This window comes from Vicia villosa, linkage group LG3 (genome assembly GCF_029867415.1).
Source record: "Vicia villosa cultivar HV-30 ecotype Madison, WI linkage group LG3, Vvil1.0, whole genome shotgun sequence".
Classification (NCBI taxonomy): Eukaryota; Viridiplantae; Streptophyta; class Magnoliopsida; order Fabales; family Fabaceae; genus Vicia; species Vicia villosa.
The window spans coordinates 86,193,294-86,265,382 of NC_081182.1; the positions used below are offsets into that span (position 1 = coordinate 86,193,294).

The 72,089-nt window shown below is 36.2% G+C and overlaps 2 protein-coding genes, 1 long non-coding RNA gene and 1 pseudogene across 4 annotated transcripts in view; 2 read left to right on the top strand and 2 right to left on the bottom strand.

The window, feature by feature from the left end:
- Nucleotides 1-3,512: 3,512 nt before the first annotated feature.
- On the top strand, nucleotides 3,513-6,543 carry LOC131656258 (uncharacterized; annotated as a pseudogene).
- Nucleotides 6,544-24,434: 17,891 nt separating this feature from the next.
- On the bottom strand, nucleotides 24,435-31,869 carry LOC131658458 (uncharacterized). The gene is made up of 3 exons (XM_058927750.1): nucleotides 31,161-31,869; nucleotides 30,615-31,072; nucleotides 24,435-24,566 (listed from the first exon to the last, which is right to left on the bottom strand). Exons 1-3 carry the CDS (start codon nucleotides 31,867-31,869, stop codon nucleotides 24,435-24,437), a joined length of 1,299 nt encoding a protein of 432 aa, XP_058783733.1.
- Nucleotides 31,870-44,661: 12,792 nt separating this feature from the next.
- On the bottom strand, nucleotides 44,662-53,385 carry LOC131662120 (transcription factor MYB3R-3-like). The gene is made up of 9 exons (XM_058931817.1): nucleotides 53,229-53,385; nucleotides 52,694-52,854; nucleotides 52,452-52,503; nucleotides 52,213-52,270; nucleotides 50,060-50,154; nucleotides 49,876-49,979; nucleotides 49,489-49,617; nucleotides 48,000-49,084; nucleotides 44,662-45,587 (listed from the first exon to the last, which is right to left on the bottom strand). The coding sequence occupies exons 2-8, from the start codon at nucleotides 52,837-52,839 to the stop codon at nucleotides 48,010-48,012; spliced, it is 1,659 nt and encodes a 552-aa protein (XP_058787800.1). The 5' UTR covers nucleotides 52,840-52,854; nucleotides 53,229-53,385; the 3' UTR covers nucleotides 44,662-45,587; nucleotides 48,000-48,009.
- An 18,188-nt stretch (nucleotides 53,386-71,573) lies between these two features.
- The window catches only part of LOC131662121 (uncharacterized), a 1,852-nt gene continuing 1,336 nt past the window's right edge, over nucleotides 71,574-72,089 (top strand). For both annotated transcript variants that reach the window (XR_009301384.1, XR_009301385.1), the window contains exons 1-2: nucleotides 71,574-71,975; nucleotides 72,065-72,089. The exon at nucleotides 72,065-72,089 is cut by the window's right edge and continues 91 nt beyond it. This is a non-coding gene — a long non-coding RNA (uncharacterized LOC131662121). The remainder of the gene's footprint in view (nucleotides 71,976-72,064) is intronic.

The following is a 72,089-nucleotide window of genomic DNA, read 5'->3' on the forward strand; positions in this document are numbered from 1 at the left end:
ACTATGGGGTTTCTTTGTTTCCCTTAGTAGAGTATGTTATGTGCTTGATATAATTTTAAAGGATAACCTAAGCTCATAGCAACGAGTTTAAGCCCGTCATTTACATAATACTTTATAATCCTATGAATTTATCTTTAAATTTTTTTATGAGAAATATATTGGGAATTACTACCAATTTGTTTCAAGCATTACAAGGAAAATATTAAGATATTGTGGATGTTATGATATTTGTTAAAGTAACAAAGGAAAGATTATAAAGCATGAGAGAAGGTGGTTGGTCTAGTCTACTGGATAAAGTGTCGTTGTTTTGTTAGAAACAAAATATTGACATTGTAAATATGGATGATGCCTTCATGTTACATGAAAAACCAAGACCTAAAATTGAAATAGTTATGAATTTGCATCACTTTCAAGTCAATATTTTTTAGGTGATTTATAGACAACTACAAGAGCTAAATAATAAATTCACATAGGTGAACACTCAATTGCTTATTTGTGTAGTAAGTTTAAGTCCATGAGATTCATTTTTTGAATTTGACAAAAAAAATTGATTAATTTGCCTCGATTTTATCCGCCGGAGTTTTTTTCGATAGAGCTAATGGGATTTGACAATTAACTTGAAAATTACATCATGGATGTTTGTTCTAGTGTATGATTTCTAATTTACATGAAATTAGTCATCTTTTAAAAATGATGGTGGAAATTAAAGAAGGCATTGCTTATCTAATGGTGTATTTATTTTTAAAGTTGGTATTATTTTTTCCTGTGGTCACGGCAATAGTTGAAAAACGTTATGCCGTTATGAGTTTTGTGTAGACTCAATTGTGTAACTGTATGAGGATGGATTTTTGAATAATTTCTTTGCCATATATATAGTTAAAAATGTTACAACACTTTTAAAATATGAAGACATGTAGAAAGCAATTATAATCCTTAGATATTTAAGTTGTCTTCAATTTTTGACATACATTTGTATAATATTTTTGTAATTTTTAACTTTTTAGATATATGTTATTTTTCGTTTTACTTACGTTTAAGCATTTATATAAATTTTATGAATATTTATTAATAGATCTTGATTTTTAATAAAAAAATTAACCTTAACCCAATTTATTAAAACTTCTAGATTTGTCCTTGCTCAAGTCATTTGAATCTAACACTATAACTCGAGTGGCGAATAGCGAACATTTTTTACCAGGTTCTTCAAAGTCAGGTCCTAAATCTTCCATCAAAATATCTAAAGTTTCGACTCTATCTACTGATGGTTGGTCAAACACTCAATTAGTAATGGAAAGTGTTAAAGATGAGACATATCGTCCATAGTGACAATTATTCACCAATAGTTAGTTGGAAAGTATAGATCTTAATGTGTCATTTCTTAGTAAATGATGACACCGAGTCAATGTAAGGCTTTATTCTGAAGCAAAAGAAAGAAGAAGGAAACAAAATAAGGCAAAAAAACGTTGGTAGTAAGTGAACGAAAAGTAAATAGAAAGTGGAAAGAAAGAAAAAGATATTTATATTAAAATTAAATAAATACTCATGGATGAAACATGAGATATTAAGTTTTTTTTGTCCTTTTCCACTTTATCACTCTTCCATTCAACTTTTTCTCCATTCTTGAGTGGAAACATTTTAAAGTTGAGTCTCAATATTATTATGTTTCCCTTTTTTTTTTTGCAACCTAAACAATGAAAAGATCGTTAAATTTGAGCTTTCTTTCCTCAAACTTTCTTTCCACCCTCTTTCACTTAAACCAAACATATCGTGAATGTTTGTGTAACTCGCATGTGTTGCATCTCTCAGACTTGATGCAATAGTTAAATCCTAAAAGCCATCAATACGTGACTATGATATAGTTGATATCTTTCTATCATGGCTGATACACTATAGTGATTGTTTTCAAAGTTTACCTCTCTACGTCATATTTGAGTGGAGTAACATGCTCGTGCAATAATGACATCAACGACATATTAGAGGGCTTCCAAAAATTTAAAATAGAGGTTGAGTATGAGGTTGTGGATGGAGGGAGATATCAAACTATGATCGGTGGAAAAAGATGGATTTGGCTAATATGCATAAGGATTTACTTATGCACCATGCATAAGCCTAACATAAGCCATTGGATCATGTTTTTAATCCAGTATTGAGTATTGAGTGGTGAGTATTGAGTATTGAATAATAACAATTGATGTCTAGAATTTGATCCAAGGGTCCATAATAATCTATGCATGGTGCATAGATTTTTATCTATGCACGATAACTGCACTCGAAAAAGATTGTGTTTTCTATATACACAAAGCTAGCAAAAGAAAAGTTTAAAAAAATATGTACGGAAAGATTCTTTTTAAAATGGTGAAAATGAAATTTTTAGAATATTCTAAAATTGGTATTGAGAATTTCGTCAAATGTATTTCACAAATATAACTATTAAATAAATAAAAAAGTAATTGTGATCATGTATGAATAACGGACACGTCTTTCATTTAAATTCTTCCAATAAAAGTCTTAAAAAAACGAGACGGAGTGAAAGAAGCATAATTGAGCGTGTAAAATTAAAATCTTAACTCACTTTATAAAAAATAAGGGAGGGTTGGTGAAGACCTACAGACATTGCGCATTTTAAGTCTAAAAAGAAAAAAAATATGTTAACGCTCGCACCCACAAAAAAGCGGAGCGGGGAAGAGTGTACTCATTAGAGGGTGCCGGTCTAAAATTTTGATTCGCCTCATAAAAAAGTGCATATAAAATGGACATTCCCGACCGATCGAACTCGTTTTACCATCCCTAAAACCATGACTGATGGCTCAAATGAAAATCTCATACCTCCTCGATAGATCTATGATAACCAACCACTAAAATTTAAAAAAGAAAAAGTATTAAGATCATAGAATGAATAAAGACGTTTGCTATACTAAATCTCTTAATTATGTGAGGGGATTTAAAACTCTTCTAACAGACGAGATTTCTGTGATTTAGTAAATTAGAGATTATTACTAGTACCTTTTTATAGCACGTTAGTCGAGCTAAGACCATGTGCAATGGTGGGTTTATTTGAAGTCAACACCACAAAATCATGTGCAATGGTGTGTGTAGTGTAGTGTTGAGTGTGTGTTGGAGGAGAGAGATGTTGAGAAAACTCAACACCATGTAAACTGACGCAGGGGCTGACGTGGCAGCGCATTATTGGTCTGGGTCAGGCGCGTGTAGTCCACTCGCTGGGTGTGAGAGTGGGTCTTAATCCACGCGGAGAGAGAAAGAGAAAAGGGATAAGTGGAGCCACGTGGTTGTGCTTGATTGGCTGGCCAGATTTTTATCCATTTAATACTTTGAACTCAATTATTTCGTTGCAAATTAATTTTTTTTTTTTTACCAAAATTCATGATTTTTTTCTCTCTATAAATAGAGACTTGGTTCATTTGATTTGGACACAGAAAAAAAAACCAAGTTTTTCACTATCTTAATTTTATTATTAGTGTTTATTTTGAAGTTAAGTGTTTTTTTTTAGTGAAATGGATCCCAATAATCATTTTAACACTCAAAATTCTGCTAATTTTCCATTTAACCAAAATCCCAACAATTTTCAAAATCCCAACAATTATCAAAATCCCAACTATTGTCAAAATCCAAATCAATTTTCCAACCAACATCCTCAAAACATACCTAATTTTGGTTTTCCACCAAATTTCAACCAGTCATCCTCTGTTCCAAACTTTCAACCATATTATGGATCTATGCCGAGAAATCCATCTCAAACACCCCCGTTTAATGGTTATGTGACAATGGCGAATGCAAATTTTCCAAGTGGTGGTGTACCTGAATTTCCCGAGTTTTCAACACAACTAACTATTGGTGGCATGATAGTTTCTAATGAAGTCGGTCCAAATTCAGAGGATTCAACTCCTAAGAGCAGGAAAACTCAGCAACCAGCATGGAACACTGAACAAAATTTGGTGCTAATTAGTGGGTGGATTAAATTTGGAACAAGCAGTGTTGTCGGGAGAAACCAGAAAGGTGAAACATATTGGGGTAAAATTGCTGAGTATTGTAATGAGCATTGCTCATTCGATCCTCCGTGTGATGGACCTGCATGCCGAAACCGTTTTAATTATATGAACAAAGTGTTGGGTAAATGGATTGGCGCTTATGATGGCGCTAAGCGTATGCAAGGAAGTGGTTGGTCGGAGAATGATGTTTTGGCAAAAGCGCAGGAATTATATGCATGAGGGAAGAATGTTAGATTCACTTTAATGGAAGAATGGCACGCTCTCCGTGATCAACCACGTTATGGTAGTCAAGTAGGTGGAAATATTGGCTCAGGAAGTAGTGGATCTAAGAGATCTCGCGAGAGTGATGCATGTGGCTCAAACACTGTAGAATCCAGTGCTCGTCCTATAGGAAGGGAGGCAGCTAAAAAAAAGGGTAAAAAGAAAAGCAAGGAATATGCCTCGGAGGTGGTGGACAAAGAATGGGCTGAATACAAAGAATTCAAGACGAAAGAGCTTGAACGATTGGACAACATAGCCTTGATGCAACAGCAGACTAACAATATAGCCTTGGAAAAGACTAAAACCAAGAAAATGAAGATGTATCTAAAGCTAACTTCCGAAGAGCATCTAGATGACCGGAAGAACCAGCTGTTGAAAAAGTTGGAGGCAGAACTGTTTGATAATTAATTTCAATGAAGTATTTGTCAGTTTAGTGTTTGCTTTAATTATTGTTGTTTCAATATGCCAGTGTAGTGTTTGCTTTAATTATTGTTGTTTCAATATGTCAGTGTAGTGTTTGCTTTAATTATTGTTGTTTCAATATGTCAGTGTAGTGTTTGCTTTAATTATTGTTGTTTCAATATGTCAGTGTAGTGTTTGCTTTAATTATTGTTGTTTCAATATGTCAGTGTAGTGTTTGCTTTAGTTATTGTCGAATTTATTCCTTATCTGATAATTAACTCTATACAATAAATTATTTCGAATCCGTCAGTGGTCCACCACCCAATTCGAATCTATTCCTTATCTGATAATTAACTCTATACAATAAATTATTTCGAATCCGTCAGTGGTCCACCACCCAATTCGAATCTAATCCTTATCTGATAATTAACTCTATACAATAAATTATTTCGAATCCGTCAGTGGTCCACCACCCACATCCATTTATATATAGGGACTCATACATCCATTTATGTACCAATATCCCAAATCCCATCCAATCTACTTCCAATATCACAAAAAAATGGATCCATCACAATATCATTTTGATGTCGCATCCTACAATCAAAATCGTGAAATTGAAGAAAATTATATAGTCAATCGATTTAGAGAGCGTAGAAACAAAATATCGGAAGATAATGCACCTCGTAGTAGAAAATATCTCAATAGAGATCATGCAGCGGCAAACCAAAGACTAATTGACGACTACTTTGCCAATGAGCCTACATATGACGATGCAATGTTTCATCGTCGGTACCGGATGAAAAAAAATGTTTTCCTTCGAATCGTTGGGGACCTTTCAAGTAGTGATAACTACTTCACCCAGCGAGTTGATGCAGCCAATAAAGAAGGTATATCACCCTTAGCAAAATGTACCACAACAATGCGAATGTTAGCATATGGTGTGGCAGCAGATGCGGTCGATGAGTACATCAAAATAGGAGGTACTACAACATTGGAGTGCTTACGTAGATTCTGTAAAGGAATCATACGCTTGTACGAGCAAGTGTATCTGAGAGCACCAACCCAAGATGACCTGCAAAGAATACTGCATGTTAGTGAAATGCGGGGGTTCCCAGGGATGATTGGGAGTATTGACTGCATGCACTGGGAGTGGAAAAATTATCCTAAAGCATGGGAAGGACAATTTACTAGAGGGGATAAGGGAACCACCACAGTTATTCTTGAAGTAGTTGCATCTCATGACCTATGGATCTGGCATGCCGTTTTTGGATGTCCGGGAACGTTGAACGATATAAACGTTCTAGACCGGTCACCAGTGTTTGATGACGTGGAACAGGGAAAGGCTCCAAGTGTGAATTTCTTTGTGAATCAACGTCCATATAATATGGCATACTATTTAGCTGATGGTATCTACCCTTCTTATCCAACTTTCGTCAAATCGATTAGACTTCCTCAAAGTGAACCCGATAAATTATTTACAAAATTTCAGGAGGGATGTCGGAAGGACATCGAACGTGCATTTGGAGTGCTCCAAGCTCGATTTAAAATCATCCGTGAACCAGCTCGCTTGTGGGACATAGCTGATTTGGGTATCATCATGAGGTCATGCATCATATTACATAATATGATTGTTGAGGATGAACGAGATTCATATTCTCAACGTTGGACCGATTTTGAGCAATCTGGGGAAAGTGGATCTAGTGCACCACAACCATACTCGACCGAGGTGTTACCCGCTTTTGCAAATCATGTGCGTGCTAGATCAGAGTTCCGTGATCCAAATGTTCATCAAGAATTGCAAGCCGATCTAGTGAAGCACATATGGACAAAGTTTGGAATGTTCCGTGATTGAATTATTTGTGTGTTGTATTGCATTTTAAATTATTTGTATCGTACTAATTACGTTAGTTGTGTGTTGTATTGCATTTTAAATTATTTGTAACATACTAATTACGTTAATTGTGTGTTGTATTTTAAATTAATTTAAGATGATTTGTATCGTATCCAATTATTTAAATAAATTTTGTTTTTATTACAAAAAATTTAAAAATAAATTATTAAGTATTTATTATTTTAATTTAATTTTAATCGATAATTGTAATTTTATGTAATCATAAAAATAAAAATAAAATTTAAATAAGAATATGAAAATAAAAAGTGGTGGGGGTAGGGTGTTGAGTGAAAAACCATTGGAGAGGGTAAAAGTTGAATGGGTGTTGAGTTATTAGGTGGAAGAAAGAGAAAATGATGTGGAGTGTTGGAAGTTGAAAAAGTGGGTGTTGAGTGTTGAAACCATTGTAGATGGTCTAATACCTTTTGTACTTCTTTCTTTAAAATGAAACATAAACAAAGTATATATTTGAAAAGACATTGTATGTAATCTTAATTTTAAATTAGATACATAAATGTTTATTCTTTTTTAGAGATTACCATACTGACAAGTAAAATAATTGAGAAACTTTAACTCATTCCCTGAGTCTCTTATGCATCACGCGCATTATTAGAAATGCTCCTCATTTTCTGTATATGTACATTTGGAAGGACTTTTTTATTTTTAAAAAATTTGGTTTTTTTTCTTCCGTAAATACATCTACGGAAGCGTAAAAAACATAGTGAACATTGGGAAAATGCAAATCATTTCAGTTTTGTAAATCTTCCGGAGATGTATCTACAAAACATTCTCTTATATTTTGATAATCCATTTTTTTAAACTCTATAAACCCCAATGCAATAGAAAATATACACCAAAAAATACATCGTACACATCACATAAATTGCACTATAATTTGATGTTCCATTTTTTAAAACCCTAAACCCTAAGACAATAGAAAATAGTACACCAAAAGAATACTATACATCGTATAAATTTCACTATAGTTTGATGTTCCATTTTTGTTAAAAAAATTGGAATTTAGAATGTTCTGTATGTACATCTACGGAACACTCTATTTTTAACACGTTCCGTAGATGCATCTCCAGAAGATTTACTAAACTGAAATGATTTATATTTTCCCAATGTTGACTATGTTTTTAACGCTTTTGTAGATTTACCTATGGAATAAACCAAATTTTAAATGATAAACAGTATTTCTGGATGTGCATCTACGAAAACAGATGTCATAATTGAAATTTCTCTAGATGATTGAGAGAATCAAAAGTGCAATAAGATATTCTCAAATAATTTTACATATGTTTTATATGAAATATTGTTAAATAAATATATATTGAGATTTTGAAATTTGATTTAAACAAATAGTCTAATGATTTAATTAGATGCATGTTTATTAACATTAAGAACAAAATTTTGATGCATAGCTTTATTGAAGAAGATATTTAGAAGATGATGAATTAATTTTGATGGTGTTAGAATAGTGGTGAAAAAAGAGATATTAATTGGTTTAGTTGGGAAAATTAACTATGCATAAAGAATAGGGAGACATGGGCTTTCAGAATCTTTATTGATTTAACCTAGCAATATTAGATGTATTGTAGTCTTTTGTATGTGTTGAACTAACTCTCTTTTTTGTATAATAGGTTGTTAAAGTTTGTTATTAGTTATTACAAGTAGTTACGCTGAACTGGATTGTAACTGAATTATAAGCCACTCATATATAATGAGATATCACATTGTACATTATTAACAATTCACATAATACAAACACATTGTGTAGAAAAGTGAAGAGCACTTTCAACTTCAATATGGTATCATCATTAGCCTAGATTCGTCTTCTACCTCTCGCTTCCGCTCACCATAGTTCTTGAGTTTCAGAGAAACTCGTGTCTTATTCCCTTCTAATAAGCGTCAACCATGGCTGAATTTGATCAAAGTTCACAGCACGACCACACTTCATCACAGATGCAGTCGTCACAATTCGCAAGCACCATGAGTCACAGTGTGTTCGGACCTAAACTCTCCATCAAACTTCAAGAAACAAACTTTCTCTTTTGGAATCAGCAGGTGGAAGGTGTAATTCGTTCACACAAACTTCACAAATTCGTGGTGAATCCTCAAATTCCTCCAATGTTCAAGACCGATGAGGACAGGATTACCAATACCAAATATGAAGAATATGAGGCTTGAATCGTGCAAGATCAAGCTCTATTCACATGGCTTCTATCGACAATTTCAGAAACAGTTCTTCCTAGGGTTCTTTCTTGCAAACACTCTTATCAAATTTGGGATCAGATTCACAAACACTTCAATACGCTGATGCGAGCTAGGGTTCACCATTTGCGCGCTGAACTAAAGATCACCAAGAAATCCAATCGATCCATCTCTAAATATGTGCTGCAAATTTGTGCCATAGCGGATTCTCTTCTAGCTATTGAAGACCCTATCTCTGAACGTGACCAAATTGATGCTATACTGCAGGGTTTACCAGAAGAGTACAATCCATTTGTTATGATGGTGTATGGCAAGATTGAACCCCCAATGTTGTATGATGTCGAAGCCCTGCTCTATGTGCAAGAAGCACAACTTGACAAGTATCGTCAAGAACTATCACTCACAACTGCTACAACTAATGTAGCACACACAAGTGAAAATCAAAATGTCAGAAACACCAAAGGAAATCCAAATTCTGTAAGAGGCCGTGGGAACACCACCAGAGGCAGGGGTCGAGGCAGAGCTAGAGGCTCCTACACTTCAGGAATTTGACCAACATGTCAATTGTGTGGTAAGTATGGGCATGCTATTGCTGAGTGTTGGTACAGGTATGATGAAAATTTTGAACCTTCTCAAGCTAAAACTCAAGGAAATGTTCAAGGAACTCAGGCTAATGAAGAGAAAAAGAATCAAGCCACAACACCTGTAACACCCCAAATCTACCTCGCAAATATACAGGAAAATTAGAGTACAAAAATCTTAAATCAAACATCACATTTGAGGCGTCATAATTTCAACTTAAACCAAATCATACACATGCTCACATATATAGATACATAGCAAGTAATACGGAGGATAACTCATACTTCATTAATCATCAATAATCCTATAGTAATAACATCACAGCGGAACAACATCAACGACATATCCAAATCATACATGCCAATCATGGGCAACAACAAATCCAACATATCTCTATAGAACATAACAACATAATTCAATAAGAGATAACCATATCCAAATATAATAACAAGGAACAACAAGATAACATGGCATGATCAAAACAAGTTAGACGTCCCCCAAGTGCTACGTATCAGAGCATAGACACACCGACACGAGCTAAAAGGTAAACGGCTACTCCACATCGTTACCTGCACGTTATCAACAGAGGGTAACATTCAAACATAATGGGTGAAATATCATTTGTTATAAAGAAACATATGATAATATTCAAAGCAAGTGAAAAGATCATACATTGGTCACCACTTCTCAACACATGTCATATACCATAATTCACATCACTTAAACAACTTGCAAATGGTAAATAATGTCAATAGTTCAATTATGACACATATAATCAATTGACAAGTAACATTTCCATACATCACGACAAACATCTCATCATCAAGTCACAACGACATAATCAAATAAGACCCAATGTAATTCACATGTGACTTGACTTATGCAAATGCATGTGGTACCATTTTGAGCACATCATCGCTATTTACCATTAAGGCCTCGTCACTTTTTCCATTAAGACCACGTCTCTTTATGCGATGTGACTCAATGAATGCAACATCCACACAAACACAACATATAAAACACATCACAACATCGTCTAAACAACCATCGAACATTTTCAATTAAATGTCGAACTTCAACAATAACAACAACAAAATCATCATCATTCATAAGAATGCATCACGTCGCCATGTTGCATCGTCATACAACAATACTTCACTTCACAACAACAATTTCATCATAAAGCAATCCAATTCAAGAAAAGGATTCAAAAAGGTTTCCAAGGATATTCAAAGCATATACAATGGAAGGACATCAATTAGAGCATCATGGAAGTTCAAACGACATATAGAACCAAGTTACTGTTAGAACAAGATTTGTTCTGATCAATATTCTTAGTTTTGATGATAACAAGGATATGAATTTTGTGTGAGATAATGTGGTACTCTAATACATTGCAATTTCCCTTTCAGGAAATATATATAAAGAGTATGCACAAATCAGCGCTCAAAAGCTTTGTCTCAGAAGGTTCAGCATGCAACATCAGAACATGGTCTGGAAAGACATCAGAAGATGGTCAAGGCAGAATCAGAACATGGGTCTATGGAAGCATCCGAAGAACTTGAGATCAGAAGCAGAAGCACTGAAGTTCTGATGGTATCACGCTCAGAAGCACTTCAAGGTCAGAAGACAAGAAGATGCTATGCACCAAGCTGTTTGACTCTGATGATATTCAAATATTTTATTCACAAACATCAGATCAGAAGAAAGTACAAGTGGCAGGCTACGCTGACTGACAAAAGGAACGTTGGAAGCTATTAAAGGCAACGTCAGTAGACACAGCGTGAACAAGGCTCGAGGTAGTTGACAAAAGCGTGAAACATTAAATGCAAAGCTGTACGGAACACGCAAAGCATTAAATGCGCCCAACGGTCATCTTCTCAAACGCCTATTTAAATGAAGTTCTGATGAGAAGCAAGGTTGACGATTTGCTAACAATTAACTTGCTGAAACGCTGTTCAAATTCAAAGCTCAGAAACTTCATCTTCATCAAAGCTCACTACATTGCTGTTGTAATATATTAGTGAGATTAAGCTTAAACGTTAAGAGAAATATCACTGTTGTGATTATAGCTTTTGTGAAGCATTGTAAAACTCTTATTTGATTACATTAATTTGTAAGTAACTAGAGTGATCAAGTGTTGATCAGGATACTCTAGGAAGTCTTAGCTTGTGTCTAAGCAGTTGTAATTAGAGTGATCACGTGGTGGTCAGGATACTCTAAGAAAGTCTTAGCTTGTGTCTAAGCAGTTGTAATTAGAGTGATCACGTGGTGGTCAGGATACTCTAAGAAAGTCTTAGCTTGTGTCTAAGCATTTGTTCCTGGAGTGATCAGGTTGTGATCAGGATACTCTAGAAGACTTAGCCGCGGACTAAGTGGAAAACCATTGTAATCTGTTGCGATTAGTGGATTAAATCCTCAGGTGAGGTAAATCACTCCGTGGGGGTGGACTGGAGTAGTTTAGTTAACAACGAACCAGGATAAAAATAACTGTGCAATTTATTTTTATCGTTCAAGTTTTAAGACTACACTTATTCAAACCCCCCCTTTCTAAGTGTTTTTCTATCCTTCAATTGGCATCAGAGTGCCGGTTCTAAGGTGCAAGCACTTAACCGTGTTTAGAAAAGATTCAGGAAGAGAAAAACGCTTCAGTAAAAGATGGCTGGTGAAGTTCCAACAAATCCAGCTGCATCTACATCTGGCTCTGCTGAGCAATACAACGGTAACAATGGTTATACTAGACCACCAGTATTTGATGGTGAAAACTTTGAATACTGGAAAGATAAACTGGAAAGTTACTTTCTTGGTCTAGATGCTGATCTATGGGATCTTCTGTTGGATGGTTACAAACATCCGGTTAAAGCTACTGGTGTAAGGCTCACAAGAAGTGAAATGGATGATGATCAAAAGAAGCTTTTCAAGAATCATCATAAATGTAGGACTGTTTTGCTGAATGCTATCTCTCATGCTGAGTATGAGAAGATATCTAACAGGGAAACTGCCCATGATATATATGAGTCATTGAAAATGACCCATGAGGGAAATGCTCAAGTCAAGGAGACTAAAGCTCTTGCTCTAATCCAGAAGTATGAAGCCTTCAAGATGGAGGATGATGAAGATATTGAGAAGATGTTCTCAAGATTTCAAACTCTGACTGCTGGATTGAGAGTTCTCGACAAAGGCTACACAAAGGCTGATCATGTAAAGAAGATCATCAGAAGTTTGCCCAGAAGATGGGGTCCAATGGTGACTGCATTCAAGATTGCGAAGAATCTGAATGAAGTTTCGTTGGAAGAGCTGATCAGTGCCCTGAGGAGCCATGAGATTGAACTTGATGCAAATGAACCTCAGAAGAAAGGTAAGTCTATTGCTTTAAAATCTAATGTTAAAAAATGCACTAACGCTTTTCAGGCTAGAGAAGAAGATCCTGAAGAATCAGAGTCTGAAGAAGAAGATGAACTGTCCATGATCTCCAGAAGGGTAAACCAACTCTGGAAGAGCAAGCAAAGGAAGTTCAGAGGCTTCAGAAGTTCAAAGAAATTTGAACGAGGAGAATCTTCTGGTGACAGAAGATCTGACAAGAAGAAGGCTGTCTGCTATGAGTGCAATGAGCCTGGACATTACAAAAATGAGTGTCCGAAACTTCAGAAGGAGAATCCCAAGAAGAAGTTTCATAAGAAGAAAGGTCTTATGGCAACATGGGATGATTCTGAATCAGAATCAGGATCAGACTCTGAAGGAGAGCAGGCCAACTTTGCACTGATGGCTACAGAAGATGATGGATCAGAATCTACATCAGAATCAGATTCTGAAGAGGTATTTTCTGAACTATCTAGAGAAGAGTTAGTTTCCATTCTAACAGAGCTTCTTGAATTAAAAGCTCATCTTAGTATCAAATACAAAAAGCTGAAAAAGCAATTTGAATTTGAAACTAAGAAGCTTGAGTTGGAAAATTCTGAATTAAAAGAAAAAGTTTTAAAATTATCCAATGATGTTGGATCTCCTTCTGATTCAGAAAAATCCACTCCCAGTCTGAATCATATTCTGAAAGAATATGATTTAAGTTTCAGGAAGTTCTTATCTAGAAGTATTGGCAGAAGTCAGCTAGCTTCTATGATATATGCTGTGTCTGGGAACAAGAGAGTTGGCATTGGTTATGAGGGTGAAATCCCATACAAGCTTGAATCTGTGGATGATATGAAAATATCATACAAGCCTCTGTATAACCAATTTAAATTTGGCCACTCCCATGATATTAAGCACACATCACATGCACAAAGTTTTTACATAACACACACCAAGAAGCATGTGACACAACCTAAGAAATATCATGGAACTCAGAATAAGAAGTATCATACTGTTCCTCCTGCTAAATATTTTGCTAAACCCAAGTTCAATCAGAACTTGAGGAGAACTAACAAGAAAGGACCCAAGAAATTGTGGGTACCTAAGGAGAAGATAATTTCTGTTGCAGATATCCTTGGCGGCAAAGAGGACAGAAAGCAAAATGTCATGGTACTTGGACTCTGGGTGCTCGCGACACATGACGGGAAGAAGGTCTACATTCCAAGACCTGGTGCTTAAACCAGGTGGAGAAGTCAAGTTTGGAGGAGATCAGAAGGGCAAAATCATTGGCTCTGGAACCATAAGTCTTGGTAACTCTCCTTCCATAACTAATGTACTTCTTGTAGAAGGATTAAAGCATAACTTATTGTCCATAAGTCAATTAAATGACAATGGTTATGATATAATCTTCAATCAAAAGTCTTGCAAGGCTGTAAGTCAGAAGGATGGCTCAATCCTATTTACAGGCAAGAGGAAGAACAACATTTATAAGATTGATCTTTCTGATCTTGAGAAGCAGAAGGTGACTTGTCTTATGTCTGTTTCTGAAGAGCAATGGGTCTGGCACAGAAGATTAGGACATGCTAGTTTGAGAAAGATTTCTCAGATTAACAAACTAAATCTGGTCAGAGGACTCTCAAATCTGAAATACAAATCAAATGCTCTTTGTGAAGCATGTCAGAAGGGCAAGTTCTCCAGACATGCATTCAAGTCTAAGAATGTTGTTTCTACCTCAAGGCCGTTAGAACTCTTACACATTGATCTGTTTAGCCCAGTCAAAACAGCATCTGTCAGAGGGAAGAAATATGGATTAGTCATCGTTGATGATTATAGCCGCTGGACGTGGGTAAAGTTCTTGAAACACAAGGATGAGTCTCATTCAGTGTTCTTTGAATTCTGCACTCAGATCCAATCTGAGAAGGAGTGCAAAATCATAAAGGTCAGAAGTGATCATGGTGGCGAATTTGAGAACAGATTCTTTGAGGAGTTCTTCAAAGAAAATGGTATTGCCCATGATTTCTCTTGTCCTAGAACTCCACAGCAAAATGGAGTTGTAGAGCGAAAGAATAGGACTCTACAAGAAATGGCCAGAACCATGATCAATGAAACCAATATGGCTAAGCATTTCTGGGCAGAAGCAATAAACACTGCATGTTACATTCAGAATAGAATCTCTATCAGACTTATTCTAAATAAGACTCCTTATGAATTGTGGAAGAACAGAAAGCCCAACATTTCATATTTTCATCCTTTTGGATGTGTATGTTTTATTCTGAATACTAAAGATCATCTTGGTAAGTTTGATTCTAAAGCACAAAAGTGTTTCCTTCTTGGATATTCTGAACACTCTAAAGGCTACAGAGTATACAATACTGAAACATTGATTGTAGAAGAATCAATCAATATCAGGTTTGATGATAAGCTTGGTCTTGAAAAACCAAAGCAGTTTGAGAATTTTGCAGATTTTGATATTGATATCTCAGAAGTTGAAGAACCAAGAAGCAAAGCTGCAGAAGCTGGCAGTCTCAGAAGCAATGGATCAGAAGATCAAGTTGCTGCATCTTTAGAGAATCTGAGAATTTCTGAAGAACCAACTATCAGAAGATCACCTAGACTTGCCTCAGCTCATTCAGAAGATGTGATCCTTGGAAAGAAAGATGATCCCATCAGAACAAGGGCATTCCTTAAGAACAATGCAGAATGTCAATTAGGTCTTGTTTCTTTGATCGAGCCAACTTCTGTTGATCAAGCTCTAGAAGATCCAGACTGGATAATTGCCATGCAAGAAGAACTAAATCAGTTTACAAGGAATGATGTATGGGACTTGGTTCCTAGACCAAAAGGATTTAACATCATCGGTACTAAGTGGGTTTTCAGAAACAAGCTAAGTGAGAAAGGTGAAGTGGTAAGAAACAAAGCCAGACTGGTTGCTCAGGGTTATAGTCAGCAAGAAGGGATTGATTATACAGAAACCTTTGCACCAGTGGCCAGGTTAGAATTTATTCGTCTATTAATTTCTTTTGCCACTCAACACAACATCACTCTTTATCAGATGGATGTCAAGAGTGCCTTCTTAAATGGTTATATAGATGAAGAAGTCTATGTTCACCAACCTCCTGGTTTTGAAGACTCCATTTCTCCAAATCATGTTTTCAAATTAAAGAAATCATTATACGGATTGAAACAAGCTCCCAGAGCTTGGTATGAACGTTTGAGTTCTTTCCTTCTGGAAAATGATTTCACTAGAGGAAAAGTGGACATTACTCTCTTCTGTAAAACATTTAAAAAGGATATTTTAATTTGTCAAATATATGTTGATGATATTATCTTTGGAACATCTAATGCTACACTTGGAAAGGAGTTTGCTGAGTCTATGCAGGCTGAATTTGAAATGAGCATGATGGGAGAACTCAAGTATTTCCTTGGGATTCAAATCAACCAAACTTCCGATGGAACCTATGTTCATCAAACGAAGTATGTGAAAGAACTTCTGAAGAAGTTTAATCTTTTTGAAAGCAAAGAAGCCAAAACTCCTATGCATCCAACATGTGTACTGGGTAAGGATGAGGTAAGTAAGAAGGTAGATCAGAAGTTGTACAGAGGTATGATTGGATCTCTTCTATATCTAACTGCTTCTAGACCTGACATTCTCTTTAGTGTTTGTTTGTGTGCTCGATTCCAATCAGATCCAAGAGAATCTCATTTAACAGCGGTTAAAAGAATTCTAAGGTATCTGAAAGGTACTACTAATGTTGGTTTAGTTTACAGAAGATCTAAAGATTACAACTTAGTAGGATTCTGTGATGCTGACTATGCTGGAGATAGAATAGAAAGAAAGAGCACTTCTGGAAGTTGTCAATTTCTTGGAAGTCATCTGATCTCATGGTACAGCAAGAAGCAAGCTACTATTGCCCTCTCAACAACAGAAGCAGAATATGTTGCTGCTGCTGGTTGTAGCACACAAATGCTCTGGATGAGAAGTCAGCTGGAAGATTATCAGATATATGAGAGTAACATTCCTATTTTCTGTGATAATACTTCTGCTATATGTTTATCTAAGAATCCTATTTTACATTCAAAAGCTAAACATATTGAGATTAAACATAATTTCATAAGGGACTATGTTCAGAAGGGTGTTATATCTTTAAACTTTGTGGATACAGACCATCAATGGGCTGATATCTTTACAAAACCCCTTGCTGAAGATAGGTTTAAGTTCATTCTGAAGAATATCAGTATGGATTTATGCCCAGAATGAGAAGATGAGAAGATCTTATGTATGAGTATCTTCTGAAATGAAATTGGATTTGTTTTTATAAGAAGTTCTGATTGAAATCAATTAGAAATTGTGATTCAGTTATTACTAACGTTTCATTGTCTAAGTTGATTCAGAATCTCTTTAAAAGCAAAACAGCTGTAACTGGCTATCCAGATGGTAAACACGTGTTCACTATTTCTAGACAAGCGTGCGTGCAGTTGAGGGGACGTCTACTTAGGTAACTGTGCAAATCTCGTCTTTTGTCATTATTATCTCTCCTCACGTCATGTTACATTAAATGCCATTCATCATTTCTTTTATTGTCCTTTACGTTTTTTTTATATCCGTCAAACGTTTCCCTTCCCTAGAACGTTTTCCTTCCCCACATTCCCTCTATTTATTTCTCCATCTCTTTGCATTCTTCAATCAATCTTTGCGCTCCCTCTCTCTTTTCTATGAATATCTTTTGCGTAAACCCTAGTTCATTCTTCATCGATCTAGCGTTCATCATGAATCCTTCGCCTAGTTCCCTTCATCAAAACTTTAAACCAGTTGAAGAAACTAAGTCTCAAAAGTGGCTGATCTATTTGAATAGAACGGATGGAAGGGTTAATCGGTTACAGGATGAGAAACATATCTCGGGATGGCATTCCAAGTTCTTCTCAAGTCAGATCTCTTCTTTGATGCTGTCATCAACATCTGTCCAAAGGAAGAAGACTTTCTTGAGATATTGGATAAAGTTAGGTTCCATATGGACTTAACTTCTATGTTAAGGGAAAGCCCATCTGAGAATACGCTCTCTCCTGGTGAACTGTTCTCAGTTCCTCCCTTGTATTCATTTACTTCTTTCTCTGGGAGCTGTTCAGGCATACAGAGTTTCAAGATTTGATGACCAAGCAAGAACAAGAACAACGCTGGGATTCATGATATGCTGGCTTAGATTAGAACTAGGCTAGGGTTGTAGTCTTTGTGTCCTTGTAGTTTTCTTTGCTTGTTGCACTTGTGTATCAACATACATCCTTTGTAATCCTACTTGGTTAATCAATGAAAAGTTTATTTTGTTTCTTTCCTTTTGTCTCTCGCTTTACATCTGAATCTTTTATGCTTTTTGATGTTATGACAAAAAGGGGGAGAAAATATATGATAAATGATCTGATTAATATTATCAGTTACCGAGTAAAAAGGCTCCACATTTACTAACAGAACTTGCAAAGTTCTATGTTTTTAAGTTGTGTTGTTGCAGAAATCGAAGATTCAAGATCAACATAAGAAGCAACAAAATGAATCTAGCTCTTGGATTCTTGAAGCAAGCTGAGTGCTAGGAAGCTTCAGAAGCAAGAAGGAAGAATGATCAGATATTCTGATAATAGAATATGATCCAAATCATTGTCTATTTGCTCTGATACATTGTCTATTGGATATGATATATTCTATATGGCTTATATGGCTCTGATACATATTTTGTGTTCTGATACACATTTTATGTTCTAACTCATTCATGCTGACTTTTGTCGTTTAGTTTTGTTCTGTAACATTTCAGGATGTAGAGATGCTCTGATGATGCTCTGGTACATTCAACAATGTTCTGATACAATCTAGCATGAAGTGATGTAAGAAGAAATTCAAAGCTCTGAAGCTATCCGAGGGAAACAGAAATCAGAAGCTGTGAATGTTCTAAAAGATCCAGAAAACTCAAGTTCTGAAGCTGTCCTAAATGGAAGCATGAATCAGAAGCTGTGAATGTTCTGAAGATCAAAGAAATTCAAGTTCTGAAGCTGTCCTAAATGGAAGCAGGAATTAGAAGCTGTGAATGTTCTGAAGATCAAAGAAATTCAAGTTCTGAAGCTGTCCAAAATGGAAGCAGGAATCAGAAGCTGTGAGTGTTCTAGGGATCTAAAGAAATTCAAGTTCTGAAGCTGTCCAATGGAAGCAGAAGTCAGAAGCTATGAATTATCAGAAGACAGAAGCTTATGTGATCGTCTCTACCGAAATAATCAGGGAAGTCTTTTATTATTAAAGTTCTTCGAGTATTTATTTCAGGGGGAGATTATTCATTTCAGGGGGAGATTGTTAATCTCAGGGGGAGACATATTCACATGCTTATGCTATAGCTGTGTAATATGTCTTTAGCCGTCTGCTCTTTCTGATCGCAAATTCATATCATTTATATATGTTTTTGTCATTATCAAAAAGGGGGAGATTGTTAGAACAAGATTTGTTCTGATCAATATTCTTAGTTTTGATGATAACAAGGATATGAATTTTGTGTGAGATAATGTGGTACTCTAATACATTGCAATTTCCCTTTCAGGAAATATATATAAAGAGTATGCACAAATCAGCGCTCAGAAGCTTTGTCTCAGAAGGTTCAGCATGCAACATCAGAACATGGTCTGGCAAGACATCAGAAGATGGTCAAGGCAGAATCAGAACATGGGTCTATGGAAGCATCAGAAGAACTTGAGATCAGAAGCAGAAGCACTGAAGTTCTGATGGTATCACGCTCAGAAGCACTTCAAGGTCAGAAGACAAGAAGATGCTATGCACCAAGCTGTTTGACTCTGATGATATTCAAATATTTTATTCACAAACATCAGATCAGAAGAAAGTACAAGTGGCAGGCTACACTAACTGACAAAAGGAACGTTGGAAGCTATTAAAGGCAACGTCAGTAGACACAGCGTGAACAAGGCTCGAGGTAGTTGACAAAAGCGTGAAACATTAAATGCAAAGCTGTACGGAACACGCAAAGCATTAAATGCGCCCAACGGTCATCTTCTCAAACGCCTATTTAAATGAAGTTCTGATGAGAAGCAAGGTTGATGATTTTCTAACAATTAACTTGCTGAAACGCTGTTCAAATTCAAAGCTCAGAAACTTCATCTTCATCAAAGCTCACTACATTGCTGTTGTAATATATTAGTGAGATTAAGCTTAAACGTTAAGAGAAATATCACTGTTGTGATTATAGCTTTTGTGAAGCATTGTAAAACTCTTATTTGATTACATTAATTTGTAAGTAACTAGAGTGATCAAGTGTTGATCAGGATACTCTAGGAAGTCTTAGCTTGTGTCTAAGCAGTTGTAATTAGAGTGATCACGTGGTGGTCAGGATACTCTAAGAAAGTCTTAGCTTGTGTCTAAGCAGTTGTAATTAGAGTGATCACGTGGTGGTCAGGATACTCTAAGAAAGTCTTAGCTTGTGTCTAAGCATTTGTTCCTGGAGTGATCAGGTTGTGATCAGGATACTCTAGAAGACTTAGTCGCGGACTAAGTGGAAAACCATTGTAATCTGTTGCGATTAGTGGATTAAATCCTCAGGTGAGGTAAATCACTCCGTGGGGGTGGACTGGAGTAGTTTAGTTAACAACGAACCAGGATAAAAATAACTGTGCAATTTATTTTTATCGTTCAAGTTTTAAGACAACACTTATTCAAACCCCCCCTTTCTAAGTGTTTTTCTATCCTTCAGTTACGGTTCAAAAGATACATCATGTCAAAGTTTCCAAATTACAGACCGCGCTAAGCGCCCTCGAGCCCGCTACGCGGCTATGTCAGAACCTTCGATGCTAAGCACCCTCAAACCCGTGCGACGCGCGTTACGTTCTGACTTTGGGGATCTGCGCAACTCAACAGCGCGCTACGCACCCTGAACGATTTCTGCAGAATTTTCTCTGCGATGACAGCAAACCCATTACCCCCATTCTCAACCCAAAATCATTTCCAGATAAATTTTCATCACAAATTTCATGCTTATATCACATGTATAACACATAGCATCAATTATAAACATCAGATCATAACACATAAGGTAATGTCATGAAAATCTCTTAACATCTCAAAGTTAGGGTTTCACCAACATCTTTATTCACACATCAATTCATGGATTATGCACATACCCACTCACATCATCTAACATCTTTCATCTCCAATCAACAATCAAAACCTGTTTCTTATCAAGAATTCACACAATTTCATTATAAACCCTAAATTTCTACACACAATTCCATGGATACAACACACAATCAAAACCCAACCCTGAACATCATCATACATCCCTTTAGCATGAAAGAATCCCACCCTTACCTTAGGTTTTGGATTGAATCCAACTCTATCTTAAACCTTGAGATTCTCCTCTTCTCTTCTCTCTTCTTTCACAAAATCCCAAATGAGCTTCTAATTCTATTTTCCTCTAAAAACCTTGTTTTGTTAAACCTTCACTAACTTCTAATTACTAATGGACTCTAATTAACACCCCTCACTTTCTAATGCCAACTTAGGCCCAATAACTCAGCTAACTTACTAACTCATGCTATTTACTATTAAATCCCAATAAATAACATAAATACCACATAAGCACTTAATTAACACATATTTGATTAAATAAAACACATAACACATAATGGCACAATTAAATAAAACACGCAAGCTAAAAACGGGCGTTACAACACCTACTCAAGCCTCAGCTTTTCTGGCTCATCAAGATGACCTAATCATACCTGCAACCCTTGAATCACAAGCTTGGTTTGCAGATTCAGGTGCTTGCCACCAGATTACCTCTCATAACTCTTATTTTCATAGTCACCATCCTTATGTAGGTTCAAATGAAGTTCTGATTGGAAATGGTCAAGGACTCTCCATTAAGTTTATAGGCTCAACAAAGATTAAGTCTAATAATTTACCTCACACGGTGCTATCCTTGAATAATATGCTTCATGTACCTAGCATTTCTCGTAATCTTATCTCTGTATCCAAATTTGCCAAAGACAACAATGTATTTTATGAGTTCCATGCTAACAAATGTTATGTCAAATCTCAGGCATCTAAACTAGTGCTCCTAGAGGGATTTCTTGATACCAGTGGACTGTATTGCTTTCACCATCCACTGATGGAGTCTTCCTCACAACCTATAGTCAACTCTGCTAGTGTCTCAATCAATAATTTAAATAGAAAATCCGAAGACTCATGTTTTAATAAATTTTCTCTTTGGCATTATAGACTAGGGCATGCAAATTATATTGCTATTAAAACTGTACTCAAAATTTGTTACATTCCTTTGAGTAATAAAGATACTATGGAATTCTATAATTCCTGTTGCATAGGAAGTCTCATAGAATATATGCACCTTTAACTCAAATTGTGTATTCTAAGCCATTTGAGCTCATACATACAGATCTGTGGGGTCCTTCCCCCAACCCTTCTAGTGAAGGCTACTCTTATTACCTGGACTTTGTAGACACATACACCAAGTATACCTGGATATACTTTTTAAAACAGAAATCTGAAGCCCTCAATGTTTTCAAACAGTTTGTCACATATGTTCAAAATAAATTTAACACCAAAATCAAAGTTCTTCAATCAGATTTTGGGGGAGAATTTCTCCCCTTTACCATGTATCTAAATGAATTAGGAATGGTTCACAGGCTCACTTGTCCTCATACTTCCCACCAAAATGGGAAAGTTGAGAGAAAACATAGAACTATTGTTGAGATGGGATTAACTTTACTTGCACATGGTAACCTACCTATCAAGTATTGGGATCATAGCTTCACCACCTCTATGTACCTCATTAATAGGCTTCCCACATCCACATATCCTAAGTCTACATCACCTATTCACTCTTTGTATAATAAATTATGAAAATTCTAGAAATACACGCTCGATGTCAAACTGGATGTTATGACATCCACAATTACGCAGCACAGACAATAGTAACAAACAGCATAAAACAGTAAAGAACACACAGAATTGTTTACCCAGTTCGGTTCAAACAACCTACTCTGAGGGCTACCAAGCCAGGGATGAAGTCCACTATTAGCAGTATCAATTCAGAGCTAAAATCCTAGTTTACAACTCCTCACTTAATCACTGCCCAATGACCCTTCTACCTAGGTTCTACCTAGATATGTAATATCTTCATTCCACTCCCCCTCAATCACAGCAGTGATAACACATACACAATAAACAATTACAGATAGAAGACACACTTCAAAAACACACCTTGATCTGCTTAAAAGCTTCAATCAAGAGACACACACTCGTGCTTAAATGCTTAGAGTGACACAACTAAAACACAAACTAATTCCAACGCAATCATCAAAGATAATAGCGTGGATCACAAGAGACAGTTACAAAACAGCCATTCTTCACAATACACAATCTTCTGTCTGCATTCCAAATTAGGATTGCAGTTCTTTTTATATGCAGTCTTGGGCCTTGGGATTTTTTAGAAACACATTAGGGTTAAGAAAGTTAACCTAATTCACACGCCAACTGTCTGTTACACAATATGCTGTCAGTAGGATCTTCTGAACGAAATTTGCAGCACTCAATAAAAAGTTTCCTAAACAGATAAAAGTGATAAATCAGGAAACACAATTAATAAAAACTAATAGCTCCTGCTGTCACACATGGATGTCATGACATCGATCATGACATTCATTACAAAACCTGTATTAGCTCCACACATATATGCAACCCGCATATACACAATCAACCAGGTATGTTTTACCAATAATGCAGCCAACATGCAAAACACCTTCAATCTCCCCCTTTGGCAAATTTTTGGCTAAAACATCATGTCACATCATACCAGAGAAACACATGCAGCGGATAACCAAAACACAAAAACACAAGCTAATACAAACAAACAGCATACATCACCAGTATGCACACAGTGCTCATACATAAACAGACAGTGCACAAGAGTAGCACAAGCACAAGCCACAAGAGTAGCACAAGCATAAACAGATCAACACAAAGATAAGCAAATAGAATTGTTGATCACATACAACCACCATTCTTGTTGTTCTGGGGTGACACATAATACTTCTCCCCCTGTTTGGCCACAAATGTTGCCAAAGCCAAAAGAAAAATAACTCCTCGCTCAACGAGTTTAAATAAGTCCAAAAATAAAACTGGCCGAAAGAAAAAAAATAAAACAGACGGAACTAAATGCAAAAGAACAAATCAAACAAAACAAAATAAACACACTAGACTCTAGTTGCAATTACTGCTCAGAGTCAGATCCAGCTGAGGTGTCTGAAGAACTTTCTTTCTCAGAGTCATCAGCAGGACTAGCACTTTCTTCCTCCACTTCTTGATCATCTTTATCTTCCATCTCTTCTGTATCTACAAACTCCTCATTCTCATCCATTTCCAGAGTACGTATCATTTGTTCAAGAGACATTTTTCTAACTTCCAGTTCTTTGCAAGTCTCTTTTAGTATTGCTATGACTTCTGCTTTACTGACTGATGCTCCAGATTTGGAAGTTTCAGCTGATGTCATGACAGTGTCTGGAACATGCTTTCCCTGAAATAGTTTGTAATGGAATGCCAAGGGACTTTCTCTTTTGCACACTACATCATGTTCATTGAGAATGTTTGGATATTGATCCAGAATTATACCACTCAAGAGGGATGGAAAGGCAATTGGACCCTTAATACTGAAGCTTCCAGCATGCTTCATGGTTTAGTCAAAAATGTATGCTCCATAATCAAACTTTGCCTTTGTTCCTACAACATACAGAAATCTACCAAGCACGGTTGAGATAGTGGACTTGTGATTTGTTGGAACCCAATTAGCTGCTCCTATTTTGTGAAGCTGATAACACAAAAATGTATCACATATTTGGCTTGATTTACATAGACTATTTCCCTATTTTATTTTAATTAAGTTTCTTTATGTTGGTATTATGCTGGTATTTTAATGTGTTTCAGGAATTTAATGTTTACAAGGCTCGCTTGAGAAAAGGAGTAAAAATGAGAAGAAATGAAGTAAAAAAGATAGGAAGTATAGAAGAAAATAAGGGGGTGAAGAAAGAAGCATATGTACAAAGCCCAAAGGCCCAATTGGCCCGCAACGAGGGCACTCTCCAACCCCTGCCGGTCGGCGCACTCCAGCCCCTGCCAGTCGACGCACTCCCCCTCCTGCCGTTCGGCACCCCCTTGTTTATAGGGTGTGACGTTTGTCACACATTCAGCAACACGCAGACGTTTCGTTTCAGTTTCATCCTATTCTTCAGCCTCCTAAATCTCCTCCATGGACTCAGTTATAAAACGTAACACAACGTGATTTTCTCCTATATTTTCTCAACCTAGCAAGCCAAGCAGCAATATAAATACTCAGCATTAATCAGAAAAGAGGGAGGCCGTTTATCTCCTCTTCTCTTTTTCGGCAGAGCTTCTCCTTCTTTAGTTTTTAGGCAGTTTTTCTACCATGTAAAAGTGGTAGTTTCTCACATTGAGGAACTACCACACTGTTATATTTAGTTTATGTTTTCTTTCTTTTCAGTTCCGTTACCTAATTGTCAAGTGCCGGTATAATCCAATTTCAATTCCAGCTAATGCACGCGAAGTTTATTTCTGAAATTAATTCCAGCTTTCCTTTTTGCATTATTTACAGGTTTTATTTTATCGCTTTATTATTACTATTATTATTTATCGTTTTGCTTAATTTAATTTCCATGTTGCTCTTAATTTCAATCCGCCTGTTTAATTTGTTTACGCTTAATTCCATGTCCGGCTAAATTGTTTTGAGTCCGGTGTGTGAGGACCGTCGTCTCCGACGGGACTCGGTAATTGTGTTGGTTTAAATTATTATTAATTTATATTTTGGCTTATGTTTTTAATATTTATTTAGGTAACCTTGTCACGAGAGTGAAAGGTTACCTACCACGATTTCGTCACGAGAGTGAGAAATCTATTAAGGTTCGAACCGGCACTGCGAGAGCGTGGGGGTCGAACCAGATAGTAAAAACTAGGCATTAATCCTAAACACAGCGAGAGCGCTTTAGGATTAATTAGGACTTGATTAGTTTTCAAACCGCGTTCCTTGATTTAAGTGGGCGAGCGAGAGCAATATCCTATGGTTGAAGAGCGTGACTTTATTCAAGACCACGAGAGTGTGAGGTTTAGTATTTAAGCTAATATTTTCTACCAAATATGTTTTTAACATTTTTATAAGCCAACGAATTACAGAGTTCCCGTAGTACGCGGAATCACATTCCGGTCTCTCTTTCTTATATTCATCTTAATCTTAGTTTTATTTCAGTTTTAGTAGTTAGTTTCTCCTTAATCAAATCGTTCATTAGCCTTAGCTTTACAAAGCAACAATAGATTATAGTGGGTTGACATTGGTCTCTGTGGTTCGACAATCTTTTATATTACTTTGATATATCCGTGCACTTGTGGATGCATCCAGTTTTTGGCGCCGTTGCCGGGGACTATTCAAGTCGATATCATAACTCTTTTAGTTACGCAGTAGAGACTAAGGCAATTTTTTCATTAATTACAATGTATCACCCAAACTTTTTCTACAACTCCCAACAACAGTATTTTGAGGGATACCAAGAATCTCATAAATCCGACCTCGAAATACTGTTGGAAAATTTCAATGCGTCACAAACTCATTCTCACCCGAATTACCTCTCCAACTATCAATCCCAACATTTTGAGGAGTCGCAAGAATTTTATAATCCTAATCAAATCTATCCTCAACCGAATTTCCTCTACGATCACCACAACCAATATTTTGAGGAACCACAAGAATCCTATAATTCTAACCTCGAAGCATTAATAGAGGATTTCAATGCAACGCAAAATTATCATCAACCAAATTTCCTCTACGATCACCACACCCAACATTTTGAGGAGTCGCAAGATTATCATAAACCCAACCTCGAAATCCTAATGGAGGAATTCATTGAAGCACAAAGTCTCTCTAGGCTAGAATCTATGATGATGAAGCACCTTGAGGAAACATAAAATGCAACGCTAACTCCCTTTGAATAACCTCAAGAATCCCATAATTTTAACTTCGAAACATCAATGGAGGATCCCGACGAGACACTAACTCACTCTAGATTAGAAGCCATGATGGAGCATTTTGTAGAGACACAAACCATCCGAAACCAAGAGTTTATCAAACAAAGTCTTCAAAACAATGAAACCCTTAGGCAACTGACCACTATGGTTGAGTCCCTCGCGACTCACAACATGGCATTAGAGACTCAAGTCTCCCAACTTGAACAAAAGCCACTAGGAGACTTACTTGAGGAGTATATTGACACAACCATTAGTGAAAAACAAATTGAAATTCCTGAGGAGAGTGATAATGAGATTGAGGAAGGTGATTATGAGACTGAGGAGAGTGATAATGTGGTTGAAGAGATTTCTAGTGAGAAAAGAATGGAGATTGAGAAAAATTCACCAACATCAACTGAAAGAGAAGTTGTAGAACAGGTAAAGAAGGAAGCACCTATTGTTATTCCTCTTCCCTATACCCCACTGATTCCTTTCCAGCAAAGTTTTATGGAAGCTAAGGTAGAATCCCAATCCAAAACGTATGTAGAGGTATTGGAAAATATTCACACGAATGCACCCTTGTTTGAAGTCTTGCATAAAAAGATAAATATAGAGGAACATGAAACTAAGGAGATCATTAGTGTTAATAGGTTAAGGTTAACATTTGAGGTGGTGAGTGAGATCACTAAGCCCAAACTTGAAAAGCTAATACTTAGGATAGATCCAGAACCACCACCACAAATTTAGAAGAAAGAACCACCCCACAGAAGGAAGAAAAGGAAAGGTGAGGGATATGTGAGATGGCTTGATAAGTGGCCATGGAAAACGAGGTTTGCTAAAAGTTCAACCGAGGAGTCATTCTCGAGAGAACCACCTTGAGTGCTTGCACTCTTAAGCTGTCGAGCTATCGACGTTAAACAAAGCGTTGCGTGGGAGGCAACCCACGAGCTTTTAATTTAATGTTTTCCTTTTATTGTTTGGATTTGCAGTAAATAAAATTATGGATCGCTTGTCACATCTCAACCATATCTGGGCGAAAAATCTATAGACAATCATCTCAAAGATGAACGGGTCTCCACGCACATTCCTACGAGTGTTGCTTCTGGTGGTGACACGCTTGATGAGCATGATAGGAGAAGGTATTTCCTCCAGACGCGGAGCAGATTTGGTCGTGATAGCCCGCCAGTAGCATCCATTCAGGTTCTGTCTTTCCTTTTTCCACCTTTTATCAAAACATTGAGGACAATGTTTGGTTTAAGTGTGGGGGGAAGCTTGACCGCTTTCATTTATTGCTTTATTTATTGTCTTCTAGTTATGTTTTCAAGTCTTTATACGTGAATTTTAGTTGCTATTGAATTTCCCCGAAATTTTAAAATTTTAACCACCAACAAATATTTTCTTTTTTGACGCATGGCATACACACTCTAAAAGTATAGAGGTTGTCAAACTACAGGCTTTGTTAGAAAGACTTGGAGATGTTTCAACAACATTGATACCGTCCTGACACCCTAAACCCCCTAATTATGTAATATCAATTTGAGTACCCATTATGCCGAGACCTTAGGCTCAAGTTTTCAAAGTAGCTCTTAAGTAGTTTATATTAGCAGTCGGCACCATCTTAAGCACAAACTATGTAGGGAGTCGATGAATATAAATGAATGATCCTGTTTTTAATAAATAAATGATTTAATCGAAAAATAACCTTCTAAGTTAGGTAACCCTCACCCGGTTATTTAGCCCAAGGGTTGTTAATCATATAAGGATTTAATAATAAGCACTCACTGTTGGTTGGCCCAGAGGTCACTGGTACTGGACTTGGTAGGGCAGGTTACGGTCCGATCCCCCGCATCTGTAGTTGGCAAAAATAGGGCTTTACCACTTAAAAACCAGAACCCCGTGCTAAAAAAAGGATCATAGTCGCTAACCGATTTCCCCTACTATGTGCGTGTACGGATAACGGGCTTAATGTGATTGCGCTTGAATGAAAAGAGTGAAAGGAAAACGAGAGATATAGGTTAAGTTATAATGGCATGATTCAAATTGGTTTGTATAAGGAGGGAGTTTTTGAACATTGTGTCATTACGGTATCCTTGGTGTTGACACTCATACATATCAATCTAACATTAGCCTAGCAGCCGAATATGACTAAGAGTCGTGTCGTGCCTTTGTTTCAAAAACCATGCTTAATCATTTTCTTTTACCGTGTTGGTTGATTGCTTGAGGACAAGCAATGGTTTAAGTGTGGGGGTGTTGATAACACGAAAGTGTATCACATATTTGGCTTGATTTACATAGACTATTTCCCTATTTTATTTTAATTAAGTTTCTTTATGTTGGTATTATGCTAGTATTTTAATGTGTTTCAGGAATTTAATGTTTACAAGGCTTGCTTGAGAAAAGGAGTAAAAATGAGAAGAAATGAAATAAAAAAGATAGGAAGTATAGAAGAAAATAAGGGGGTGAAGAAAGAAGCATGTGTACAAAGCCCAAAGACCCAATTGGCCCGCGACGAGGGCACTCTCCAGCCCCTGCCGGTCGGCGCACTCCCCCTCCTGCCGTTCGGCACCCCCTTGTTTATAGGGTGTGACGTTTGTCACACATTCAGCAACACGCAGACGTTTCGTTTCAGTTTCATAAAACGTAACACAACGTGATTTTCTCCTATATTTTCTCAACCTAGCAAGCCAAGCAGCAATATAAATACTCAGCATTAATCAGAAAAGAGGGAGGCCGTTTATCTCCTCTTCTCTTTTTCGGTAGAGCTTCTCCTTCTTTAGTTTTTAGGCCGTTTTTCTACCATGTAAAAGTGGTAGTTTCTCACATTGAGGAACTACCACACTGTTAGATTTAGTTTATGTTTTCTTTCTTTTCAATTCCGTTACCTAATTGTCAAGTGCCGGTATAATCCAATTTCAATTCCAGCTAATGCACGCGAAGTTTATTTCAGAAATTAATTCCAGCTTTCCCTTTTGCATTATTTACAGGTTTTATTTTATCGCTTTATTATTACTATTATTATTTATCGTTTTGTTTAATTTAATTTCCATGTTGCTCTTAATTTCAATCCGCCTGTTTAATTTGTTTACGCTTAATTCCATGTCCGGCTAAATTGTTTTGAGTCCGGTGTGTGAGGACCGTCTTCTCCGACGGGACTCGGTAATTGTGTTGGTTTAAATTATTATTAATTTATATTTTGGCTTATGTTTTTAATATTAATTTAGGTAACCTTTTCACGAGAGTGAAAGGTTACCTACCACGATTTCGTCACGAGAGTGAGAAATCTATTAAGGTTCGAACCGGCACTGCGAGAGCGTGGGGGTCGAACCAGATAGTAAAAACTAGGCATTAATCCTAAACACAGCGAGAGCGCTTTAGGATTAATTAGGACTTGATTAGTTTTCAAACCGCGTTCCTTGATTTAAGTGGACGAGCGATAGCAATATCCTACGGTTGAAGAGCGTGACTTTATTCAAGACCACGAGAGTGTGAGGTTTAGTCTTTAAGCTAATATTTTCTACCAAATATGTTTTTAACATTTTTATAAGCCAACGAATTACAGAGTTCCCGTAGTACGCGGAATCACATTCCGGTCTCTCTTTCTTATATTCATCTTAATCTTAGTTTTATTTCAGTTTTAGTAGTTAGTTTCTCCTTAATAAAATCGTTCATTAGCCTTAACTTTACAAAGCAACAATAGATTACAGTAGGTTGACATTGGTCTCTGTGGTTCGAAAATCTTTTATATTACTTCGATATATCCGTGCACTTGCGGACGCATCAGAAACATTGCATACTTGATGCTCAGCTTACTTGCAGTTAGCTTCTCTTTCATGGGCCAGCTTTTTACCTGCTTGGTTGTGATCACTTGACAGACTTGGTTGTCTGTTACTTCCAGCTCGGTTTGAGCTTCATTTGTTCTTCCCAAGAATTTATTAATCACAGAAGGAGAGAATGATACACACTTATCTCTTACAAACACCTTTCTGTAGTCTGCACTTCTGCTATTGCCACAATCTTCAGATAGGTTTATCACAAATTCTTTGACCATCTTCTCATAACATTTGGGAAGATTGTACACAGTTTTTAGCATTCCAGCTTCTTGAATCAGCTCTAAGACCTCCTTGTTTTCAAGAGCATTTGGAGCCAATTCCCTTTCAACAGCCAATCTCTTTTGGAGAACATATTTCCATCTGCTGACACTAGAGGCATAGTGGAAAGACACATTATCAATGGGAACTTCAGGGATGTTAGCAGCAAGCTTACTGGTTGTAGGCTTCTTCCTTGATGGAATGTTAGGGACATTTGCTTCAACATCAGATTCAGGTTCAACAATTTCCCCCTCTTTTCTTTGGAATGACCCTACTCCAAGATTTTGAAGGACCAACCCCTTTACTCTTGGTAACAGCTTTGCTCTTGACAGGACCTACAGAAGTACTCTTCTTCCTGATAGTGTCTTTGGCAGGGTTGTTCACTTGAGTGCTTGCTTTTGGTGATCCTTGAACAACAGCTTTGCCTTTTCTTCTTGTCATTAGCCTGTTGGCTACACTCAGATTCAAGGAAGTAAGTAATTCGTCTTCAGAGTACTCATCTAAGTCTACCACATTAGTATCAGTTTCAGTATTGGCCTTAGGGTGCTCATTATTGTCAATGTCATTGACATTCTTGGTGATATTGGTATTCTTAGTAACCCCTTGTTCATCCTTGTTGATTTCTAGGTCACTATCCACGGTGTGAACAACCTCAGCCTTACTGGTGTTATTGAGGGGATCAGCCATTATGGTTTGAAGAGGAATAGATATTCCAGACACTTGATGATTCTCCTTCAGAATACGATTAACAATCCTGGTAATTGCGCTATCGACATACTTGGATCCTTCTTTAGTAAGTTCCTCCATGGTAGCAGATGCTGAGGATTTGGTACACTTGTTCTGAATACCCTCCTTGGGTCGTTTTGCATGAGTCATTTTAGGCTTTGTGGCCTTTACTTCGTCACTGCTGATCGTCCTTAAAGGAACAATCTTAAGGACCCTATTAGGGTTAGAGGACTCCTCCGGTGCTGCTGAGTCTGAAACGGGAGATTCACCATTTGATTGCTGAGACATTCTGAAACTTAGAGAAAAAGAACTTGTTTCACACTTGTGAGAGCAATAAAAGTAAATCAATCTTAGAGAATAGCTAGCAGAACTACTAGGAAGGTTTTCCGTTTTTAGAATATTAGGGGATCGAGGGGGCTTTATATGCACACTGAGTGAGGGAAATTTCAAAACATGGATTTTGACAAAGCCCAAATAGTATCCCTCACGTTGGTTAATTGCTATAATAAGTTTTGGTAGCAGATACCCAACATACCCTTTTCTGTAACATTGTCTTTAGATGTTGTTGCAACATTCTCTATGACATTTCTTTCAGACAGTCCTTTAGGATCATTGCTCACATTTGAATTTTCCAGTTTTCTTTCCCGGTCTGTAATGTCCATCACAAGGCTTACTCTTTCTTCTAGTAGAAATCTATTGATACTTCTGTATTCCCTTACTTTTGCACACAGTTTCTCATTCATTAGACTGGTCTCAGAAAAACTAGTAGACAGTTCACTTATAGTAAGATCACCAATATAGGATTCTTTATCCGATTCATCAGAATCATTAGATTCATCAAATTCGTGATGGTACATTTTTAATTCTTCCTTGATCATGGAGTAGTCAGGGGGGTGGACAGGTGTGTCAGGCTTCCATAGATAGCAATTATCCTTAGATCGAAATCCCTTCATGACTTCTTCATTTGCTTCATTCGTGATGATACACCCATCATTGGTGAACCTAGCATTGAATCCTTCATCACACAACTGACTGATGCTTATAAGGTTTGCAGCTAATCCTTGTACAAGTAGAACATTGTTTAGATTAGGTATACCCACCCCTTCTGTCTTCCCAACACCTTTGACTTCTCTTATATCTCCATCACCCAGAGTTACATAGTTGTTTCCTTCCAATTTGAGATCTACTAGAGAGTTCTTCCTCTCAGTCATATGATTTGAACAACCACTATCAAGGTACCAGTCTTCTTCTGCTGGCATCCTTAGAGAAGTGTGTGCTAATAGAGCAACATTCTTAGCTATCCCAGAATGCTTCCTGTTACTAGTATCATGATCAAGTTTGACTTGTTGAGTTTGGTCTGGATATCCAAATAGTCTGAAACAGAATGGCTTTATGTGACCAAATCTTCCACAGTGATGACACCTCCATTTCTGGAACCTTTTCTTTGAGAGCCTCCTTCTTCTGTTTCCTTGATGTTGTGACATTTGGATTGACATCTGGTTAGTCACACACGTCTTGGATTCTATCCTCCTGAGTTCAGAGATTAATTCCTCTTTAGCCACAAATCCCACTCCAGACATGTCTCCTGATCTTTGTCCAGATTCCAGAATTTCTTCCAGAGTATCAGATCCATTGTTCAGCATTTTGAATGACTTGGTCATTTGATCAAGTTTGTGGTTCAGCATGCTTACTTCACTACTTAGGGAGTTTATGGTTGCAAGATGTTTAATCTTTTCAGATTCTAGATCTCTTATGATCACCTCTTGTTTCTCCACTTGTTTGCAGACTTCAACATTTTCCCTTCACAACTTCTTGTACGAGACAGCTAGTTCATCAAAGGTTAGCTCATCATCACTGGAATCATCATCAGATTTATAGATTCTTATTGAAACTATGATATGCTTTGCAGTTTCCTTTTCTGAATCTGAGTCTTCGTCAGACCAAGTAACAGTCAGTCCTTTCTTTTGCTCCTTGTGGTAGGTAGGACATTCAGCTTTAATGTGTCTGAATCCTTCACATCCATGACATTGAACCCCTTTCCCTAGATAGGGCTTCTCCTCAGCTTTGAATATTTTGCTTGAGTCATATGTCTGACTGATGTCATAGGAAGTGTTCTTGACATTGGGTTTGGACTTCTGATCAACCCTTTTAATAAGTCTGTTGAATTGTTTTCCAAGCATGGCTATGGCGTCTGATAAATTCTCATCACTTACACCATTGCTTTCTTTTGAATCATCACCTGTGTTGGTGACAAACGCAATGCTTTTGTTCTTCTTTTCAACAGGCTCACAGATGCTTGACTCAAAGGTTTGGAGAGAACCAAGAAGTTTGTCCAGCTTCATGTTGCTGATGTCTTGAGCTTCCTCTATGGCAGTTACCTTCATATCAAATCGCTTAGGCAGTGATCTGAGAATCTTCCTTACCAGTTTTTCTTCAGTCATTTTCTCACCTAAGGCTGCAGAGTTGTTTGAAATCTCTCGGACATTCATGTAAAACTCATAAATGGTTTCATCCTCTTTCATCTTGATATTTTCAAACTTAGTGGTAAGTATTTGAAGTCTCGACATCTTTACCTTGGACGTACCTTCATGTGTTGTTTTCAGAATATCCCAAGCTTCTTTAGCCAGCTCACAGTGTTGTACAAGTCTAAAGATGTTTTTGTTAATACCATTGAACAGAGCACTTAGGGCCTTAGAGTTTCCCAACGCTAACTCTTCTTCAGATTTGCTCCATTGAGTTTCAGGAATTAGAATAGTGGTTCCATCATCCAGAATTTTCTCAGGATGTTTCCATCCACTTTCAACAACTCTCCAGGCCTTACTGTCCACTGACTTAATGACTGCTGTAACAGCCCGAATTTAATTAACTGACTAATTAAATTAAATAAGGATTTATTTACTTAATTTGGACGAAGTTTGATAATTAATTGGATCGTCGATGTTATTGAGAAACATGTTTAGATTATTAAGTGAAGTTGGAATTTATTCGGTTAATCGAAGAATTAATAAAGTGGAATATGTAGAGAAATAATACTAGAAATAATATTATTATTGGATTTTTATTTAATTGAGATAAAGTCGGATTTAATTGGATTAATTGGAAAATAATATTAAGGGTAATAATATTATTTGTTGGAGCATAATTATTTATTTGAACTACTCTATTTCATCAATTGGGCCTAATTAGTTAGGAAGTGGAATTATATGAGTTAAGCTCAATATGAATAATATAGTAAGGGTTGGAAGAGTAGAGATATCATAACTTTGTTCATTTGCAAAAGAAGAGGAGAAAGGAGACTAAGAGAGGATAAAGGAGAAAAGCTAGGGGAAGAACAACAAGGAAGAAAGCTAGGGTTTGACGCACATTGAAGAGGTAAGGGGGAGAATCCTTATTATTATGGGTTAGTATGATTGGGTCAATGGGTAGAAATATGTTTAGGTTGAAATCCCTAATTTTTATGGTTTTGATAATGTTAGGTTTTGTTGAGAATCCATAAAATTGATATTAGAAATATATTTTGATGTTAGTAATTGGTACATTGGTGAAATTGGGAGATGATTAAGAATCACAAATTGACATATATTAATATTATAGCAATATAGATACTTTAGTGTTTTTTTTATCACATCTATTGATATGAATATGGCTATATATATATATATATATATATATATATATATATATATATATATATATATATATATATATATATATATATATATATATATATATATATATATATATATATATATATATATATATATATATATATATATATATACTTTTGCATTGTTATGAGATATAAATATATGGACACTGGTGGCATCACTTTCAGTCTGGAGTATATACAGTATAGCGCATATTTTTTCAAAAAAGAAACAAGGAAACAGAACACATATGTTTTAAACAATTGATATAATCAAGTCTTGCACTTATTTTTAAGCTAAGCATCCTTTTAGTTCTACCAATATGTATGTCATTAGAATGATTATAATGATAATGTTCATATACTGTAGAATTCATGTTTTGTAGTGTTTTATAGATATAAGCTATTAAACTTCATATACTGATAAGGTATTATTAATAAACTTAACTTGTTTCATTCTAATAATATTAATAATAATGATTTAATGTTATTAGCATAATAATTTTATGAGTTTTGAGTTAGAGATAAATATCGAGTTATTTGGTTAACTAATTAGTTTTAATTTCGATAGAGTTGTCAATAGAGTTGTTAGAGTTGTCAATAAAGTTGTTAGAGTTGTTTCGAGTTATTTAAAGTCATACTTTTAATTATTTTGCGTAACTCTGACATGTTTAGAGTTGTCAGTTTATGATGTCGGTGTTTACATTCTCGTTAAAACTTTACAAATTCATAACGCTCAAACTGTGAATCCGTTTTGAGTATCGTTCGAAGCGTTAGAAAGCCAGCGTGACATTCTTTTCAATAAAAATATTTGTGTTGGCATTAGGAGATATTAATTGATGATTAATAGTTGTATTAATTGTATTGAGTCGATTTGATTGGATTATGTTCGGACTTGGATTGATTATTCAGTTTATCCGTAAATTGCAGAATTTTGTGAAATGGACCGAATTTGTATTTTAGCTTGAATATTTATGTTGAGAATAAAATATTGGTATGCCAATTATGTCGTTTTGCGAATGTTCTCTATAGGTAGTCCTATGACATGAATCCTAGTGATTAGTTGATTGATTGCGAAATGTGTGTATTCATATATGTTTGGCAAATGTGAATTAACATGAGATAGTATGGTTACTAGTGTTAATTGGATTTTCTAAATCATATTTGATTATTTGCCTTTATATATGAATGATATCTATGTGTTGTGAATGTTGTGTACAATTTGATATATAATTCATAGAGTTGAATTATTTTTTATATGCGTAAGTTAAGATTGATGAGATAATCTTAATTGCATAGTTGGTTGGTAATTGTACATTCTAGATATTGAATCGGAAAGCGGTGAAACTTTGGGTTCACATTGAGGTACCACATGCATAGTGTCACATATCTTGCATTGAGTCACATTAGAGTTATGTGATAATTGAATATGTGAAATTGATGTTGTTGTGATACGTGTATGAGCTTGATAATTGAAATGGGTGATGTTTGGATACATACTTGGTTTAATGTGTGAATATGTGATAATTATAGTTATGTGCATAGTTGGAAAATATCGTACTGAAATTGGAATATCACACTTTTATACTTGTTGAATGCTTAATATATGTGAATATATGGAATAGTATTATTTTACATGATTAGCAAGGTGTGATAGATTCCTATAATTGTTGATTTAACCATTATATCTTATTATACTTTCTTCATAATGATTTGTATTCTCACCCTTCTGTTTTAATGTTGCCCTCGTTTGGCGACATGCAGGTTCTGGAGTTCGTAGCCCGCGTGTGATCTTAGTCGGAGTTTCTTCCGAGTTATTTGGAGATTAGGTAGTGAGTCGATGCTCTGGTCATGTAACACTGGGTAGACTAGTTATTTGAACTCATGTTTCTATTCGATTATGTATTACGTTTGATTTGAGAACCTGTTATGTTACTACTTGTTGTTTGATAGGCTCTTAAGCCAAATATTCTGAATTATGTTTTAATTTATGTTGATATGATTATTGAGACTTGATCATGGTATGGGACATGGATCATTTTATGAAACACATGAGTATTTAGTAGTTTCCGCTGTGAATGCATATTCTGGATAAAATATGATTAATTGAGAAGTGTTATTTGAAATGGTCAGGTGTATTGTATATTGTAAGTAAATGCTGTCGGTTTTTAAAGGCTTTTAGTTTTTGAAAACATCGATGTGACGCCCTTTTGTTATATGCATGCTTATTCTCTGATTATATGCTTATTTATTTTGGGGTATAAAAGGGGTGTTACATTAGTGGTATCATATCCTGGTCGACCAGTTGATCAATAGTCGTTAATGTTTTCTAATCATGTTGTATTTGATTTGTGTATCTGACACGATCAATACTGTTTGTCTGGTTGTTTGGCTGTTTAGGACGATGGTTGCAGGAAGGAATGGTGACATTAATGTCGGAGCGGTAACGAGGTGGATTGGTGTCATTGGACAAGCGTCGCACGAGAGTGCAGGTAATGGAGAACAGGATGAGTTACGTGCTTTTGAAGACTTTCGAAGGTGCAATCCGCCGATCTTTGAAGGAAAGTATGGACCAGACAAAGCACATGCATGGATGAGAGAAATGGAGAAGATCTTTCAAGTCATGAGTTGTACTGATGTACAGAAGGTATGGTTTGGTACTCACATACTGACGAAAGGAGCTGAGGATTGGTGGAGTAATATTGTGCGGAGATTTGATGAGGAAGGTATTGAAGTTACTTGGAATCTTTTCCGTGATGCATTTTTGGAAAACTATTTTCTAGAAGATGTGCATGGAAAGAAAGAAGTGAGAGTTCTGGAATTGAAGCGAGGAAGAGAACAATTATGTGGGAAACCGTATGATGACGTGAGGAAACAATCTGGTTTTAGCAAGAAGCCAAGTGGGGGAGGAGATTCTACTTCGATTAAGTGCTGCAGGTGTGGCGATACGGGTCACAAAACGGTTGATTGTGGAGTTGGTTCGAGTAGGATTTGCGACAGTTGTGGTGAGCAATGACACAATTGTGCCATGTGTAACAAGCCAAAGAAGGAGCGAGCAGAATGGAAAGTGATTGCGTTGTCTGGTGTTGAGACCATTGCTAAGGATGAGCTAATCTGAGGTACGTGTTTTATTATTGATAATGATGCGATGCATTCTTTCATTTCTTTGGATTATGCTAGGAGTTTGGATCTTGATTTATCTGTATACGTAAAAGTATGGTTATTGATACACTTGCTATGAGTTTTGTCCTACTTCTTTGTGTGTTGAATTATCCGTTGAGCATCTTTGGTAGATATCTTGGAATTGATTTAGTACAAGTTCTGAAGGGAAGATATTGTAGTTTTGTAATGGAGGTTTATGTTTCATTATGATTGTCGACTGTCTATTGACAAATTGAGGACTTGATCACCCTTAATCTATTGTTGATAGGAGACGAGATCGTATTGGACGAGATAGACTTGTCTTACTAATTTGGTAGTGTGTAAAACGACTAGGAAGAAGTTGAAGGGTCAAGTTGAGGAGTTATATGAGAAGAGGTTCAATTGTCTGAGTGTATAGTCATAAAGTCGCGCCTGTTTTGTCGAGTAAGAAGAAAATAAGGTTCTATGAGGTAATGTTTTGAGGATGTTTTGATATTAAGAGTGACAAGGAACATGCTGAACATTAAGGATTGTGTTGCCAATGTTGAAAGGGAAGGGGGTTAATTTCTGAATGTGAGCTTTGGTTAAAGGAAAAGGGTTTCTTTAGGTTTGTGATTTTGAGCTGAAGTGTATTGATGCATAATCGACAAGTGGTGGCTTATGCTTAAAGGTATCTGAGAATTCGTGAAAGGAATTATTCGATGTATGAATGGATGTCATCTGCCGTTGGGTTGTTTTGAAACTTAAGAGGCATTATTGTTTGGATCGAGATTTGAGGTGTGTAGTGACTACAAGAGTTGAATATGAAGTAAACAAGATGAGTAGACTTTTGAAGGATTATAATTTTGGTTGAACTACCCTTTTGTTATATGCATGCTTATTCTCTGATTATATGCTTATTTATTTTGGGGTATAAAAGGGGTGTTACAACTGCTACCATACGAGGTTTCCAGTGGTCATATTTAGAGCCATCCAGGATAGGTGGTCTGTTTCCAAACACTAACAGTTCCTTCTCCATAGTACCAGAATTTTGTTATCCCTATATCTCACCCAGATGTAAACAGGCAGGGTGCCTGCTCTGATGCCAATTGAAAATTCTAGTAATACACGCTCGATGTCAAACTGGATGTTATGACATCCACAATTACGCAGCACAGACAATAATAACAAACAGCATAAAACAGTAAAGAACACACAGAATTGTTTACCCAGCTCGATTCAAACAACCTACTATGGGGGCTACAAAGCCAGGGATGAAGTCCACTATTAGCAGTATCAATTCAGAGCTAAACTCCCAGTTTACAACTCCTCACTTAATCACTACCCAATGACCCTTCTACCTAGGTTCTACCTAGATATGGAATATCTCCATTCCACTCCCCCTCAATCACAGCAGTGATAACACATACACAATAAACAATTACAAATAGAAGACACACTTCAAAAACACACCTTGATCTGCTTAAAAGCTTCAATCAAGAGACACACACTCGTGCTTAAAAGCTTAGAGTGACACAACTAAAACACGAACTAATTCCAACGCAATCATCAAAGATAATAGTGTGGATCACAAGAGACAGTTACAGAACAGCCGTTCTTCACAATACACAATCTTTTGTCTGCGTTCCAAATTAGGATTGCAGTTCTTTTAATATGCAGTCTTGGGCCTTGGGCTTTTTTAGAAACACATTAGGGTTAACAAAGTTAACCTAATTCACACGCCAAATGTCTGTTACACAATGTGTTATCAGTAGGATCTTCTGAACGAAATTTGCAGCACTCAATAAAAAGTTTCCTAAACAGATAAAAGTGATAAATCAGGAAACACAATTAATAAAAACTAATAGCTCCTGCTGTCACACATGAATGTCATGACATCGATCATGACATTCATTACAAAACCTGTATTAGCTCCACACATAAATGAAACCTGCATATACACAATCAACCAGGTATGTTTTATCAATAATGCAGCCAACATGCAAAACACCTTCAAATTACTAGACTATACTAGCCTTAAAACCTTTGGTTTCTCATGTTCTCCACATATCAGTCCCTACAATAAAAACAAATTACAATTAAGGAGTGCTGAATGTTTTTACCTAGGTATCTCTCCACATCACAAAGGTTTTAAGTGTTTAAGTAGGGAAGGAAGAATTTACATTTCAAAATATGTGGTTTTTAATGAAACACAGTTTCCCTATAGCAGTTTCACAAAGTCTTCCTCAGAAACAAGTACAGTTGGACCCTCTAAATCTAATCTCATACCTATCACTATTGGTCTCAGTTTTGGACAGCTTGTACATCAAACCCCTCAACCTATTGAGGTGCCAAACACACCTACTACTGTAATAGGACAAAGTTATGTTATGCCAGCCCATCATGAACAGTCTGTAACTCAAGACCATAGTCAATCTAGTGCCCAACATGATACTCACATATCCACAAGATCCTTAGAAAACACTTTACAAAGTGAATCTATTATTGTTCCCTCCTCTCAAATAAATGTATCCTCTAATGATCACTCAAACATAAGTGTTCCTAACTCTTCATCTGTGTATATTCCTAATCCTCAAACAGATAACTCCTTATCTGTCTCCTTCCATGAGCACCAACCCTCATCTAGTCTTGTTGTTAATCAACATGCCATGCTTACCAGAGGTAAGACTGGCAACTCTAAACCAAAAGCTTACCTTGCCTATACTGAACCTTCTACAGTCAAGCAAGCTCTGGCTCAACCAAAATGGCTTAAGGCTATGAAGCAAGAGTATAATGTTCTTCTAGACAACAACACTTGGACACTCACAACTTTACCTCCTCACAGAAAAGTCGTAGTTTGTAGGTGGGTGTTTAGAATAAAAGAAAACTCTGATGGCCTCCTAAATAAGTTCAAAGTCAGACTTGTGGAAAAAGGCTTTCATCAATAATATGGATTTGACTTCCATGAAACATTCTCCCCAGTAGTAAAACCAGCCACAATAAAGGTCATCATTACTTTGGCCTTAACTTACAAGTGGGAAATACAAAAAATAGACATAAATAACGCCTTTTTAAATGGACCTCTTCATGAAGAAGCCTATATGCAACAACCACTAGGATTTGAACACTCCAACAAAGCTCTTGTATGCAACCTCAATAGAGCTCTATATGGTCTCAAGCAGGCTCGAAGGTCCTGGTATGAAAAACTCAATCAAGCTCTCTTTCACTTTGGTTTCAAGGCTAATAAGTGAGATCATTCTCTGTGCACTTATAGTCACCAAGGTATTGTGCTCTATGATTTTGTTTATGTTGATGATATTATAATCACATGGTCATCCTCTACTCGTATTCATCAATTGATTAATAAACTTCACCAACAGTTTTCCCTAAAACAGTTAGGCAAACCTGAATATTTTCTTGGCTTAGAAGTTAAATATCAGTCTAATTGAGCTCGTATTCTGTCAGAGATCTCCTCTCAAGGGTAAATATGGAAGAAGTAAATGGAGTACATTCTCCTATGTTGAGTCACAATAAACCCAACAAATTTGACACTGATCTTATGCAGGACCCTATACTATACATGTCTGTTGTGGGAGCCTTACAGTATGTGACACTAACAAGACCATAAATAGCCTTTTGTGTTAACAAAGTCTGCCAGTTTGTGCCCAGTCCCCTTGATAGTCACTGGTGTCTTGTAAAGAGGATTCTCAGATACCTAAGTGGCACTTCCACACATGGGCCACTGCTATCTCCAGCTAATCCTAGTCAATCTTTGTCTCTAAGAGCCTATAGTGATTCTGACTGGGCCAATGATCTTGATGATAAGAGATCCACATCTAGAGCATGTATTTTTATAGGTCCTAACCTGATATCTTGGAGCTCTAAGAAACAATCACTGGTAGCAAGATCAAGTGCTGAGGCTGAGTACAGGGCCCTTGCTCATACTACTTCTGAACTTCTGTGATTAGAATCTCTTCTTACTGAATTAAAAGTCAAATATATTTCACCTACTCTGCTTTGTGATAATTTGAGTGCAATTCTTCTATCCCATAACCCTATTCTGCATGCAAGAACAAAACAAGTGGAGCTAGATATACACTTTGTAAGAGAAAAGGGTAATGGCTAACAAACTGAAAAATTCAACATGTTCCAGCTACTGCACAGTTAGCTGACATAATGACAAAGCCTCTATCTACAACTGCTTTTTAGGATCTCATAAACAAGCTCAAAGTTGTGTTAGTCTCACCACCGTGATCTTGTGTGGGATTATTAGATGTATTATAGCCTTTTGTATGTGTTGGCTTAGTCAACTCTCTCTTTTGTATAATAGGTTGTTAGAGTTTGTTATTAGTTGTTACAAGTAGTTATGCTAAGCTGGATTCTAAATGAATTATAAGCCACTCATATATAGTGAGCTATCACATTGTACAAACAATTCACATAATACAAACACACTGTGTAGAAAAGTGCAGAGCACTTTCAACTTCAATAAGCAATGTTGAGGAAGCAAAATTGGAAACACTTATCCAACTCAGATTCTATGATTTCTTGAGTCTTCAAAGCATAATATTTTCATCAAGGAAACTTCTTAGGTTCCCACTGGTAGTCATAATCTAGCTATATTTGACTTAGTATATGACTTCTCGAATAATGTTGGAGGAAGGACGTTGTTGGAAGATTAGTGTTGTCTCTTTTATTCACATCTTGTAAGATGCTTGACTTCGTGGTGAGTATAATTCACATATCCACACACCCCCTCCTACTTATTCCTATTATATAATAGTGAAATAACTCATATTATTACAGGTAACTAGAATGAATCACTTATTAGATCTATTTTTGCTTACAAAGATGTGACTAAAATTTTAAAGATTTATTTTTGAGATTACATAAATCAAATGATATCATGATATCATATGAAGGTTTGATAGCACATGAAGTGGATATAGAGTGTGTGTCAATAGTTTGATAAATAACGTTTGTGTAATATATTTATTCCACCAAAAGTCAACTTTTTTATGGACACTAAGAAGGAGTTGCCTCCCGCAACGGGAAAATCTTTGGAACAAATGTTTAGATTGTCATTTAGCTTGTGTTTCTTATGGTCGAGATATTGAAAACTCTTGGTATCTTTTTCTTTGTTTGCCCTAATAGTGTAATGTGTTGGCCGAATATTTCTCTTTGGTTGCCCTTGCATAACCTAAGTCTTAAGTCATTTTATTGATGATTAGTTGTTTGTGTTTTCTATGATAATATGGAGTATTTAGAAAAAGAGAAATCCAAAGCTTTGAAATGACAAATACCGTCCCGTTCAAGGTTGTAATTATTCGAGAACATGTTGGCTGAGCTCACGAAGACATGCTCACAAGAATCAAATGATTCAAATTGAATTAAATTCTCTATCAAGTATTCATTGGAAACCTCTCCCTCTAGTACTTTGAAATATAATTTAGATGGTGCGACATTTCAATATCAAGTTTTCTTTTCTTTTCTTTTTTTACAGAATATCAAGTTTTCTTAGATATTGAATTGTGTGTGAGAGATGTTTGTGGTTATTTTGTTAGGGCTAGAACAGATTGGTGTCATAAATCTTCAAACAATAGAGTGTGAGCTTTGTAGTTCGTATAAGTAAATTTTTCTTTATAGCCCTCCCATCTTTCTTGGTCATCCGTAGCGAAAATACTTAAATGCCCATATATTTCGGAGATGAATCTCCGAAATTTAAAAAAAGAGGTGTTTTCAGATATACATCTCCGAAATCACCTTCTTTTTTTTCTAAATAAAAGGTGTTTTCGGAGATGTATTTCCGAAAACACCTTTTTTTCATAAAAAATGTGAGTTCGGAGATGCATATCCGAAAACACCTCTTTTTTAAATTTCGAAGATGCATCTCCGAAATATTGTCTGATGAAAAAACCGTCTTCTGTTTTCCAATCCTACCTTGCAATGCTACTTCCAAAAACCTCTTTTGTTTTCTTCTCCGTTGATTCTAACTTGTTCGTTCTCACTCATTGTTCTTGCTCAAGGTTACGATTTCCAACTCCATATTTTTGCATTGCTGTTAATTTTTTTATCAATTTATGTTCCCAATTTCTTTTAGTGTTCACAGTTTTTTATTTTTATTTTTGTTTACAATCTTGTGTTCCCAATTTTATTTTAGTTTACTGTTGAATTGATTTGATAGGAAAAAGGTAGTATAATGGCTGAAGAAATGGATAAATCTGCTGATGATGAACAAGGTAGTAATTGCAAGAGAAAATTAAATCATGAGTTTTCTATGATTGGTGAGTAATTGCAAGGTAAGATTGGAAGGATTCTATGGCGATTAAGCTGGAGGAGTTACTGATGAGTAATTTGGATTCGATTTTGCAATCAGGAAGATTGTTGATTTAGGTTACAGTCTGAAACAGCTCTTTCGAGGAATGGGTGTTTTCGAAAATACATCTTCGAATTTTGAAAAACGAGAGAAAAAAATGACTTTGGAGATGCATCTCCGAAACAGGAGTAATTTTAGGTTTTCAGCCGGAATTCTCCCCGTAAGGGGGTCTGCAAAGAAACTCTCTCGTATAATGCACTACAATGGATTGTGACAATAGAGATATTTTAAAGAGACAGAACTACTTCAATGTTATTTTTACTAAGCAATAAGCTAATAAAAGTACTCATCCTCAACAATTTTATTTTATTTTACTTTTTTTATTAGTATTTTAATTTCACAACACAATCAGCATTGCTGTCACTTAAACCTCATCCTAATTTGTTGAAACTGGCCCATGTGACCAAAATCATTCTCCTATAAATAATAATAAATCCTCAAATAAAAACCATAAAAACTCAAAAAGTTAAAAACTTCTACAATTTCATAAGCAATACCTTTAGCTGATTATCACAGTATTTTCTGCACTAAACTAACATTCATCTGCTTAAGGCTGTAAATTATTCAGTAAGTAATCTTAAAACAATGATCAAAATTTAAGATTTATTTTTCCTAACATGTAACTGTACAGAAATAATTAATATATCTATAAACAAGTAAATGGAATTTATCAATCCTTATTCTACACATAGTAGACACCTACTGTTGTTGAATTATGTTGATATATGTGATGGAAACAAATGCGCCAACTCTCGAGTCATTTTAACTCTGCAATCTGAATTAACTTGCCAAAAAGTGGGGAACTTTGTCTATCAATTTAGAGAAACAATCAGCCAGCTTCAACAGCAAGTCCGGCCATAATCCCTGCATCAATTCAGAACAGTTATTACTTCTCATAACAGCTAAAGTCATAAATTTATCACACAAAAAAAAAATGCAAGAAGAATATAGTATCTCCTGCTGAATGAAATACAACAAGCATTAGCAGATAGCAGAAGAATGCAGGCATTTGTATTCTATCAGTTATGTGACTTATGTCATATTTATGTGTGCCCGTAGATCGATGATTCATACCACAAGATGCCGTGAAAAGATCCAATCCTTAAATGAAATTCCCCTACTATATGTATTTCGAAATTCCCCCACTACTCAATGTCACAATTTGGTTTTGAAAAGATCCGATCCTTACGAAGATATGACATTTGATTATCGGATCGGAGACAAATGTGGAGGATTATGGAAATACATGAGATGGAATGACTGAGGTCTGTAAAGAGAGAACCTAGAATAAATTCTTAAATGAAATTATTCTCCCACTACTTAATGTCACGATTTGGTTTTGAGAAGACTTGATCCTTACGGAGTACTCTCACCCCATAGCATTCTTGTCACGATTTGGTTTTGAAAAGACTTGATCCTTACGGAGTATTCTCACCCCATAGCATTCTTCTTGTTGTTCCTAGCATTCACTATCGTCATAGCCACCGGGTATAACTTTTTTTAGTCATCACCATCTTTCGCCCTCCTTTGTAATCTAAGACATTCCACCTTTGTCAATTTGACATCACCATCTAGCACTTCCTCATCCCCATAACATAACACCACCCTTCACCACCACTACAGCCGACAACCTGAACAATTATTGTAATTGCATTGATCTATTCACCACCCAACATGACCACCATTGCCACTCAACACCTTCATCCATCGTTCTCATCGCGCCTGCCACAATACAACACCATCCACGTCTACTACTCAATATCTCAACCACTGTCAGCTTACACCCTCCACTATAGTTGTCTTCACCATTGTTATTGCCAAACACCCTCCGCTACCACCACCATCACAACTAGGCACTAACGCTCTCCACATAGCCGCAGTTGATGCTTCCACTGCAACACAACACCACCATTGAGGCCGCTGCAATCCAACCCTCTACCACTGCTACAAGCCACTATAGTTATTGGCGCCGCTGATGAGGTTCCCTAACACCCTCCACTGGTGGCATCAACTGTTGTCAGCATCCAAAATCATCTATGACTGATATCGTCAATCAACACACTCCACTAAGGCCTTTAGACTCCTTTCACCGTTAGACTCTTTTCAGTAATGAGTCAGTCAACACTTTCCATGTCTAATAATAAGAATGAGCTTTGACAAAGTAGGTCACAATGGTTAGGTTTGTCTGGATAATTTTCACAGTAGCTATGGCCTATCGGAGATGTCACGACAATTATTGCCAGAGGCAACCTAAGAACTAAGGTTTAGAAGCCAACTTGAATTCGTTGGCTTGCTTGAGGGAAACCTTCCTAAGCACTCAATTATATAAGTACTCACATTTCAATGCAACCCCACGTATCTAAATCCCTAAAATTTAGGGAAATTTAACTGGTTAAGCATATTTAGAATGAAATTCAAATTCTAGCTTTGTTTAAGTTTCTTGTTAAGTTTAAAGCCATATGAGCAAATAAAATAGACTAATGTTGAAGAAAATAATTGCAAATTTCACATATACACACATATTCAAAATGCTCAAAACAACAAGGTTGAATAGTACCACAGTAATATAGGTAATCCAAAATGCTCAAAAGAAAGTTGAATAGTAACTTTAAAAGAACAAGATATTTTTCACCCTAAAGCTCTCTCTGTAGTATTTTGATTACACGCTTTTTCAAACACAACTTGAGCCAATGCAATTAAACCTGTGAATAGAGTTTTATTCACTGCCTAACTCAACAAACTTCAGCATCTAGAAGGTTCTCAGTGCCCAAGAAGCTAAAGCAGTTAGTTAGACTCTGCCAGCCTGGCACCAGAAAGTTAGGCTCTGCCAGCCTGACACCATAAAGTTAGGCTCAGCCAGCCTGGCGCCAGTCAGTTAGGCTCTGCCAGCCTGTTCATGTGCAACGTGGCACTGACAGTTATAAACTGTCTTAGAGTTAGTTTAGGGAGTATATGTCAACTCCAATGTGAATGTAGGAATTGATTTGAATAACTGATTTTACAATTCTCTCTATTTTCTATCATTCATATTACAATTAAGCATTGTGTTTCACATGAAAGACGGTAATAGGAATGTAACTCTCCGACAAAAGAAGTAATGCAATACAAATGATATTGCTTTGTCTACTACCACAGACATCATTGATAACTTGATATAGAAATAATATCTTTTAAGTAACCAGAAAGAGATAATCATATCAAATAAGAATATGATGCCATGTAGCTTAAGCAGAAAAACAATGATACATTTAAAGAGGAATATTAGCAAAAACTTACAATGTGTGCACTATGTCACTACCAATTTTCTTTCATGCAGACAATCATCATTCTTCTCTTTATCAAACGCAAACTCAAGTTGTTTCTCCACAGATTTGACTACTGCTGTTCGTTTGGTTCTTAACCTGTATGGTGGAGATGCATTGAATGCCTTATTATCAAGAATAACACTATTATTGTCACGGCTTGCGGGACTCTTGGACAACACCCGAGCTTCAGAACCAGAAGTATTCTTGGTTCTATCTGGTTCATTTGAAGCATGTGAATCAACATTGACTTTTAAAACTTTACTAGGAGAAGTGAGTAGTTGGACCCCGGTTCTTCTCCGCCTATATATGGAAGGAGTATTTGGATAAGTATCAGCAGCCTTTCTCAATATTGATTCAGGGGTCTCCGTACATAATTCACTATCCCTCGCACGAGGTGGAGTGATGAAACCCATGGATGGCAACTTAGAACTGTAATCATTCTGCATGCAGAGGATACTTAAATGAAGAGAATCTAAAGGAACTGAACCAGCTAAAACTGGTGGCTCGTAACACAAAGAACCGCAATTCTGATTTTCTTGAGCGGATGTCCTGATTAACCTGCTACTACTATTGCTCATTTTACCATTGCTTAAACAATGCCGAGTTATTAAGTTTCCATTGAGTGCGGAATTCTCATTATTTGGCCCATAAGTTGTTCCAAAATTAGCTCTTGATATATGTTCCGAGTTTCCACAGTTAAGATCAACATTGGATGGTCCAGGCTTGCATTCTACACAGTCAGAATCAGCAGATTCATTTCCTGGGACACTTGAAGAGTCACCAACTTCTCTAACTGTCCCTGAAGACTCAAACTGATTCTTGCCACTGTCATCATGCTTACTAATGGCTGTAGTTTCAGAGGATGTTTCAACAGCTACATTTAATTCTATATTAGATGAAACAGGTAGTGTTTTAGTAGTAGAACGTCTAAGTGTATCTTTGGCAGCATATATTGGATTGTTTTTAGGAACTGGTGGAAGTTTTCCTGTGGCTAAGTAAAAGTCCAACTTCTTCTTCAAAGAACTATTCCAATGGTTCTTTATTGCATTATCAGTCCTGCAGCAGAAAATTCGTGAAGATGAATGTTAACAATTTGTTAAATATAAATAAAACGGCATGCCACTTCACATCACAAAACATATCAAAACTTGCTCACAGAGGTTGTATGCCTAACCTGTTGTCCAGTATTTTTTTTTTCCTAATTATCTAAATATTTCTCCATTTATTAATAAAAAATTTAAGTATAAATTATTAAGAGAGATCAAGACAGCTAAATCCAAATACCACCACTTCTACCAAAGTAGCAGAAGAAAATAAAATCATGTGGAAAGTTTATGGTGGACGCTAATCAAAGATGATAACTTCACAAATACCATGGTAATGGAAAGATCTCATTCCATGGCTTTAGCTATGACGTCAATTTCCTTTACAACAACTAAATAGTTAGTGAGAAAGCATACCTTCCAGGAAGGACCTTAGCTATTTCAGCCCATTTGTTCCCATGTATATGATGAGCATTCATCAAGGCTAGTTCCTCTTCCAAAGTCCAAGCATCCTTCTTTATTCCAGGATTAAGATGATTGTGCCACCTGAAAACATTGGAAAAGGAAAAACCAGTATGACTTGAGTTGTAAATATTTAAAAGCAAGTTATACTAATTTAGTCATCAATTTAAAATTGTAACATTGAGATTTTTTTGAAGATCTTCAGAAGTTGATGGTGATGTGTAAGAAACAGATCTACAATTTATGTTTAATGATATGGAAAATAGCATGTTTTACCAGTAAAAAGAGTATTTAAAAAAGATGCACAAATAATAAATATGACTCAAACTTTGGCTAACCTACCTCTCTCGACACTGTTTCCCTATTCGACCAGGCAAAGACTTGGCAATCAAGGACCATTTTGTAGGGCCGTATTTTGATACCAGTTCAACTATTTTATCATCCTCCTGTAAGCCAAGCAAGAGAAGTTAGGGTTTGAACAAAACTGTATAAAAATTTGGAAAGAAGAAGAGGCCTAGGTTTTAACCTCCTGCGTCCATGGTCCTTTAACTAGATCTGGATTGAGAACCTTTTGCCATCTGTGCAGACATTGAACTTCTGATCTATCAGGAAAAAACTCGGCTGCAATCCACATTTAAAACCGGTGTCATAGAATGAGCATGTTGTCAAAGCACTTGGGATTGAGGCACACGGACTAATTACTATGTTCAAACACATAATGATTCTCCGTCACAGAACAAATTAAAACAAATATTATAACGAGCGTAAATAAAAGTTTGAAGTTCTAATTTTAGTGGCTTCCATTCTAAGTTTTCTGTATCCTAAAGAAATAAAACTAAAAAAAAGTATTCCTCAAGCCTATAAGAAAACTATCCTAAAGAAATAAAACTAAAAAAAAGTATTCCTCAAGCCTATAAGAAAACTATATATAACAGCATAACAATTTCATAACAATATTTTCATATAACAGCATAATAATTTAATAATGATATATAATCTCTGGCTCCACCCTTGTACAAAGAAAACTATAAATAATAATGAAATAATTTTTATATAACAGCATAACAATAATTTTCATATAACAGCATAACAATTTCATAACAATAATCTCTGACCTTTAAGCAAGAATTAGATATCTCTTGCTAAACAGTAGTCCAATTAGTGTCTTTTATTTTAATTTAAAACGCAACTTGTGTGCTTTCAGATCTTGTATATGCTCCATTTCTAGTTTACCATTTATTTTTTCTTTCAACTTTCCAAACATGTTTATAGTATTATGAAAAGCATATTCTCCATTGTCCGGTATTATCTTGGATCTCATAATCTCATTACACAAATTAAATTAGTGATTCATTTTTCTCTCCTAGACTTTTCCATACCTTTATTATCCATTTCAATCGTTTGGCCATTATCCATCCTTTCTGATGCTTGACACACCTTAAATTCTTGAATTCACCACCATGAAGTTTTACCCCTTAGCATAAAACTTGATTGGCAGAGTGTCTCTTGCTACCTTCCTTATCCTTGTAGCCAGCTCGTTCCACGTTTTTATAGCACTTCTTCCTATTTTTTTTCCCCCTTTTTAGCTCACAACTGTCATTAAACGCTTCCTTTTTCATCATCCATTTACATCATTTGATCCTTGAAACCCCATCTCGATCATTTCTATCTACTATTATCTTGACCTAAAAATCCAAAATGAAGACCTTGTTGTGGATAAGCCACCTTTTCCTCGGAATAACTATACAGTTCATCATGAGGAACTTTGCAAAACAAAGCTTATTGTGCTCTTAATGTATTTTAGTTAGTTAAATTAGTTTAACGATCTCCGATCTTTATAATTCAGTTCAAACATACATTTCAATTGTAAATTGTTAAGACAAAACTTCTTAAGTATTGATCCTCATTGTGTACTAACCTGTGCATTTTAGTGAAATTTAGACAAGACAAGACCGGTACCGAAAAGCTTCAAGAAACCATGAAACGTTAAAAGAAGTCCAAAGTATGTGATCAATGAGTATCCTCATTTCTATGATACTCCACATAAGATGAATCGAGATCAACATTCATGAGTTAGCTTTGAGTGAAATTACACACAAAGCCAGATTAGCTTACTAGGTGTAGCTAGGGAGTGGTTAAAGTAAGGTTACTACTTACTAGTATCTCCTTGATACACAAATAGAAAATCTCACAGGCGGTAAAGACAGATGTAACCCAACTATTTTGGGTGAACTACTATAAAGACGGTGTGTGTTGCTTCTATCCCTATATCTCTGCATTAAAACATCGTTTCTGCATTATTACTCACAAGTCAAGTTCATTTTGAGAGGCATCTGTTCATAACCAGTATCTTCTGTTGTAACAACATTTAAAAAAAAAACTTTTTTTACATGATTTAAAATACTCTAAAAGCATTGATATTGTAAAATTGTGACTATACTCTGTTTGCATTTGGATTCGGTTATAGATACACATATAATATAACCTTTCTAACATTATATCTGATTCAAGTTTGTCCTCAATTCAAACCCTTACCCCATCCCCGTGACACGTGTTTGTTCAATTCATAAATTTGTAATTTGTAAATTGCATACAAAGATCATCATCGCATAATTATTGAACCAGATGTATCCACAGAAAAAAACAATGTAGTAATAATAAGTTGTGTCAAGGAGTTACCTATTTTCTTCCAATGCTTTCCATTAAAAGCTGCAACAGCATTCCTTAATGTCTCATCCTACAGTACATTGGATAACAGAATAAGAACAATTAATATTAACTTACATACAAGCAGAGATAAACAGTAATTGTCAGGGACAAACGTAATGACATATCAAATTGAACTGAATTCCCAATTCAATCAGCTTTGCTAACAAGGAAGAAAAGAAAACAGGTGTTCCCAATAAGCAAAGACTAACCTCCTCTGCTGTCCAACCACCCTTGGCACGCCTTATAGGACCGGTTGTCCTCCTGTACAAACATATCATATGGTGTAAGTCAACACACAAACGCCACAAAAGATTCGTGAAAAATGAGCAAACTACTATTGCAGAATGTGAAATTAAGCCAATAGCAGATTAGTATTGCAACATAGCGATCATAATCCATGATTAGTATTGCAATGACAAAAAAAAAAAGTGAACAACTTAACGAACGTTACCGATGTGAGGGCGACGGTGGGCTACATATCCCTGGAGACTTATGAACTACACTGCCACTGCCACTGCCTTCAGACGCAGAGGAGCAAGAAGCAACAGTTGATTGCTTATTCTCCAAACAATACTCCTCTGATTTCACCTCAGCCATAGCCTCTTTACAAACCTTCAATAAAACAAAACCCAAAATCCTCATTCACCAATCCATACAAATATCCATATAAAAAAAAAAATCCAATCTAATACCAAAACCATCAAAAACCCTAAAAATTGCTAAATTTCCAAACTTTTGCAGTGAAATACAAACACAAACCAAAACCAGATCTCAAAACACACAATCAGATCAAAACCTTCACCCAAACCAAACCAAAAACAAACAAAAAAACCGTTTTTTCCCCAAACCAAATCAAACCCCTTCATTCAACCAATAAAAAAACGCAGAAAACAATCAAATCAATACGAAAAACCCTGAATTTGGAAGAGTGAAATCAACAACAAAAAAACAGCACAAATCGTGAAATTCTCGGAACAGTGAAGTACCTATGCTTTTACAGAAGTGGCGGGAATTGAAGTGAAGCTCATAGAACAGAGAGCGAGAGAAAGAGAGAGAAATTGTTCTTCTCTCGTTAAGCTAAGGTTTCGAAAAATCCTCGAACGTTGAATCAATGAAAAATTGAAATTCAATTCTAAATATAAAAATAAAATAAAAAATCGAAACAAAATTTTATTTATTTATTTATATTTTTTAATATATATTTGTGAAAGCGTATAACGTATATACATTTAGCACCGACGTCGCCGTTACTAACCGTTACTATTGTGTGGTGAGTTTTTTGCTCCGTTAGTTAACGGCGGAAATAAACGTTAGGGGAATAAAAGTTTGAAACTCAAACGGCACTCAAGGCGTGACGGCGATAAATGTCGAAGGATTTGGTTATTATAAATCGATGAATCTTGGCCGTTGGATTAAGAGATGTAAGTTTTTCAGGGTTTAAATTAAAAGATGTCAGGTCTTAGAAGGAAACGTTTTAACTAATTAATATTGATGGATTAATTAATATATAGGTTTTTTTTTCTTTGGTTTAAATGTGTTAGGATTGCTATAACGAGTAAAAACATCCTCTTTTTTTTGTACAAGTTATGAAAAAGCACTCTAGAATCTAGATAAGGTTAAAAAGAAAAGAATTCTCAAAAATCCGCTGATAATTAAAAATGATATATGATTTTACTCGATTTAATTCAACGTTTTTTTATTTTCGGAAAGTCAAAGTATAATATTCCAATTTTAATAAACTTTTCTTTATGAATAAATTCAATTTTGATGTCTTTAAATTTTATTTTATATTTAAGACAAAATAATGTCTTGAAATTTTTAAAGTATGCTAAATTATAGTTTTTTTTAAGTAAATAATTTTTTTTTCATTTTTATCTTATTTTCTGAGAATATCTTAAGTCACCATTTGGTTCTCTCACTCACCATACGAGTTGTCAAAAATATCTCCCTGCTTCAGTAGATGTATTTTCGAAAGCGCATTTTTTTGGTTAAATGTTGTTCTGTTCCGTAGATGTACATACAGAAGCTTCCGTAGATGCATCTACGGAAGCATTTGATGTTATATTCGTGTCAGACTCTTCCTCTTCCCCATTCTTCAATTTTCACAAACTCTTCAAACTCTCCAAACCTCAAATATCAAACTTCACAAAACTTATTTTCTTCCTCTCGAGTTCGGCCGATAACGTCAACAACAACTATCATCACATTCCAACAACTTTCAAACTCAATTTAATCGCGTAAGTATTCGACATTTCAAGTTATTTTAGAGTTTTCGTAATAGAGTTTGAATTCGATTTTTAGGTGTAGAAATGATTGGGTAGTTTTATAAATATAGTTTAGAGACAATGTAGGTAGTGTTTGATGTGTAAAACGGACGATCAAGCCACCAAAATGAATTTTTTAATCCTCAATAACAGTGATCAGGTGCCATTGTTGTGTTTTAGAGGTTTCATAACCTTCCGTAGATGCATCTACGGAAGAGTGGAACGTTGGGTCATTTCGTAGATGCACATACGGAAGAAACTTAGTTATTTGAAACTTAAGGCACTTCCGTAGATGCATCTACGGAAGAACAAAATGTTTTTTCTTTCTTTTCTTGTTATAACTACATAGTATCTAACTTAATTTTATTTGTATCACAATGCAGACATTATGACCTACCATCCAGACCGCATTATACATGGGAGGACTGCACATCATGCATCCGTGCAGCGTGAAGGGATGCGTGTAGTATTATCATAGGTGACTAATGGAGTTGATGTACTTGTTACACCCGTTCCAACCGGGCCTTCTCCATTCGTTCCAGTCGAGGGGCCTTCTCCATCCGTTCCAGCTGAGAGGCCTTCTCCATCTACTACTTCATCACGGAGGCCTCGAGATGATGTTGAGGGTTTCTCACAGATGCCCTCTGCCCGCAGACGTCGACGGGGCAGTTCTTCTACTTTTCTGCATATTCTAGTGATGGTCGAGGCAAGATCTTCGATGCCACCTCATGAGCTGCACGAGGATGATCCATTATCGGAGCCTGTCTGATACCTTGGGGGTCCTATAGATGCATCCTTGTTGACAGAGTATGCAGATCATTCAGTCAGGCATATCTGGGAGAGGGAGGTAAATTTTCTTTTGTTATTACATATTACTTTTTTTTAATTCGGTTTATGACTTTGCTTAAAGGTAACAGTGTTTTTTTGAAAAATTTCAGAAGAGGGATCCCCAGAGGTTCTACAACCACGACAGGTAGATTGTCGCTCTTGCGCAGCCTGACGAGTCGTGGTTCTAGGATGCACTTGCAGCTTCTAGGCTGAGGGATCTCTGTCAGGTCGGCTTCCAGACAATCCATAATGGGATGCTGATTGCATTTGCAGAGAGGTGGCATCCAGAGACTTCGTCCTTTCATCTTCCTCACGGTGAGATTACCATTACTCTTCACGACATTGCATTCTCCTGCTTCTACCTATAAGGGGTACCCTCCTTAGTCACGGTAGACTGACGAAGGAGGAAGCGATGGAGATGTTGATTGAGGAGTTGGGGGTTGATCCTGCTGACGCGCTTGAGGAGGGGAAGAGGACCCGCGGGACGCACGTGAGGTTTAACTCCTTGCAGCGGATATATGATGCGGAGCTTCTTACGGCACATCAGGTTGTTGGTGACGAGGCAGAGGCAGATATACACAAAGAGCGGGTGGTGAGATATTGCTTATTATATTTGATAGGCACTCAGCTCTTTGTGGACACGGGCTTAACATACACAAACTTCATTTACTTGACGTAATTATCCGATATCGCATGTGTCCATAAGTACAACTGGGGAGCGGCTACACTGGCGTACACCTACCACAGACTCAGAGATGGATGCCTGTGGAAGGCAAGGACTGTGGCTGGCAACTACACCCTGGTAATAATCTTATATTATTATACATTTTCTCAAAGTTTATTATATATTTGTGATAGTATGTTTGACCACCGTATTTTTTTTCAGAGTTGGATACTGCATCACTTCCTTGACATTATTGGCTGGGGAAGGTGTCGGGTTACACTGAGGCCATGTCGCGTGCCAGAGCCTTCGCCCCCTCAGAGCAAACTAGGTGTCTGATCCTTACAGACGCTGTCTTGACCGCATGGCTGTTGAGAATGTCCATTATGACTGCTACGCTGATCATCGTGAGACGATTCCGTTTGATGAGATCGTACTATATTCTGGATGGTTGGCTGCTGTAACACCCGGAAAAATAATTATTTTCTTAATTTAGTCATTTGTGATGTTTATTGAAATTTTCGCTTTTTGGGACGATTTAGTCGGGATTAGTTCGGGATAGCGGATCGATATTTAATCAAAAAATTTAATATTTTTAGTATTAGAAATATTAATGAGTTAATATTTAGCGTTTTGGGAATTTTCCGAGTAATTAAGATTTGACCGGAAATATGAGACATTGAGTTATTAGAGGATTTTATCGATATTTATTTTACTATTTCATTTGACTTTATTTGGTGTGTTAATTAATTAATTGATTGTTAGATAGTATAATAATTGATTATATTAATTAACTTGGTGTGTATATTTGTGTCTATTTAATTATTGGTGTTATTTAATTTAGTAACTAAAATAGAAATAATAAATAGTATATATTTTATTGGGCTTAATTATTGATGTTGGGAGTAAATAAGGGGTGTTATATTTAGGCCCATATAGCATATGATAGTAAGAGTTAGAATGAGGAAGTGCCACATTTTCTTTCATTTTCCTTTTCACTTTCGAATAGAGAGATGATAACACGATTTTATATCGTATATTTAGCTTGAAATCCATAAATATTTATAGCATTTTCCGTTTATTATATTGTTTTATTATGATATTATGCGAGTATTTGCTTTGTTTCAGGTTTTACCATCTTATTGAGACTATTTATGAAAAGGAGAAGAAATGAAGCTAAAATGACTACTATTTGTGCCTAAAAGATGAAAAAGGGGTGCTAAAGTGAAAAAGAGGTGCAAATAAGGCCCAAATGTGCAAAGTACAAGTCCAGCCCACGAAGAAACAAATCTGCACGTGGCCCAAATCATCCAAGCAAGAGGAGACGCATGTCTCCAACAACTCCCTGCCACGTCACCAAGTGGAGACACACGTCCCCAATCCTCCTAAATCTTCTCCACTTGAGACGCACGTCTCAAGTCGTTCAAAGGAGTTCCCCAAAAAGTGGAGACGCACGTCTCCAAGCCCCAGTCAGAGAAATTCCTGCTTTCACGCATTCCAACTGCAAAGGCTTGCCTATAAATAGAGGCAGATACTTCACTTCAACCTGTCCGATTTCCTGCTAACGAAGTGCTGCCGAAATTGTTCCGCGACCGCTATTTTCTTCCTGCTTTCAATTAAACCATTTTATTTTCTCACAACAATTTCTACACCGGAAATTGTTGTGAACCTTTTATAAATCTAGCCTTACGTTAGATTTATCCTTTTTATTCCTTGTTTTAAATTTATGTCCGTTTAATTCCGAAGAACGATCCAGCCAACCTGTGGTGGAAGTTCGATACTTCAAAATTCAATTCAGATTTATTTTATTTCAGGTTTATCATTTACCGCTTTATTTATTATTGTTATTGCATGATATATTGTATGCCATTTAACATGCCTTTTATTATAAACCAAATTAATTTATACATGCTTGACCGTATTAATATGTCTGGCTAATTAACTAAGATATCGGTATGTAAAGTAAGTTAACCTGGGATCCTAAATAAATTGGCTTAATTATATTTTATTAAATTTCACTTGTTTTTGGTTTGTATGTCTAATTCAATTAGTAAGTCTTAAAAGCAATAGAGCGAAAGTTTGAGGGGTTAAGACGGTCAAAGGTTAAAATCAATAGAGCGAAAGTTTGAGATCTTTAACTGGATAGTGGACATAGGACATTAGTTTTAAGGATGGCGAAAGCGTATTAAAACTAGTTAGAACTTATTTATTTTCAAAAAATGTTTTTACACCCGAGCGGGATGGCGAAAGCATACGTTAGGGATATTAGCATGTTCCGAGTCAACAGAGCGAAAGTTTGAGATTAGTGGATTTAAATAGATAACAACTTCATAAAACGAGCATTTTATTAATTACGTTGTTTCCAAAAAGCTTTTCTAAAATCTAATGGGATGGCGAAAGCGTACATTACGAGTTAGGATAGTAGTCTAAATCAACAGAGCGAAAGTTTGAGAGGAGGACTTTTAATCAATTGAATTAATAAAGATTTTTAATCGAATTATGCATTAGCCAATGGACCTTCGGATCACCTAAAGTTAAACGAAATACATACTGATATCCGTCTATTATTATATTTCTTAATATTCACAATCACTTTCCTTTAGAAACAATCAAAATATTAGTAGCCTTAGCTTTACATAGTAACCTTAGATAACGGTAGATCGATTCATAGTCCCTGTGGATTCGATATCTTTTAAAACTACACGACATGACTGTGCACTTGCAGTCATAAGATTAATAGACACGTAAAGTCGCGATCAAGAGAGACAGAGAAAGAAAAGAAGAAAAAAGGGAAAGAGAAAGGCGAAGAACAAGAATAAGCTAGGGTTGAAGAAATTGAAGAGATAAGGGGGAGAATCCTTATTATTATGGGTTAGTATAATTGGGTCAATGGGTAGATTAACATGATTAGGTTTGTTGTTGGTTGAAATCTATAAAAAAAATTGATGTTAGAAAAATATTTTGATATTAGAAATTGATACATTGGTGAAATTAGGGGATGATTTAGAGTCACTAATTGGCATATATTGTTCCTGTTTTCGTTTTTCCCCAATTACTACAGTGAGCTTTTTCTATACTATAGCGTGAATCATGCTCTTTTGACTGTAGCGTATATAACATGAACCGGTTGAGTGACATATATTAGTTTCACTAGTAGTACATGTTGTAGCTATCTTTCATGTTCATTTGCGGAACTGGTTTTTTTTTATATTCATTACTACTGTAGTTTGTTTTCTATACTACTAGCACTTAAAGAATATATATATATATATATATATATATGATGCAAAGGGAAAATAATTATAGTAGAATATAATGAATAGGATAGTGAGATTATGAAACAGTGGATGTTATAAAATAAAATGAAATGCAAAACAGTCCCGTTTGATCGAAATAGTCAAATTAAGCGGTATAAATTAGTTGTCCGGAATTTAATAAAAATATACGTGGTAGCTAAGTTTAATTAGTAGATTAACATGGTCGTGTTATTTTGTTGAAAATGTGATATTTACTAACCGACCAAAATAGTGTGGATTTAAATATTATTTTATATTAAAATGTTGGTTTTGTAATAGAAAATGAAATAGTAAATTGTAACTAATGTAGTGTAATTATTAATTGGTTGATTTACTTAATAGTTGAATTAATTTCAATAAGTATAACTGATTGGAATATAATAGATATTGAATTGATTATTTGTTGTCGGTAACTTACGGTATTTTGGAAAGTTGACCGTAATTGTATTCTTGGTCAAATACTAATGAATTGATACTTGGTTTTGAAGTGTATTCTTATATTTTGTTGACAATATGAATTAACATGAGATAGTATGTTTTACTAGTGTTAATTGTATTTTGTGAATCCTAATTGAATATTGTTTCTATTATGTGGATTGATATCAATGTGTTGTGAATGTTGTGTACAATTTGATATATAATTCATTGAGTTGAATTATTATGGGTATGCGGTAAGTTAAGATTGATGAGGTAATCTTAATTGCATAGTTGGTTGGTAATTGTACATTCATTCATGGCATAGTCGGCTTTATTGTGGAAGCGGTGAAACTGTGGGTTCACATGGTAATAGACGGTGATCCTTGAATGGAAATAGACGTAGAATGCGTTGATTCTTAATTGGAAACATACGTGGTGGCTTTGATCTTGCCCGGATCGGAAGCGTGGCTTGGATTCTAGAAATTGAATCGGAAAGCGGTGAAACGTTGGATTCACATTGCGGTACCACATGCATAGTGTCACATATCTTGCATTGAGTCACATTAGAGTTATGTGATAATTGAGTATGTGAAATTGATGTAGTTGTGATATGTGTATGAGTTGATAATTGAAATGGGTGATGTTTGGATACATACTTGGTTAAATGTGTGAATATGTGACATTTATGGTTATGTGCATAATTGAGAATACAATATTGGAATTGGAATATTATACTCCTTATACTTGTTGTATACTTGATAACATGTGAAATATAGATCGATTATTAATATCTACATGGTTATACATAGTGTGATTGATTACTTGAATTGTTGATTTAACCGTTGTATCTTATTATACTTTCTTCATAATGATTCGTATTCTCACCCTTCTGTTTTAATGTTGCCCTCGTTTGGCAACATGCAGGTTCTGGAGTTTAATAGCTCGTGCGTGATCTAGCCGGAGATTCTTCTGTGTTTGTTGGAGATTAGGTAGTGAGTTGATGCTCTGGTCATGTAACACTGGGTAGACTAGGCGTGTTGAACTCATGTTTCTAATTGGTTATGTATTATGTTATAACTTGTGAATTTGTTTATTTGGCTACTTGTTGTTTAGAGGCTTTAAGCCAAATATTCTGATTATGGTTTATTTTATGTTAAGAGGATTATTGAGATATGATCATGGTATGGGACATGAATCATTTTATGAAATACATGAGTATTTAGTATTTTCCGTTGTGAATGCATATTCAGTGTGAATTGTAATTAAATGTTTAGGTGTTATTTGAAATGACCAGGTGTATTGTATATTGTAGATAAATGCTGTCGGTTTTTAAAAGCTTTTAGTTTTTGAAAACGTCGATGTGACGCCCTTTTGAATTATATGCATGCTTATTCTCTGATTATATGCTTATTTATTTTGGGGTATAAAAGGGGTGTTACATTAGTGGTATCAGAGCATGGTCGACCAGTTGGTCAAAGTCGTTAATGTCCTTATTCCCATTGTATTAGATTTGTGTATCTGACACGATCAATACTGTTTTGTCTGTTTTGGTTGTTGGATGTCTTAGGACGATGGTTACAGGAAGGAATGGTGACATTAATGTTGAGGCAGTAACAAGGTGGGTTGGCGCAATTGGACAAGCGCCGCACGAGAGTGTTGCTAATGGAGGAAAGGATGAGTTTCGTGCTTTTGGAGACTTCTCAAGGTACAATCCGCCAATCTTTGAAGGAAAGTATGGACCGGACAAAGCACAGGCATGGCTGAGAGAAATTGAGAAGATCTTTCAAGTCATGAATTGTACTAATGTACAGAAGGTACGGTTTGGTACTCACATGCTGACGAAAGGAGATGATGAATGGTGGAGTAATACTGTGCGGAGATTGATGGGGAAGTTATTGAAGTTACTTGGACTCTTTTCCGTGATGCATTTTTGGAAAACTATTTTCCAAAAGATGTGAGTGGAAAGAAAGAAGTGAGATTTCTGGAGTTGAAACGAGGAAGAGGACAATACCGTGGGAAACCGTTTGATAATAAGAAGAAACAAAAATCTGGTTTTGGCAAGAAGCCAAGTGAGGGAGTAGCTTCTACTCAGATTAAGTGCTACAGGTGTGGCAAGCCGGGTCACAAAACTGTCGATTTTGGAGTTGGTTCGGGTAGGATTTGCTACAGTTGTGGTGAGCAAGGACACAATTGTGCCATGTGTGACAAGCCAGAGAAGGAGCAAGTGAAAGGAAAAGTGTTTGTGTTGTCTGGTGCTGAGGCCACTGCTAAGGATAGGCTAATCCGAGGTACGTGTTTTATTAATGGTACACCTTGATCGCTATTATTGATAATGGTGCAACACATCCTTTCACTTATTTAGATTGCACTATGAGATTGGATCTTATTTTATCTGTTATGCGTAGAAGTATGGCTATTGATACACCTGCTATGGGTTCTGTTTCTACTTCTTTTACGCGTTTGAATTTTCCGTTGAGCATCCTTTGTAGAGATTTTGGAATTGATTTAGTTTGTTTTCCGTTAGACCAATTTGATGAGAATCTTGGTATGAACTATTTGAAGTTAAAGCAAGTAATTGTAACCTTAAGAGAGATTTTAGGTCTTGGTGCTTTAGGTGATTTCGAGTACAAGTTCTGAAGGAACACTATTGTAGTTTAGTAACAGAGGTTTATGTTCCATCATGGTTGTCGGCTACTATTAACAAATTGAGGAACTGATCGCCCTTAATCTATTGTTGATAGGAGCCGAAATCGTATTGGAAGGGATAGACTTGTCTTACTAACTTAGCAGTGTGTAAAACGGCTAGGGAGAAGTTGAAGAGTCAACTTCAGGGGTTGTTCAAGAAGAGGATTCTATGAGGACTGTGTTATCGATGTTGAAAGAGAAGAAGTTATATGCGAAGCTTTCTCGAGAATGAATCCTCGATTGAACTTTTAGCAAACCTCGTTTTCCATGGCCACATATCAAGCCATCTCACATATCCCTCACCTTTTCTTTTCTTTCTTCTGTGGGGTGGTTCATTCTTTTGAAATCATGGTGGCGGTTCTGGATCTATCCTAAGTATCAATTTTTCGAGTTTGGGATTAGTGGTATTATCCACCACCTCAAAGGTTAACCTTACCCTCTTAACAGTAATGATATCCCTAGTTTCATGGTCCTCTAACTTTCTCTTTTTATGTAAGACTTCAAACAAAGGTGCATTGGTGTGGATAATTTCCAATACCTCCACATACGTTTTGGATTGGGATTCTACCTTAGTAATGTGGATTGCGGGAATGGAATCGGTGGGGTATAGGGAAGAGGAATAACAATAAGTGGTTCCTTCTCTACCTTTTCTACAACCTCCCTTTCAGACGGTGTTGGTGGATTTTTCTCAATCTCCGCTCTTTTCTCACTAGAACTCTCTTCAACTACATTATCACTTTCTTCAATCTCATTATCACTTTCCTCAATCTCATTATCACTCTCCTCAGGAATTTCAATTTGTTTTTCACTAATGGTTGTTTCAACATCCACATGTTCCTCAAGGAAAGTTCCTAGAGGGTTTTGTTCAAGTTGGGAGATTTGAGTCTCTAATGCCATGTTGTGAGTCGCGAGGGACTCAACCATAGTGGACAGTTGCCTAAGGGTTTCATTGTTTTGAAGACTTTGTTTGATAAACTCTTGGTTTTGGACGGTTTGTGTCTCTACGAAGTGCTCCATCATGGCTTCTAATCTAGAGTGAGTTAGCGTCTCGTCGGGATCCTCCATTGATGTTTCGAAGTTAAAATTATGGGATTCTTGAGGTTCTTCAAAGGGAGTTAGCGTTGCGTTTCGTGTTTCCTCAAAGTGCTTCGTCATCATAGATTCTAGTCTAGAGAGAGTTTGTGCTTCAATGAATTCCTCCATTAGGATTTCGAGGTTGGATTTATGATAATCTTGCGACTCCTCAAAATGTAGGGCGTGGTGATCGTAGAGGAAATTTGGTTGATGATAAGTTGGCGTTGCATTGAAATCCTCTATTAATGCTTTGAGGTTAGAATTATAGGATTCTTATGGTTCCTCGAAATATTGGTTGTGGTTATCGTAGAGGAAATTCGGTTGAGGATAAGTTTGGTTGGAATTATAAAATTCTTGTGGTTCCTCAAAATGTTGGGATTGGGAGTTGCAGAGGTAATTTGGGTGAGAATGAATTTGTGACGCATTGAAATCTTCCAATAGTATCTCGAGGTCGGATTTATGGGATTCTTGGTATCCCTCGAAATAATGTTGTTGGGAGTTGTAGAAAAAGTTTGGGTGATACATAGTAGTAAAAGAAAAGAAAAAAATAATGCCTTAGTCTTTACGGTGTAACAGCGAGTTACGATATCGACTTGAATAGTCCCCGACAACGGCGCCAAAAACTTGATCGCGACTTTACGTGTCTATTAGTCGAGATAACTGCAAGTGCACAGTCATGTCGTGTAGTTTTAAAAGATATCGAATCCACAGGGACTATAAATCGATCTACCGTTATCTAAAGTTACTATGTAAAGCTAAGGCTAATAATATTTGGGTTGTTTCTAAAGAAATGAAAATAAACTCCTAATTATTAGAATATAATAATAAGCGGATATCAGTATGTAGTTCGTCTAACTTAGGTGATCCGAAGTTCCATTGGCCAGATTCTAATTAAATCAAAAATCTTTACTAACTATGTTATTTAAAAGTCCTCCTCTTAAACTCTCGCTCTATTGATTCAGACTACAATCCTAACTCATAATGTACGCTCTCGCCATCCCACCAGATTTATAAACGCTTTTTGAAAACATCATAATTAATAAAATGCTCGCTTCATGAAGACGTTACCTACTTAAATCTCCTAGTCTCAAACTCTCGCTCTATTGACTCGGATCATGCTAGTATTCCCTAACGTACGCTCTCGCCATCCCGCGTCGGGTTTAAAAGCACTTTTTGAAAGTAAATAAATTCTAATCACTTTTATTACGCTTTCACCATCCTTAAAACTAATGTCCTATGTCTACTATCCAGTTAAGAATCTCAAACTCTCGCTCTGTTGACCTTAACCTTTATTAGTTCTAAAACCTCAAACTTTTGCTCTGTTGGTTTTATAACTTTATCAAATTAAATTAGACACAACACCAGAAACGAGTGATTTTTAATAAAACATATTTAAACCAATTTATTTCGGATCCATACGGTTAACTTACTCTACTTACCGATATCTTAATTAAATTAGCCAGACATACTTAAAGAAACAAACATGAAATTATAATTATTAAACATGAAATTATAATTATTAACCAAGAACATGTGCGTATTTAGATTTGTAATGATAAAACAATATTATAAGAACAAGAAACTAAAATAATTGCAAATAAATAAACCTGGAAGTAAAGCAGACGAAACAAACTTGAATAAAATTGTGAACAAAACAAATCTTGAAACTTGAATAAAGCTTTGAAATAATGTCGGCAAGATTGTGATCCAAGAGTACATAAATTGTAGGCCTAAAACTAATGGTGTGGTAGTTCCTCAATGTGAGAAACTACCACTTTTACAAAGTGATAATTTATGCCTAAAACCATGAACAACGCTTCCACGCCTAAAACTTGGATACCTTCAAATGAATGCTCAGACTCTTTTTATAGTGAATGGATGTGGAAGTTACTTTCAGCATCATGTGACAAGTAGTGGAGAAAATGGGAAGTTGGAGGAGTAGTGGGAAGTGGAGAAATAGTGGGAAGTGGAGAAATAATAGGAAGTGGAGAAATAATAGGAGACGGCGCGTGGGACTTCCCTATTCAAATGGCACGTACTTGGAAGAAGTGGGAGACGGGCGTCTCCACTTGGATGACGTGGTCTTGGACATCAGAGACGGGCGTCTCAACTTGTAAGCCTTTGGGAGACTGGCGTCCCAGCTTCCCCATGGTGGGCTGGGCCTTAGTAAATGTTCTTGCGACTTCATCTTATCTTTGGCCTTTTTGCTATTTTTGCACCTCCTTTCTGTTCATTTCTTCCAAAGTCTTCAATTAAACACTTATATGCAAAATAAACAAATACCAGCGTAATACCAATATAAAATAAATCAATTAAAATAAAATAAGGAAATAATTGATATAAATCGAGTCAAATAAACGATACATTTTCGTGTTATCAAACTTCCCCACACTTAAACCATTGCTTGTCCTCAAGCAATCAACCAACACGATAAAAGAAAATAATTAAGCATGATTTGAAATAAGGGCACGACACGACTCCTAATCATATTTGTGTTAGGCAAATGTTACATCGATAGGTAATAGATATCAACACCAAGGATACCGTAACAACACAATGTTCAAAAAACTACCTCTTTATACAAACCAATTCGAATCATGCCATTATCACTCAACCTATATCTCTTGTTGTTCTTTCACTGTTTTCATTCAAGCGCAATCACATTAAGCCCGTTATCTGTACATGCACATAGTAGGGGGAATAGGTTAGCGACTATGATCCTTTTTCTTTAGCACGGGGTTCTGGTTTTTTAATTGGTGAAGCCCCATCTTTCCCAACTGCGGTTGCGGGGGATCGGACCGTAGTCCACCCTACCAAGCCCAGTACCAGTGACCTCTAGGCCAACCAACAGTGGGTGCTAATTATTAAATCCTTATTGGCTTAACAACCGTTGGGCTAAATGACCGGGTGAGGGTCACCTAACTTAGAAGGTTATTCTTCAATTAAATCATTTAAAAACAAGATCATTCACTTATATTCATCGACTCCCTATGTAGTTTGTGCTTAAGATGGTGCCGACTGCTAATATAAACTACTTAAGAGCTACTTTGAAAACTTGAGCCTAAGGTCTCGACATAATGGGCATCCAAATTGATATCACTTCATGAGGGGGTTTAGGGTGTCAGGACGGTATCGATGTTGTTGAAACATCTCCAAGTCTTTCTAACAATGCCTAAAGTGTGACAACCTCTATACTTTCAGAGTGTGTAGGCCATAGGTCAAAATTCAAATTTTTGTTGGAGGTTAAAATTTTCAAATTTTGGGGAAATTCGATAACAACAGAAAATCATGTATAAAGACTTGACAACATAACTAGAAAACAATAAAGCAACAAATGAAAGCGGCAAAGCTTCTCCCCCACACTTAAACCAAACATTATCCTCAATGTTTTGATCAAAGGTGGAGATGAAAAGACAGAACCTATATGGATGCTACCGGCGGGCTATCACGACCAAATCCGCTCCGCGTCCGGAGGAAATATCTTCTCCTATCATGCTCATCAACGGTGTCACCAGCAGCAGCAACATTCGTAGAAATGTGCGTGGGCACCGGCTCATTTTTTAGATGATCATCTATAGATTTTTCTCCTAGATATGGTCGAGACGTGGCAAGAGATCCATATATTTATTTTCTGCAAGTTCAAACAATAAAAGGAAAACATTAAATTGAAAGCTCGTGGGTTGCCTCACACGCAGCGCTTTGTTTAACGTTGATAGCTCGACGGTTTAAGAATGCAAGCACTCAAGGTGGTTCTCTCGAGAATGAATCCTCGATTGAACTTTTAGCAAACCTCGTTTTCCATGGTGTCGTCCTCGGTTTTTTTGTGGGATGCGAACTGACTCTTCTTTTATTTTTGAGTTTGTGAAAATCAGAGAGTCGCCACCGACTTTTCTTTTATCCAATTAAGGAAAGGTTTATAAAAGAAACAGAAAAAGACCTTAAAGAGATTTTGGGTTCGGGGGTAGGTTATACAAAGGGAAGGTGTTAGCACCCTTTTGCATCCATGGTTATCCATGGGCTCTTAATTGCTTAGCTCACTTGTTTGAATCATTTGTCTTGCTTGAAAATGCTTGTATGTGGTTTTAAATACTTTTGTAAAGAATTGATTTTGTAATGATCCTTGTACGGATGTATACAAAGTGTTTATCTTTCGAAAGATGTTTTGATAGTTTGAAAAAGATTTTTAACTTCGTAATGATCCTTGTTTGGATATATACAAAGTGTTGTCTTTTTGAAAGTTCATTTTGAAAAAACAGTGTTATGTGAAACATTTGTAGTTTTGTTTTATTTGAGCAAGCAATTAGAAGATCTACCCTAAGTTTATAAGGTCCTTTCCTATTTTTAGAAAATTTTCCTTGATTGGATACAGAAAGAAATTATTTGAATCGCCTTTGAAACAGTAGAATTGATTTTGAAAAGAGTAACAGAGGGATTACCCTAAGAGGTGCAAGTGTTGTGGTGTCGTTTTCTTTTACCTCCCCGTTTCACTTGGGAGGACGGCACGCTAGACCCTTCACGCGAAATTTGGAAGGAGAATGCGCCCGTGGTGGGATGAATTTTGTTTCAGTTCTTCCTACGATATCACACGAACTTTCTTATTTGTCCTACGAGTAGGAAAGGGGAAAAAAGATCTCAACTAAACCCTAGGAGTTTGCTAAGTGTGGGGATTTCACCTAGACTAGAAATTCTGGAGTCCGGGGGGTCGGTTATACATAGGGAAGTGTTTAAACACCCTACATATCTGTAGTACTCTACAGGAACCTTCTCTGTGTCATTGTGTTTGTGTTTATTGCTAATGATTGGGAAAGTTTCTCCTTTGTGTTAGGAGAAGGAATTGAATTGATTTGAAAAGACAGACAGACAGACAGACAAACTGACTATTTTTGATATTTTATTAGCTCGCTGAGATTCCTTGTGAACCTCATGCCTACATATCCCTAGTGGAAGTCAGAGCTTAATGTAGTTCGGGGAACTAACTAGGGAAATTAATTATTTTTTTGGTGCCTTGCTTGAAGCTCAAGGTTGAAGCTTGGAATTAAATCTCTGTTTACAGTAAAGAGACATGAAATTATCTCTACAGAGAGGTATTTGTACTATTCTACCACAAACATTTAAAGGAGTGACAGAATAACTGAATTCATTTCATTCAAGAGGGGGACCTTACTTGTGTATGTGCAAGTATACCAGTCAAATGCCTCTTAAATGAAAGAAAGATGCTCATCCAAATTAGGGAAAGTTACCACATGTCTGGGTTTTACTGCCAGCTCATGCCTTTCAAAATCCTAAATGGGAGACTTGATTAAAATTGAAATTGAAATGTTTGTTTGTTTGAATGTGGTAGAGTAGTAAAAATATCTCTCTATAGAGATAAGCTATGTCTATCTACTGTATAAAAGATTTGACTTTAGCTGGCTTGTATGAGGCCCAAGCTTGAGGCTTTTTGATTGATTAATTAATTATTATTGACTCTGGGAGATGACTCCACTGGGGATTAATTACAGGGTATTTTTGTGTTCTTTACAAAGCCCAGAATTGAGGCTGACTCTACTTAGGGAGACTCTATTTATGTGCCTTGTACAAAGCCCAAGGTTGTGGCTGACTGTTGCTAGGGAAAACATTATTTTCTGCCTTGTACGAAGCCCAAGGTTGTGGCGTACTCTTAAATGAATTAAGTATGGATGACTATATGGGGAAAGATCCTAAGTGTTAGGAATCTTCGACACATGAAAAATATGGTTTATCTGCCTTGTACAAAGCCCAAGGTTGTGGCTACTGAATGATGAAGAACTCACTGGGGAGACTCTATTATCTGCCTTGTACAATGCCCAAGGTTGAGGCTGACTCTTGACAGGGGAGTTTTATTGTTTGGGTGCCTTGTATGAAGCCCAAGGTTGAGGCTAACTATTTTTGTTGGTTCTGACTCTACTGAGGAGATTTTATTTATTAAAAGACTGTTTTTCTTTGGAAGCTAACCCTTTCCAGGGATTTTGACTCAGCTGGTGAATTTGTCTGTTAAAAGACTGACTTTATCATGTTTTTTGGAGGCTGCCCCTTTCCAGGGATTTTGACTCTTTTGGGGAAATTATCTCCTAAGAGAATGAAATTATTTATTAATTGTCTTTGGAGGCTAACCCTTTCCAGGGGTTTTGACATTTTAGACAGATGTTGGAGGCTAACCCTTTCCAGGGGTTTTTATTAAAATGAATGGCAGAAAGATTATCTAGTGGAGACTTCTTGTTTAAAGCCCAAGATGAAGGCTGACTCAATGCTGAGGATGATCAAACATGGATCCTAGACTCTGCTAAGGAAGATTGATGAAGATAAGGGTGACAGAGACTGTCCATGTCTCTCATTCCAAAAGGTGTGCTCAAGGTAAAATTGAGACAAACTTAGCTTGTTTAAAGTCTGGTTTAAATTGGAAGAAACTCACCAGGGTAGGCTAAAAGGTGACTAAAGACCCGTTCCTATGTTTATAAGAAACCTGATGGGTCCTTGTATACAAGCTCAAGAGGAAGTTGGAAATGCTTTTAAGAAGCCTGTGGGTCCTTGTACAAAGCCCAAGAGGAGGCTAATCGAGGGTCCTTGTTATAGCACAAGAGAAAGCTATGTAGTTTTTGAACTTATTTTGGCTCTAAGCAAATGGGTAAGAGGTTTCACCGGGAATAATTCCTCTTTGGGTGGATGTGTCCTATTATTTGGATTCTAAGGTTTTTACCAAGATGTTTCACCGGGAATAATTCATCTTGGGGGTTTGAACTACAGATCTCTAATTAGGAAAGAGCCTTCACCGGGAAGACATTCTCAATCCTAGGTCATATTCCTATAATATATATATAGTTTAACTGTCCTAGGGTTTACACTCAAACGTAGTTCTAAACAAATATATGTACAGTTTATATTTGACAGTAATTTAAATAAAGACTGTAAATTGAAAGCTTGTAAAGCCTAACCTGGATGGAGTGGAGGCCTTTGAAGAAGTATGTACAAAGCCTCAACAGTATTTTTTTGTTGTTTTGTTGATAACAGTTGAATGTATATGATAAACAGTTAATGGTTTTTGAAAACAGAAGAAGTGAATATGGACAAAGGTCACATAGGTATCTGAAGAGTTTCACCGGGAATAATGCCCTTCAAATACCAGAAGAATGTTTTGAAAACAGAAAGAAGATTTTGAAAATACAGTTTTGAAAAACAAGCTAAGAAGAGAAGGTTTTTGGGACTTACACTCTATTAGAGGCCCAGTACTTTACAGTACTGGTTATAAAAACAGTTGGAAAATGATTTGTGATTTTTGAATGATTACTGTTGTGAAAACAGTTGATTATTGATTTGAAATGATTACTGTTATGAAAACAGTTTAAGAGTTTTAGGCTTACCTCGAAGAATGAGAAATTGGATTTCTGAGTTTGAGGTGTTACCTTGATCCTCAAGTGATATGCTTGGAATAAATTAGGATCTCAACAGATGTTTAGCATCCACACCAGCAGAATAGAACGTCAGATAAGCTCACAGCTTACAGCATTTCATGATCTTCCAGTAATTGTTTAAGGACTTCTACAGCAAATGGAAGACCAAACAAATAGACAATCCAAAAGACAACAGAGAAATAATCTCTAGGTCTTGGATGAAGTGAGAAAATTCAAGTAATATGCAACAGTAATCAAATAAAAAATTAAATGATTAACTATACAACAATAATATAAAAATATCAAGTTCAAATGAAATTAATCTAAGAAAAGATATTTTTTTGTGATTTTTCATGAAAGAAGATAATTAGAAACATAAATATAAGCATGTATCTAATATATATTTTTTTTGAGTTTTTAATAAGGATTATAAAAGAAAATTGAAATCCTATATTAAAATAAAATACTAAATCATTTTTAATGAAAGCATTTAAAGATAATTAAAAAAAAAAAGATAAATAAAAAGGTAATGGGCCAGGAGTGGTTCGAAAATAATATGGGGGTGCAGGCCCAATTGCAGAAAGCTGAAATAAAATAAAAGAAACTGGGCCGGACCGGGTCGGTTCAGTTGAAACCCGGATCCGCCCATTCTCTTAATGTAAGCTGGGTTATGAAAAAAAAACCCTAAAAAACCAAACATAGAGGCAACGCCTCTTTTCCTTTCTTCCTCACGCTTTTCTCTGTAAAAAAAGAAATAAAGGAACAAACTCCCTCCTCTTTTACAGCAAACAACAACAAACAACAACAAACAACATCCTCTCCATCTCTCCTCGATTTTCTCTATCTCTCTCGCCGATGAAACGTAAACAACAATCAGCAAAAGAAACTCTCTCGGTTTCTATCTCTTGCGAGGAACAACAACGGCGGCCAGCTCCGGTTTTGATTCTCAGATTGTTACCTCTTTACCGAACTTGCGAAGAACAAGACTCCTTGGTTCTCTTTCGTTGATTGTTATCTCCTCTCAGTGAACAACAACAAATCGGTCCCTCTTGCTTAGTGAACAACAACAATTTCGTTTTATATGTTTAAAGACAAACTTAAGGTTTTTTCCTTCAATTTCGTTTTCATGGTATAGTTTGATTTTTATGACATAACTAATAACTTATGCTATCTGTTTCTGATTTTTTCCAGATGATGTACAAGAACAAAATGTTTT

Excerpts from the sequence above, each read along its gene's own strand:
- LOC131658458 (XM_058927750.1), bottom strand. The coding sequence starts at position 31,869 with ATGTCTCAGCAATCAAATGGTGAATCTCCCGTTTCAGACTCAGCAGCA. Across the intron at positions 31,073-31,160 it reads GAGCAAAGCTGTTACCAAGA|CAAATGTCCCTAACATTCCA; the intron begins GTAAAGGGGTTG and ends CTGATGTTGAAG. Across the intron at positions 24,567-30,614 it reads AAGTGATCACAACCAAGCAG|CTTCACAAAATAGGAGCAGC; the intron begins GTAAAAAGCTGG and ends TTGTGTTATCAG.
- LOC131662120 (XM_058931817.1), bottom strand. The coding sequence starts at position 52,839 with ATGGCTGAGGTGAAATCAGAGGAGTATTGTTTGGAGAATAAGCAATCA. Across the intron at positions 52,504-52,693 it reads CCACCGTCGCCCTCACATCG|GAGGACAACCGGTCCTATAA; the intron begins GTAACGTTCGTT and ends ATGTTTGTACAG. Across the intron at positions 52,271-52,451 it reads GTGGTTGGACAGCAGAGGAG|GATGAGACATTAAGGAATGC; the intron begins GTTAGTCTTTGC and ends AATGTACTGTAG.